We start from the raw sequence: 72,089 nt of genomic DNA, 5'->3' as shown, positions 1-72,089 counted from the left end.
CGTGCTACGTGTATTACAGGGGTTCGCGTGAAGTTCCTCACGCGATCGGGCCTGGGGGAGCGGGCTACGTGTATATCAGGGGTTCGCGTGAAGTTCCTCACGCGATCGGGCCTGGGGGAGCGGGCTACGTGTATATCAGGGGTTCGCGTGAAGTTCCTCACGCGATCGGGCCTGGGGGAGCGGGCTACGTGTATTCCAGGGGTGCGCGGGAAGTTCCACACGCGAATAGCCTGGGGGCGCGTGTATTCCAGGGGTGCGCGGGAAGTTCCACACGCGAATAGCCTGGGCGCGTGTATTCCAGGGGTGCGCGGGAAGTTCCACACGCGAATAGCCTGGGCGCGTGTATTTCAGGGGTGCGCGGGAAGTTCCACACGCGAATAGCCTGGGCGCGTGTATTTCAGGGGTGCGCGGGAAGTTCCACACGCGAATAGCCTGGGGGCGCGTGTATTTCAGGGGTGCGCGGGAAGTTCCACACGCGAATAGCCTGGGCGCGTGTATTTAAGGGGTGCGCGGGAAGTTCCACACGCGAATAGCCTGGGCGCGTGTATTTCAGGGGTGCGCGGGAAGTTCCACACGCGAATAGCCTGGGCGCGTGTATTTCAGGGGTGCGCGGGAAGTTCCACACGCGAATAGCCTGGGCGCGTGTATATCAGGGGTGCGCGGGAAGTTCCACATGTGATTTGACAGTGTGGGGCCTCCCAGGTGTACCCTGTACACCCTCCACGGCCCCTGCAGGCAGCCCACACCACAGGGGACTACCCTGCATCCCTGGTCATGTCCCGCAGGCAGCCCACCCACCATGGGCATGACCCCCAGCAAAGGCACATGTCTCCTTGAACTAATGACCACCAACTCATGTCCCCTTGCACCCCCATCCCCCAGCACTGTGGGGCACCTGCCAGCAGGCCCCCACCCATGTCCAACTCATGTCCCCCACCACCCCCACCCCCACCCCCCAGCACTGTGGGGCACCTGCCAGCAGGCCCCCACCCATGTCCAACTCATGTCTCCCACCACCCCCACCCCCCAGCCACCAGGGTCACCCTCCACCAGGCCCCCACTCATGTCTCCCACCACCCCCACACCCCAGCAGTGCAGGGTCACCCTCCACCAGGCCCCCACTCATGTCTCCCACCACCCCCACCCCCCAGCCACCAGGGGCACCCTCCACCAGGCCCCACTCATGTCACCCACCACCCCCACCCCCCAGCAGTGCAGGGGCAGCCTCCACCAGGCCCCCACTCATGTCTCCCATCACCCCCACACCCCAGCCACCAGGGTCACCCTCCACCAGGCCCCCACTCATGTCACCCACCACCCCCACACCCCAGCAGTGCAGGGGCACCCTCCACCAGGCTCCCACTCATGTCTCCCACCACCCCCACACCCCAGCAGTGCAGGGTCACCCTCCACCAGGCCCCCACTCATGTCTCCCACCACCCCCACCCCCACCCCCCAGCCACCAGGGGCACCCTCCACCAGGCCCCCACTCATGTCACCCACCACCCCCACCCCCCAGCAGTGCAGGGGCAGCCTCCACCAGGCCCCCACTCATGTCTCCCATCACCCCCACACCCCAGCCACCAGGGTCACCCTCCACCAGGCCCCCACTCATGTCACCCACCACCCCCACACCCCAGCAGTGCAGGGGCACCCTCCACCAGGCCCCCACTCATGTCTCCCACCACCCCCACACCCCAGCAGTGCAGGGGCAGCCTCCACCAGGCCCCCACTCATGTCTCCCATCACCCCCACACCCCAGCCACCAGGGTCACCCTCCACCAGGCCCCCACTCATGTCACCCACCACCCCCACACCCCAGCAGTGCAGGGGCACCCTCCACCAGGCCCCCACTCATGTCTCCCACCACCCCCACCCCCCAGCCACCAGGGGCACCCTCCACCAGGCCCCCACTCATGTCACCCACCACCCCCACACCCCAGCAGTGCAGGGGCACCCTCCACCAGGCCCCGACTCATGTCTCCCACCACCCCCACCCCCCAGCCACCAGGGGCACCCTCCACCAGGCCCCCACTCATGTCTCCCACCACCCCCACCCCCCCAGCACTGTGGGGCACCTGCCAGCAGGCCCCCACCCATGTCCAATCCATGCCCCCCTGCACCTGGGTCCCAACATTCCCCAATCATGTCCGTAATGCCCATCCTCCCCTGCCAAAAGGCCCAACCAACTATCACACCCACCCACATATCAAAGGCAATTACATGTTACAACCCCAATTTAAATAATGCAATTCAACACATGTCTGTCACACACAATGGCTGCAAGTGAATGACAAAACACCCAACATGACATGCCTGAAAGCAATGAGATGATACGACACATTGAAGATTAAAATAATAATATGTATTGAACAGCAAGTAGAATGGAAATGAAATAAGAAAAAACACAAAGCAAATCAAACAAAACAAGATGAATGTCCAAGAAAATAATCTGAAAAATTAAAATAAGCCAATGAAGAACCATGAAGAAGATCATCCTGGGTCCATGAGCCCAACCAAATTAAACCTAACTATGACTACTAACTAAAAACTGAACTATATACAAAAAAGTGGTGCATTGTCCAATCGCAACCAAAAGAAAAATCAAAAAAACAAAGGAAACCTAACCCTAACTATACAACTATATACAAAGGCAGCGGGCTATTCGGACGGCTCACTGGTTGTTGTCATGGGCCAGGGCATCATCGAACTCCTGGTCAATGGCTTGGAGGCGGGCATGTTCCCTGGCCCCGAGGTCCCGCAGGGATAACGCAGTGTCAAGCTCAAACTCCCTGCGAAGACCCTCGAGGCACTCAGCCCGCCTCAGCGCCCTCCGCATGGAGTCCTCCGCCCTGACCATCGTGAGCCATTCCTCCTCTGCCCGCTGCCGCTCCGCACCTATCCGCTGGCACAACCGCTCCCACACGGAAGCCACTCCCATTCCAGGGTTCTCCTGCCCTCCGGCCGATGCCTGCACCCCTGATGTTGATGGCCCCGAGCCATGATGCCTCCCACGTTGAGCCTGCTGCTGCCTCCGACGCAACTGCCTGTGCCATCTCTGACTCCCGACTGTGGCAGGGATGGGATCCCCACCGAGCTGGCTGCATTGGTCGGGGCAGGTCCACAGGGGGCCCTGGTGGCATCTGGGCTGGAAGACGGCAAGGAGAACGACTGGTGGATAGCCTGCACAGAGGAGGAGAGGGCCGCCACATTGGCCAACACATGCAGGAAACCCCCGAACATGGCCGATCCCAATTGGGCCACGTCGGCACGGTGCACTTCGTGATGACGTGCGTGCTCCTCCCGAGAAGCACGCACGGCATCACGAATCACAGCCGTGCGCATCGCGACCCCAATCAGGACCTTCTCCGCACGGCCAGGGGTTCACACGTCCGCAGGTGGAGGGGAGTCAGGTGACATGGACATCCCCTCTACCTGCGGACAGGCCTGAGACGGGGCATCCCTGCTGGTGCATGGTGGTGCACTCACAGGGTCAGGGACAGCGACATGCACAGGCCCCTCCACGGTGAACTGTGCTGCCTCCTGCCCCTGGCCCTGGACTGCACCACTTGCACCAGCAGGGATGCCCCCACCAGGCCCCCTGTGTGCCCCAGTGGCGGCCTCCTCCTCCTCTGTGCAAACCACCAACCTGGACGGCTCCTCACCGTCTCCCACCATAGCAGGCCTCTGTGGGGGCTCACCCACCCCTTCCGCTGCAGCCGTGGGGGCATCCCCGCCGCCTTGCTCCACAGCGCCGTCTCCGCCCTCTTCTTCACTAGCCGCTGCGTAGAGGGAGACAAAGAACATAAGCATCAGGGCACTGTACAATGGTCCCCTAGACAGGAAGCAATAGCAGATGAGCACTACTGTCAAAGTACACTTCCATCATGTCCCTCCACAACACATGGGTCAGTCCAGGCAAAACACACACAGTAACAGGCATGGTGCATGCCATGGACATTTCCATGCATGTCCAATGGACTCTTGAAACATTCAATGATATGTAACTCACATGCATCATGGCTCATGCCCATCACATGCACACACTTCACCTCAGTCACATCCATCTGGCCCCAAACACACCAAACACAGCGGATACAAGGGTAATTTGGCTGCTTTACTGAATCTGTGCATTGTCACACACATGTGTCATGCATCCATGGCATGCACAAGTCACAGACACGCAGGTCAGGCACACAGACATGGCTACCATATATGTACCTGGCATCAGCACCCATCCCTCACCCCCACCGATGTCCAGGTACAGTGACTGGCATGCTCTCATGTTCAAAATCTGCATAGGGCTCCCCATGCGGCATTTCAACACATGCAACAACCATGTGCATCACACATCACTGGTCGCACATGCATTACCATGATGTCCCTGCACACATACATGCATACATGGCCTATGGCACACATACAGGCAAGTATCATAGAACCAGCACACCGCAACATGCCCTGTCTCACACAGTAATGCATGGACACTTACCGCTCAACTCCAGACGGGCCTCCCTCTCAAGGATCTGGGCGTGGAGCGCTGGGCGTACGCGTTCCAGGACCCTCATCTGGATGGAACTCATGCGGCCCCGGCCCCCCTCCACGAGGCGCCGGGCCTTCACAAGGGTCCTGGACCTCAAGTCCTCCCAGCGCTTCTTGATCTTCAGGACGTCGCGGGTTGCCACCCCCTCCGCGTTGATGGCAACCACACAGTCGGCCCAGATCCTCTGCCGTCCTTCTTTGCTGGCGCGGGACGATCCAAAGAGGGCATCATACTGCCCCAGGACATGCTCCACCAGGACACCAACTTCGGTGACAGTGAAGCTGGTGCCCCTCTGCCCCTCTGGCCTGGGGTTGCCACTGGTGCCAGATGTGGAAGTGCCCGACATGGCAACCCCAGAGGCAGGTGTGGGTGGGCAACTGGGTCCTGGGGCTGGGCTGTGGAGCGATGTAATCCCAGTCGGGAGTCTTCAGTTCCAGCAGGGGTGGACACAGCAACTGGACCCCTGCAGATGGCTGATGTGCAGGCACCAAATGGCAGGGCACGGTGGCAGCAGGCAGGCAGGCAGGCAGGCAGCAGCAGATGGCACGTGGGAGGCTGCTCGGGGCACTGGGGGGCAGTAACTCGGCCTTCTGGGCAGGAGCGTGGGCTTCCGTGTGTTTTCGCGTGGCCAGCTTGATACGGAGTGATTTGGCACTTGAAAATCCTGCACGTCAGCGTGAAATCCGAGGAAAGGCCCTTAGCGCGTAAGCGCGTCAGCACGCATACGCGATTCTATTGGACCAGAGTCCCTCAGCGCGTAAGCGCATCTGTGACGTGACCCGCACGGGTGTTCCCCACTCAGCACGTGATGACGGGGCACACGTGGAGATACTGCACGTCAGAGTGTCATCGCGTGTAATTGGACAAAAGTGCGCGTACACGCGATTGGCCTATGTACGTGTATTTAATGGGTGCGCGGGCACTTACACACGCAAGTACGTCAGCGAACCTGTATCCCGTGGTGCGTGTGAATTTCCACACGCTATTGGCCTGGGAACTGGATTCCAGGGGTGCGCGGGTCACACGCTGTATCCCGTGGTGCGTGTGAATTTCCACACGCTATTGGACTGGGAACTGGATTCCAGGGGTGCGCGGGTCACACGCTCGCCTAGAACACGCGCAAAGCATAAATTTGCGGACTTTAACAATAACAAGCTCAGACGGCAGGATGAACATACCGTTCCTAGCAGCAGTGGCAGTGGGCTACCAAAGGAGGAGGAGGAGGATAGTCAGGGCCAGAATATTCACACCCAGAACCAGCCTTTTCGGGATGCCTGATGACCAGGTGTATGGGAGGTACAGGTTTCCACCACACATCATACTGGACCTGGTGAGTGAGTGGGAGGATGACCTCACATCACCCACCCTGTGCTCCCAAGCACTCAGCCCCCTGGAGAAGGTCCTCAATGTACTTCACTTCTTAGCCACTGGATCATTTCAGCGGACAAGTGCCATAGTGGGTGGGGTGTCACAGGCCACCCAGTCACGCTGCCTACACCAGGTCTTGAACATCATCACTGCACGCCCATCAGTCCGCAGGCACATATACCTGCCCAGAACACCTGCCGAAAGGCATTCTGCCGCCCTGGATTTTTACGCTGTGGCACGATTCCCCAAAGTGCTAGGTGCCATCGACTGCACCCATGTGGCTCTACGTCCCCCCAGGGCATCTGAGCACATCTATAGGAACCGCAAGCACTGGCATTCCATCAACGTGTAGGTAGCATGTAATGCCAAGGGAATCATCACCTCAGTATATGCCAACTATCCCGGCTCCACCCACGACAGCTTCATTTACCGAATGTCCACCCTAAGCCGGGACCTAGAAGCTGGGCGGCATGGCGATACATGGCTGCTTGGTGAGTATGTATGCCACTGCACATGCATGCATGTTGGATACTGAGCAAGGTCACAACCCCACCAATGATACCAATCACCACCTCCACAGGGGACAGTGCCTACCCTCTCAGCCCCCACATGATGACGCCAATTCGGAACCCCACCACGCCACCCCAGGTAAGATATAACACAGCCCACATTACAACCAGGGGCATAGTGGAGCGCACATTCGGAGTGCTAAAGTCACGCTTTCGCTCCCTTGACCGTTCTGGCGGGCAGCTGTTATACGCTCCCCCAGTAGTGTGCAGGATCATAGTGGCAGCATGTGTCCTGCACAACGTTGCAACACGCCGGGGCCTGGCCGTGGACATGGTGGTGGCCCCACATCCCCAACCACATGCACAGCCGCTGCGCATGGGAGGGGAAAGGACACGGGGGGAGGCAGCCCGTACACAGCTAGTGGCTAATTACTTCACATAGAAATCACACCCCTGTGGAGTGCACACTGCCCTGGCACATTCCATCTGACAATCAATGATGACTCAACCTGACACTGATCCTGAATGTCTGGAGAATGAACCGGGAATACCATGTCAGCCTGAGATTGTTCACCTGGAAGTGTCACAATGTGTGCATAACTACCCACACAGACACCACCAATGCAGTTTTGTGAAGTTACACATGGAAGCAGCTAAAATGAATACCCACTTGCAAAATGCAACAAGAGGACAGTGCCATGTCAGCCAACCCAACCCCAGCACCGCCACACGACACACCGTGCCATGTCATGCTAATTGCAGGTAAACAAAGTAATCCCCACAACATGACATCAGTCTCACTATGTACAGTGGCACTATTAGAAACCTGCAACACCTGAAATGCTCACAGCAATGCCGGACCAACAACATACTTGAGCACGTAGTACCATTAACATGACATCACAAATGTTACATATTACTAGTCTCACCACCTGGAAATGCCTGCACTCCCACCACTACCAACTGTGCAGTGTTGTCGCCATGTAGAGTTGTAGGTGCACTGCTGCCAACATGGTCCCCATCTCCAGACTAGAGGTCCTTGTGTGGACATGAGGAAGGGACCTGCAAATTGGGAGGTAGACACAGAAGAAGAGTTACACATCAATGCAACATGCAGTGTACAACACAACAGCAATATGCACTATGAATGTATACACAGTATTGACTACAGACTGGCCACACAGCTCATGGGAGTCCAACGTCACTGTGTAATTCACTGTCACTTGGGCACACCCTTTGCAAGCCCATGGAAACGGGAAGCAGGAGGGGTGTGTGTGACTCAAACCCAAGCATCTGAACCAAATACATTACAAGCCTGCATGTGCCCAGCCACAATGCAGCGTATGCCCACAGGAACCACGGAAGCCAACAGATCGAAGCCAACAGATCGTCCCAAAAAAATTGGGAATAAAAGAAATCAAAATAAAAATAAAAATAAGAAACAATCAAAAATGGCCATTGATGGGCCCGGGGGGTTTGGGGAGGCCACCCAGGAGGTCCGAGGACAGGATGCACACCAGAACCCACCTGCGTGGATCCTGGGAAGATAAAACACCTCCATGGGATCATGGCCCACACGGCTACCCTATTGTGGGAGTATCACTGCTGTCGCTATTATCACCCTGTGCAGCTGCATCCGGAGGTGGTTGCACTATGGGAGGCAGCCCACGCAAGGCCCTAGTCTGCTCCTCCATGGCTGCAAGCATGCGGGTGTGGTAGGTCTGGTTCTGGAGGATGAGTGTGCGGAGGTCCCCATGCAACAACTCACGGGATGCCCGGACCTCCGCCCTCGTTGCCTGCATCTCAGCTGAGAGCGTACGGGTGAGACGCTCCAGCTGCTGTTCTGTCCTTTGGTGTGTTGAAGCCTCAAGCTCAACAAGAGTCGTCCTGAGGTGAAGGAGCTCCTGCCTCAGGGCTTCCCTGTGGCCCTGGGACTCAATGGAGATGGCCTCCTGCAGAGTCGCCAGTGCCGCCCGCCTGTCCCTGTTGGACCCCAACATGTCCTCCCTGTGTGACTGGCAGATGGAGTCGGTTGCCTGCTCTAGTCGCTCCATCAGCCTTTCTGGGGGGACAATGGAAGTGGCCACCCTATCCATGGCCTGAGCCATCATCTCGGATGATGCAGCCTGTTGGGTTGCCATACCGTAAATGGATTGCTCCCATGCGGTATTGCCGGGTGGCGTACGGCCACCACGTCGGCGGGCACCACACCTGTCTGGGGCAAGGCGAACTGCGCCTTGCTGTGCCGGCACTGCCTGAGGCTGCAGGACTGCATTCCCCCTCTGATCTGCTGGCCCAGGAACAGGATCAGATGTCGCGGAGTGTGACCCTGCATCCGTAACCACCGAAGGCGTAGCTGCCAACACTGACATCCCCATGGAGGGTCCTGACCCTGGTGCAGGTGGGTGAGACAGAACAGAATCCCTCCCTGGAACACTCACCTGCGACGGCACGTAGGTCTCATCCGAATCAACACCTGAGTACAGCTCGGGGGAGGTGCAGCCAGAGACACCCCTTGAGAGCACGACCTGCAGCACTTGTGGGTTCTCCCCCACCACCACACCACGTCCCTCACTGGTGGTTGGTCGGCCCTCGGACCCCTCCTGGGTCTGCACCATCTCCACAACCCCAGCAGTATCAGGTGCGTCTTCCCCTGCAAAGACATGAAAACAAAGAAATGGAAACAGGCATTAGCACCATGGCACACAATGAGGGCTGAGAAGCAAGAGAACCAGTACTTGATTGACACATGTCCCACATGACTAAAACCCTCCCATGCATGCACCCTCACTGCGTATGAAGTGCAGGCAAAAGGCACACACTGATGACACCAAGATGGAAGATGAACACATTTTCTGCATGCTGCCTGGCAGTGGCATCACACATTGGCCTGTGATTGCCAGGTGAAACACACATGCCATCACACAGATGGCATGTACCATTGCAATTGAGTGAAGATGGAGAGGAGGGCAGCACCTATTCATTCAGTCCAGTTCCCGCATGTAATTGCTTTTCTAATTCTAACAGGTCAGATTTTTCACCTGGAGCTGACAGTCTGAAATGGTCCAATTGCACAGGGACATGTGTGTACAAATGATATCCAGGTAACAAAGTCACTCCACTTTACCATACCCATGTCAGACATGTGACTAGTGGACAGCGACATGCCTAGTGAAAGTGGTGGAATGCAAACAAACTGACTGAATGAACAGTGAAAAATAAGCAAATATGTTGTGGCAAGGTGACACTTCAAGGGCAACTGGCGTGCAGTTGGCCTAGATGTCTACTGTTGGCAGAAGGGATACTGCTATGGCCAAATGCAGCTGCGCAGGAAGGATTGCATGAAGCACATGGCTGACCCATACGACTCAGGCGCACACACTCTCACCTGGCACACAAACAGAAGCCCTCACACACACACCATGCACATGGATGACATACACATGCATGTGCACTCACCGGACAATGCCTCGTAATCAGCCAGATCTCCCACGCCTTGGATCTGTTCCTCCGTGACGTAGGTCCCAGCGACTGACTCATGTGGAGTGAGTTCCATGTCTACTACTGGAGACCCACCTCCAGTCACTAGAGTTGCGGCATGACTTGAGGCCAGCTTACTCTTTGCCCTGCGCTTTAGGTCATTCCAGCTCTTATAGCAATCATTGGCTGTGCGCCTCACAATTCCAAGGGCACTTACGATGTCCGCAACGGTCTGCCAGTGTGCCTGGCGTTGTGCAGGTGTGGTCTTGGATCCTGCAACAATGACCATCTCGTTGTCATGTCCGGACACATACTCGACAAGTGCATTCAGTTCGTCATCCGTGAAGCTGGGCTTCCTGGACGGGCCGGACTGTGTAGCCGTGTCTGGGGCATCAGCCTGTGCCGGACGAGCACTCTTCCTCTTCCGCTTGGAAGGTGGTGGTGATCCTGAGTGTCCTGCGCCGCTCTGGACACTAGGGGCAGGAGCCCTGGTGGACTCTGTATCAGGAGTGTGGGATTGCACACTCAGCATGGGAGTTGGTGCAGGCATTGGGTCTAGTGTGATGGTGTCAGGGGGAATGTCAGCAGCATGGACTAGGACCGACACTGTCCTGGCTGGGTGTGTGAGGGCTGGGGTGGATGGAGCCGCAGCTGCCCCTGCAGCCTCTCCGCCCTGCCTCCTTGGTGCAACAGATGACCTTGCTGCCCCAGATCCACGTGGCATGATGGCATCAACGTGCACCAGCGCACGTGTCGTAGCCCTGCTGACCTGGAAGTCAGCCATGGAGTCAGCCAGGTCTGGTGCCACAATGGGCTGGTCCAACAAGGGCTGAGCATGGATGGTGTCAGCCACATCAGCCTCAATGGGAGGGGGGAAGGGGGGGGGATTATGGGTGCCCGTGACTGGTCCTCCACACATGGGGGGACAGGCTCACCCTGCAAGTTACGACCACGTCCCCTACCGGATCCACCACGGCCACCACTTGTGGCTCTTCCACCTTTGCCACCCTTACGGAATCCTCGCCTCCCAGCCATGGCACTGATGTTAATGTGCGTATGGGAGTGGATGTAGACTATTGTCCTGGGCAATTGGGGGTCAAAGGGGTTGGGTACCAGATGGTAATTGTACCCTAGTGCTCTAGCAAGGCTGAATGTAACCCCTGGGGAAAGATGACGGGTCACGCAACGCACAGGAGGCCCAAAAAAGGGAGATGACGTGCACGCAACCCCTCCTAGACCACGTGTGCAGAAAGAAAAACCTGCACTACGCTGTGGCACCCAGAAACACAAGAATGAACGTATGCGTGTCACACGCAGCCTAGAATGACCTCTGAAGGGGTAGGCTACACACGGGGCAAGCACAGATGTTAGATACGTGCGTGACTCACCGTCTGCCTGGTAAACGAGCGTGTAAAAGGAGCACGTTTGGTTGGCAACACCCCCGCCAAAAGAAGATTTGTACGCTGTCTGAGGAGACAGGACAACAGTAGAAGGGAACACTGTTTGAGGGAACAGGCCCAGGTAAACCAGTAAAAGCGAAAGAAGAGAAAAATCTGTCAGAGGTAACAGGGAATACGAACTTGAAACGCCGTGAAGTAAATCGCGTGTGAAACGACAAGAAGTACAGAATTCACCCACTCGCTCTCCACGAAAAGCACGTACAAGGAAGTGGTGTTCTAAGCGTACCTTTTATACAGGCCCACACGTCCAGCGTCACTTACGCGGCGTGTACGCGCTAGGGCCATTTCCTCCAATTACACGCTTTGTCACTTCTGCGTGTACGGACATTTCCTCCAATTACACGCTTTGTCACTTCTGCGTGTAGGGACATTTCCTCCAATTACACGCTTTGTCACTTCTGCGTGTAGGGACATTTCCTCCTATTACACGCTTTGTCACTTCTGCGTGTAGGGACATTTCCTCCAATTACACGCTTTGTCACTTCTGCGTGTAGGGACATTTCCTCCTATTACACGCTTTGTCACTTCTGCGTGTAGGGCCATTTCCACCAATCACACGGGATGAGACTCTGACGTGCAGTCTTTCCACGTGTGCTCTGTCATCACGTGCTGTGTGGGAAACACCCGTGCGGGTCACGTCACAGACGCGCTTACGCGCTGAGGGCCTTTGGTCCAATAGAATCGCGTATGCGTGCTGACGCGCTTACGCGCTAAGGGCCTTTCCTCGATTTTCACGCTGACGTGCAGGATTTTCACGTGCCAAATCACTCCGTACCAAGCTGGCCACGCATAAGCACACGGAAGACCACGCTCCTGCCCAGAAGGCCGAACTACTGCCCCCCAGATCCCCGAGCACGCTCCCACGTACCATCTGCTGCTGCCTGACTGCCTGCTGCCCACGTGCACTGCCATTTGCTGCCTGCACATCAGCCAGGGGTGCTGTTGCTGTGACCACCCCTGCTGGTACCGAAGACTCCCGACTGGAATTCCATCGCTCCACAGCCCAGCCCCAGGACCCAGTTGCCCACCCACTCCTGCCTCTGGGGTTGTCATGTCGGGGCAAACACCATCTGTGACCACTGACAACCCCCGGCCAGAGAGGCAGAGGGGCACCAGCTTCAGTGCCACCGAAGTTGGTGTCCTGGTGGAGCAAGTCCTGGGGCAGTATGATGCCCTCTTCGGAAGTTCCCGCGCCGACAAGGAAGGACGGACTCGGATCTGGACTGACATCGTGACTGCCATCAACGCGGAGGGGGTGGCAGTCCGGGACTTACAACATGTCAGGAAGCGCTGGGAGGACTTCAGGTCCAGGACCCTGAACAAGGCCCGGCGCCTCTTGAAGGCAGCGGATGCCAAGGGGCGCCGGGGCCACTTGTCGGAAGAACAGATGGGGGTCCTGGAACGCATATCCCCAGCGCTCCACGTCCAGGTCCTGGAGAAGCAGACCCGTCTGGAGTCGAGCGGTGAGTGTACATGCATCCTGATTGTGAGCAGTGCGTGTGGTGATTATTCGGTATTGTGCAGGTTGCACATCTGTTTGTATGGGGTCGAGTATGGGTGGGGGTGTACATGGCCGTGGGGCTGACACATGCGAGGGCTGTAATGTGTGAGACATGGATGGTGCTTGTGTGTGTAGGCTTGCATGGCAAATGCAGTTGTGCGTGCACACATGTTTGTATGTATGTGTATGTAAGTAGACATGTCCGTGATGTCACGCATGTATGTTGTATTGGGCTGCATGTATGAGCACTGTGTACATGTGCATGTGTGTGTATTTGACAAGGGTGCAACAGTGATGCAACATGGATGCATGTGACTGCGGTATGTGTAAGCCTGATTGGCAGATGTGACATGGATGCCCGTCTGAACAGTGCGACACTTGGCCGAGGTGTACACATGCATGCAAGTGTGGTGGTGTGTGTACATGTGTGGTGCACTTCCTGTGTTGCATGTGATGTCTGGGTCAACTTTGGCTGCTCATGCTGTTGTATGTGTATGGATGGTGGTGGCAGTTGCGATATGGCTGTGGTATGGCTCATGTGTGCGAGTTGCAATGACATGTGTGTTGGGGATTGTGATGACATGTCTGAGGTTTGCCAATGCCACTCATGTGCAACTGTCATGTGTGTATGTGTCCATTGTACAGTGCCCTGATGCCTGTGTTTTGTTTCTCCCTGTCTGCAGCGTCAACTGATGAAGAGGGCGGAGAAGGTGCTGTGGAGCACAGCGGCGGGGATCCGACCGCCAGCCGGAGACACAAGGCCCGGCTCCCCTCCCGTGTTGTCATCTCGTCGGGGAGTGAGGAGTCCGGTGCCGCGTCCCAGGCCGCAGCTGCCGGGGGGAGGTCCAAGAGGCGGAGGTTGGAGTTGGACTCCTCGGCAGCAGAAGGGGCAGCTGGGACCCCACAGGGCCCAACAGGGGAAGAATGGCACGGAGTCATCCAGGTTGGTGGGGGGTCTGGTGGAGGAGGAGGCCGTGCAAGCACCAGAGACGGGGTCTGGAGGTGGGGATCCCACTGGTGCTAGTGGTGCAGTCCAGGACCATGGACAGGAGGCAGCACAGGCCGCCGCGGAGGTGCCTGTGTGCAATCCTGTCCCCGATCCTGTCCCTGCATCATCTTACACCAGCAGGGATGCCTACGTCCAGACCCGTTTCCAGGCAGGGGATGAGCTGACGTCAACTGGCCTTCCTCTGCCTGCCGACGTGGCTATCCAGGTCCGGGTTGAGCCTGTCCTGGCTGGTGTGGCGTTGCGTCAACGGGCCATGCAAGGTGACCTGCAGTCTTTTCATGGAGAGACTGCACGTCATCTCGAATGGCTCGTTGACCACGTCAGCCTGCTGGGACAGGTCACCCAGGCCGGATTCCTCCGTCTGATGGGGCTTGCTCCGACCCCCTCCTCAACTGGACCCCCTACGCGCCAGTCGTCCTCTGTGCCATCTTCCCACCCATCAGTCACCTGGGTGCCCTGTGGAGCTGCCTCTGACGGTGCGGCCAGGCTGGTGGAGGAGGCATCCCTGCCACAGTCGGGAGTCGGTGGTCCAGCAGGGGTGGCCACATCAACAAGTGCACCCCAGCCGGCGGAGGATGTGCAGGCAGCAGGAGGCAGTGCACGGGCAGAGGCAGAGCAGCAGCAGCAGCAACATGGTGGGAGCCATGAAGGCTCGGGGCTTTCGACATCGGAGGGGCAGGCATCGGCCGGAGGGCAGGGGGACCCAGGACAGAGAGTGTCTTCCGTGTGGCAGCGGTTGGGCCACGCCATAGGTGCGGAGCGGCGGCGGGCGGAAGAGGCGCGGCTCACAATGGTCAGGGCGGAGAACTCCATGCGGAGGGCCCTGAGGTGGGCCGAGTGCCTCGAGGCAATCCGCAGGGGGTTGGAGGAGGACACAGCGTCGTCCCTGCGGACCCTCGGGGCCATGGAACTGGACCGCCTCCGGGACATCGAACAGGAGTTCGATGATGCCCTGGCCCGGGGCACCACAGAGTGAGCCGCTGGACTTGCCCGCCGCCTTTGTATATAGTTCTTTAGCTTTAGGTTTCCTTTCTTTCGTATTATGATTTGGAGTCGACGGACACTGCTCCACTTTTTGTATATAGTTGATTTTTAGGTAGATTTTTTAGTAGGTTTCCTTTGTTCAGTTGGGCTCATGGACCGTTGTTATTTTTGTACATAGTTCTTTATTGCATGGAGATTTTTTTACATTTGACTTTGGACAAAATTTTTTTCTATTTGGATTTCAAGTTTCATTTTTTCATACGGACATGCAGCTTACTTTTTTCTCATTCACATTGTAGTTAGTTTTCTTTCTTTAGCATTCTTATTTTTTTTCAATACAATTTTGTTTGCATACTTCACTGTGTGGTATCATCTCATTGGTTTCATGCATGTCATGTTGTGTGTTTTCCCATTCAATTGCAACCATTGTGTGTGACGGACATGGCTTCATTAGCTTCATGAACATTGGGGGTGTAACATGTGATTTCCATTTCCATGTGGGTGAATGGGTTACTTGGTAGGGCTTTTTGGCTGTGGAGGCTGACCATTACGCACATGATTGGGGATTGTGAGGACCTGGTGGGGGCTGCCCATGGTGGCAGGGCGGTGGGGGGTGGTTGGAGACATGATTGGGGGCCTGGTGGAGGATGCCCCTGGTGGCTGGGGGGTGGGGGTGGTGGGAGACATGAGTGGGGGCCTGGTGGAGGGTGCCCATGCACTGCTGGGGGGTGGTGGTGCAGGGGGACATGGGTGGGGGCCTGGTAGAGGCTGCCCCTGGTGGCTGGGGGGTGGGGGTGGTGGGAGACATGGGTGGGGGCCTGGTGGAGGGTGCCCCTGGTGGGTGGGGGGTGGGGGTGGTGGGAGACATGAATGGGGGCCTGGTGGAGGATGCCCCTGGTGGCTGGGGGGTGGGGGTGGTGGGAGACATGAGTGGGGGTCTGGTGGAGGGTGCCCCTGGTGGCTGGGGGGTGGGGGTGGTGGGAGACATGAGTGGGGGCCTGGTGGAGGGTGCCCCTGGTGGCTGGGGGGTGGGGGTGGTGGGAGACATGAGTGGGGATCTGGTGGAGGGTGCCCCTGGTGGCTGGGGGGTGGGGGTGGTGGGAGACATGAGTGGGGGCCTGGTGGAGGGTGCCCCTGGTGGCTGGGGGGTGGGGGTGGTGGGAGACATGAGTGGGGGTCTGGTGGAGGGTGCCCCTGGTGGCTGGGGGGTGGGGGTGGTGGGAGACATGAGTGGGGGCCTGGTGGAGGGTGCCCCAGGTGGCTGGGGGGTGGGGGTGGTGGGAGACATGAGTGGGGGCCTGGTGGAGGGTGCCCATGCACTGCTGGGGGGTGGTGGTGCAGGGGGACATGGGTGGGGGCCTGGTAGAGGCTGCCCCTGGTGGCTGGGGGGTGGGGGTGGTGGGAGACATGGGTGGGGGCCTGGTGGAGGGTGCCCCTGGTGGCTGGGGGGTGGGGGTGGTGGGCGACATGAGTGGGGGCCTGGTGGAGGATGCCCCTGGTGGCTGGGGGGTGGGGGTGGTGGGAGACATGAGTGGGGGTCTGGTGGAGGGTGCCCCTGGTGGCTGGGGGGTGGGGGTGGTGGGAGACATGAGTGGGGGCCTGGTGGAGGGTGCCCCTGGTGGCTGGGGGGTGGGGGTGGTGGGAGACATGAGTGGGGGCCTGGTGGAGGCTGCCCCTGCACTGCTGGGGGGTGGGGGTGGTGGGAGACATGCATTGTTGATCAGTAGTGCAAGGTGACATGTGGGTTGGCTGGGGGGCATGCCCATGGTGGATGGGCTGCCTGCGGGACATGAGCAGGGGTGCAGGGTAGTCCCCCGTGGTGTGGGCTGCCTACAGGGGCCGTGGAGGTTGTGGAGCATACACCTGGGAGGACCCACACGGCCAATTCACGTGTAGTACTCCCCAGAACCCCTGAAATACACATACCCTGCAGAAATCGCGTGTGGAACTTCCCGCGCACCCCTGGAATACACATACCCTGCTGAAATCGCGTGTGAAACTTCCCGCGCACCCCTGAAATACACATCCCTTGCTCGCACTGGGCCAATCGCGTGTGGAACTTCCCGCGCACCCCTGGAATACACGTACCCTGCTTGCACGGGGCCAATCACGTGAGAGACTTCACGCAAACCCCTGAAATACACGTAGCCCGCTCCCCCGGCCCGATCGCGTGAGGAAGTTCACGCGAACCCCTGTAATACACGTAGCCCGCTCCCCCAGGCCCGATCGCGTGAGAAAGTTCACGCGAACCCCTGTAATACACGTAGCCCGCTCCCCCAGGCCCGATCGCGTGTGGAACTTCCCGCGCACCCCTGAAATACACATCCCTTGCTCGCACTGGGCCAATCGCGTGTGGAACTTCCCGCGCACCCCTGGAATACACGTACCCTGCTTGCACGGGGCCAATCACGTGAGAGACTTCACGCGAACCCCTGAAATACACGTAGCCCGCTCCCCCGGCCCGATCGCGTGAGAAAGTTCACGCAAACCCCTGTGATACACGTAGCCCGCTCCCCCAGGCCCGATCTCGTGAGAAACTTCACGCGAACCCCTGAAATACACGTAGCCCGCTCCCCCAGGCCCGATCGCGTGAGAAACTTCACGCAAACCCCTGAAATACACGTAGCCCGCTCCCCCAGGCCCGATCGCATGAGAAAGTTCACACAAACCCCTGTAATACACGTAGCCCGCTCCCCCAGGCCCGATCGCGTGTGGAACTTCCCGCGCACCCCTGAAATACATATCCCTTGCTCGCACTGGGCCAATCGCGTGTGGAACTTCCCGCGCACCCCTGGAGTACACGTACCCTGCTTGCACGGGGCCAATCACGTGAGAGACTTCACGCGAACCCCTGAAATACACGTAGCCCGCTCCCCCGGCCCGATCGCGTGAGAAAGTTCACGCGAACCCCTGTGATACACGTAGCCCGCTCCCCCAGGCCCGATCGCGTGAGAAACTTCACGCGAACCCCTGAAATGCACGTAGCCCGCTCCCCCAGGCCCGATCGCGTGAGAAACTTCACGCAAACCCCTGAAATACACGTAGCCCGCTCCCCCAGGCCCGATCGCGTGAGAAAGTTCACGCGAACCCCTGTAATACACGTAGCCCGCTCCCCCAGGCCCGATCGCGCGTGGAACTTCCCGCGCACCCCTGAAATACATATCCCTTGCTCGCACTGGGCCAATCGCGTGTGGAACTTCCCGCGCACCCCTGGAATACATGTACCCTGCTTGCACGGGGCCAATCACGTGAGAGACTTCACGCGAACCCCTGAAATACACGTAGCCCGCTCCCCCGGCCCGATCGCGTGAGAAAGTTCACGTGAACCCCTGTGATACACGTAGCCCGCTCCCCCAGGCCCGATCGCGTGAGAAACTTCACGCGAACCCCTGAAATACACGTAGCCCGCTCCCCCAGGCCCGATCGCGTGAGAAACTTCACGCGAACCCCTGAAATACACGTAGCCCGCTCCCCCAGGCCTGATCGCGTGAGAAAGTTCACGCGAACCCCTGTAATACACGTAGCCCGCTCCCCCAGGCCCGATCGCGTGTGGAACTTCCCGCGCACCCCTGAAATACACATACCTTGCTCGCACTGGGCCAATCGCGTGTGGAACTTCCCGCGCACCCCTGAAATACACGTTCCCCGCTTGGCGTTTGCTGTTTGCCAGCCCGGTGAACTGGTCCAGGGTTAGCGCAGCCCTTTGCGATGATTTAGCGATTTTGATGGCTTTTCCTTGCGCGAGGGCGTTCTTGGGGGCGTAACTGGCGCTGCTGCAGGGTCGCTGCGATTCTCTGCGCCACGGCTGGTTTGGGAGCCTAAAATCCATGAATACGCTGTGCGCGGAAATCGGTTTTAGCGCACGTGCCTGGCGCAGTCAATCGCACGCGGACACTCTGCGCCAGCCGCTTGCGACACTTTTCTGCGAAATTCTATGAATTACCCTGTTAATTTTTTATCACAAGCATATTGATCATGTTGGGGTTAATGTGATGCAGGGGCTTTAAACTTGCATAATATGAAGCCTCCTGTCATGCCATAGAATGGTTAATGCCCCGCACTATCGTGACAGGGGGTTTAGATTCTATTAAAGACAGGAGGCAAGCATTATTGCACCCACCCACCCTTTTTTTCTGTTTCTTATTCCACCTGTTTAATATTGTTTCAGATTTCGGGTGAGAGACCCTATCCAGAAGAGTTTTGTCGTAGTTTCAGGTTGCAGAGAGGTTGAGATCCCTCCAGTTTCGCTGGATTCTTTTCTTCGCACTACGCAGTTGGATCATTGCAGTGGGCGTCTGGTGCAAGACAGCTGCAGAAAGAGGAGTTTGGATTAGAGTAAAGGACATATATAGAGGTGAAAGCAGTAAAGCATTACTATAAAGTAAAACCCTGCCCTCTACACCACATAATATATTATATATAATATACAATTCATAATATACAATTCATATGCCATCTACTGACTAGCATACACGGCACAACTAGAAGGAGTGACTTAGCTGTGGTGTCAGCAGCAGGTGTCTCTGTGTCCAGTAAAGTCGGAACCAAAATGGATGTCGTGTGTAAAGGAAAGTGGGGGCCTTATTTGGAATATAATGGAATGGGAGCTCTCTGTGAAGTAAATTAGGGGCTAGCAATGAAGTTATACACATAAATGAAGGCAAGTGGGCACCGCATTTGGAGTGCAGTGGGATTTCTGTGAGAAGTCAAGAAGGAACTGAATGAAAAGGACAACGAGAGCTGTATTTTTTTTTTTAGAATTTGTTTTTTTTAAAACAACCGTATTTGAAGGAAAGAATGAACTGTATATAAAGTTGGAGCCCCTGCTGAAGCAACATTGTGCACTCTTTGCGAAGGAAAGTGGCGCACTAGTTGTAGTCACTTGGGAGATGTGTGTGATTTTAAGAAATCATATGTGTGATGTCCCCTCACGAGACAGGTGCGCGGTAAGGAAAGGCCGACACGGAGCTCTGCTACAAACGTGTTCTTTATATCCATACAACGTTCCAACTGCCCATCCCCCATCCTTCCGCGTCACTTCCCTTTCCCCGCTCCCCTGTCCCTCCCGCCCTGGTTTCCCCGGATACGTCAACGTGACATCTCCCCCCTTTTTAAACAGTTACCAAACTCTTCACAACAAGCGGCGGTCTGGTGAGTCTCTAGTCCATTTCCTCGATCCACCTGCGAGGTCTTCTCCGGGTTCGCTGTGGTTGTGCTTTGGTGGCGTCCTGCTTTCGGCTGTTCCTGACCCTATTTGCTCGGACTCATCTGCTTCCCACGGATCATCCACATGTTGGTCATCCAATTCTTCGTCTGGTGGGGCCTGCACTCTACCACTCAAACATCTCGTCCCGGCTTGTGGAAGCTTCTTGAAGTGGAAGGAGTTGTGGGTTACCGTTCCTGTTGACCCTTGGGCGGTGATCATCAACCTCTTCCTATGTGTGACGAGGAGGGGCTCTTCCCGAAATGCTGGCATGTGCTTGTCTGCCGATGGCTGGCGAACTGCCACTATGTCGCCTACTTCTATTTGGGATGGTTGAGCCCTCCTGCGGGCGTCACTGTACTCCTTCATTTTGTTCTTAGCAGCATCATCTCGCTCCCTGACCTCGGAGTCCAATGCCGGTCACGGGGTGATTGCTTCAGCTTGTGGAAGTCGGGTTTGCGTGTTTCGCCCAAACATGAGCTCAGCGGGTGTCTTCCCTGTTGTGCTGTGGGGTGTCCCACGGTAATCCCGTAACAGTTGATTCAGTACTTGTTCATATGGCTGCTCCATGAGATGCGAGACCTGCAGGGCACGCTTGAGGTTGGCCATGAATCGCTCGATCATCCCATTGGCCTGGGGCCAGAGGGGTGTGATCTTTCGGTGATGAAATCCTAGATACTCTGCAAACTGAGCAAATTGATGTCCACAGAATGGAGCTCCAATGTCCGTCTTGAGGACCTTGGGCATGACGGCATGACATACGTCGAGAACATGTGATTCGGTGCTGGAATGACGTGGTGGGCAGCCGTGGATGAAATCAGATGTACCTCTGGATATCGTGAATATTCGTCCATCACTGCCACGACGTATTTCCCTCCTTCGATGGGTCCGAAGAAGTCTGCGGCCACTGCCTCCCATATGTTCTGCGGAAGTTCTGACATTCGCAGGGGTTCGGGATGCCGGTTGGGCGTAATGAGGCAGCAGGTGGGACATGCTCTTAGGATGGCCTCTACACGGGCATCCATGTGTGGGAACCAGACCTTTTGGCGAAGCATGCGCTGGGTGGAGACGATGCCTCTGTGGGTCTCATGTGCCAGGTTGATGACTTTCGTTCTCATGGCTTTCGGGATTACCAGTTTGCAGTCTTTGAGTAAGAGGTGATCTTCCGACACAGCCAGTTCTTCTTTCACTAGGAGAAGTCGTTCTACATCTTCCCATGTTTGGCCTCCTGCTGCTTTTCCTCTTTCTTTGGCCCTTCGCCACTGCCCTGACTCTAGTCCTTCACATATGATACGGCAAGCTGGATCGTTCTCCGTCTCCCTCGCTAGTTCTTCCGTGTTGACACCCTCCGGCGTCGTTTGATGGACCAGGTCTCTGAGATAGCGGTTAGCTACTGATGGTTCGGGCGTGCTCTCACCCCTTGGTTGCCTTGACAGGAAGTCGGCAGGGTTCTCACCCTTCCCCAGCCTGTGGATGATGTTGAACGCATTATCTTGAAGTCTTAACCCCCACCAGGCAATCCGTGGTGGCATTTCAGCTTGTGGGTTGCCATAGAGAAACAGTAAGGCTTGATGATCCATGACCACTTGGAACGGCTTTCCGTACAGGAACAAATGGAAATGTTTGCATGCCCATACGATGGCCAGCCCCTCCTTCTCAGCTTGAAAGTATGCTTGTTCCGTGTTCGACAAGCTGGGATTGGCATAAGCCACAATGTGTTTGTGATGGCTCTTTTGGATAAAACTGGGCCAGGATGGCACCTAGGCCGACAGGACTGGCGTCGACCGTCAGTTCTGTTCTCCTGTTGAGGTCGTAATATGACATGTTCTCCGCCTTTGCGACCCTCTCCCTGATAGTCTCGAAGGCCCTTTGACAGTCACTGATCCATTCAAATTTCTCGTTCTGGTGTGTCAATTTCCTTAACGGCTCACTGACCAATGCAAAGTCCTTGATGTATCTGCTGCAGTAACTGGCGAGACCTAGAAACGACCGAAGTTCAGATACATTGGTTGGTGCTGCAGTGTCGTTCAGGGCTGACACTTTGTCCGGGTCTGGGGTCATCCCAGATTCTGAGAACACATGGAAAAAGAACTTTAGTGTGTTTTTTCGGAACTCGCATTTGTCTCTATTTAGCATGAGGTTGGCATCATGTAGGGCTTTACACACTTTCATGAGGGTCTCGTCGTACTTGTTCACGTCAGTTCCGAACACCAAGATGTCGTCGGAATAGATGAGACAGTTCGGGATGTGCTTCATTATGTTGTGGACTTCTGCTTGAAATGTTTCCGTGGCTGATGACACCCCGAAGCTCAGTTGCTTATACCTGAAAAGGCCAACGTGAGTGACGAACGTGGTTATGTTGCGGCTCTCGGGGTGTAGTACCAGCTGATGGTACCCCTTTTCTAGGTCCAGTTTTGAAAAGACCTTTGCCCCGTTCAACAGGTGGATCATGTCGGTGATTCGTGGCACAGGGTATCTCTCCCTTTTGATTGCTTGGTTCGGGCGCCGCATATCGACACAGAACCTGATGGCTTCTGACCCTTTTTTTGGGACTGGGACGATTGGGAGACCCAGGTGGTTGGTCTCATGGCTTTTTGGGTAATATCCTGTTCCAGCAGTTTCTTTAGCTCATCCTCCACCTTCTTCTGAATGTTCATGGGGATCCCGTGATATGGTTGAGCCACTGGGAATATTGAGTTGGCTACGTGTAGTTTGACTTACTGGTTCCTGAGCTTCCCTATTCCCTTGAATATCTTGGGATATAAATTATTAATCATTTCGACGGGATCTATATACTTATGAACCATGATGTTGTAGAGTATGTGTATCAAGCCCATATCCGCGGCTGCCTTAAAGCTCAGAACACAGCTGCTGTCTGTCTCTGTGGCCAGGACGTGAATTGGAACTTTCATCTCTTGTCCCTTGTAGCGGCAGAGCCCGTTGAACAGTCCTATGCACTTTAGGGGCGTTTTGGCTCCATAAGCTTAGATGTCAACCATGGCTGGCTGGAGCTTTGGGGTTAATTCAGAGTATATTTGTTCACTCACCACATTGACAGTGGCGCCGGTGTCTATGAGGAACTCGGTTGGTCTTTCCTGCAATTTAATGATGAGTGTTGGGCTGTGGGCCGTCGCCGTGGGATTACCCAAGGCGTAGACTTATGACTTCTTTTTTTGGTCACTCCCTGATGAACTGGGGTCGGACTCGGTACGTGATTGCTCTAACAAGTAGCGTACGTGTCGTCGTGATCTTCTCTCTGGTCTAGCACGCATCACAAATCCTCTTCTTTCCCTCCTCTTCTGTCGGTCCTACCCAGATTCTTTGTCTCTCTGATCGCTCAGGGCTTGATTCTGGGCATTGGAGGTACTTAAGGTTGGGTTGGTGCCGGACGTTCCTCCATAGCGATTCCTCGTGCGAGCGGTGTTGTCTCTGGGCCACTCTCTCCCTCGATCCCTGAACAGTCTACACACTGACTTAAAATAGCCTTCCTAGCTACAAGATGTGCAGCGTTGCCCGACAGCAGGGCATGTCCCTTCATGCGGGTGCTCGAATCCACACTTGTAACAGAAAAGCTCTTCCGATTTCCTCATTAGGTGCAATTTGTTTAGGTTTTCTCCCGCTGCGGTGGTCCCGAAGCTTTCCACTTGAGAGTCAATGGCTCGTTCAACCCTGGCCAGCTCCAGGATTTCTTCCAGCGTGCAGGATTTCTGGAGCAGTTTCCTGCGGAAGGCTTGAGACTCGCACCCTGATATTATTTGAGACCTTAGGGCCTCAGTGTTTGAATAGTTAGCAAAGTCACAGTGCTTGAGTTTGGTGCGAAGTTGCATCACGTATGCGTCTATTGTCTCTCCCTTGGCCTGCTTCATGGTGTGAAATAAGTGTCTTTCGTAATCCACATTGGTGTGGGGCACGAAATAGGCTGCCAGTGCGTCTTTGAGATCTTGTATGGAATCTATGGAGTACTGGGGCATCTCGTCTATGATGTTGCGGGTGGCAGAGCCTACGGCCAGCTTCAAGAGACACACTTGGCTTGCAACCGCTACGGGTCCCGTGGCCCCCATGTACAGGTCAAAGTCCCTTATCCATTTGGTCCATCTGGGGCCCATATGGTTTATGTCTGTTACGTCGAAAGCACCCAGCATCTGGGCTGCCAGAGTGTCTGGTAATTGGTATGGCACGTGATCTGGTGCCGGGGCTACTGGTGCTGGGGGCCCATTCCCTTCGGCTTGCGCTCCTTGGCCACCATCTTGATCTGACATGATGGCGGATGCGTGTCCCCTTTCTCTGTGGAAACCTCTTTGCTGCAGTGGGATGGCCGCTTAGTGGAGCACGAGCACCATCCACTTGTGTCTTTATGTTGTCCTGGGCACTTTCCCTGTGCCTTGCCTGGTGGGTGGCTCCCCTGGCTCCCTTTCTCCTCGTGTGAACCGGTGATGCTACATGGGATTTCTTCCCTTTTCCACGTGGGCCTTGTACACGCAAATTCTTTTCTGCAGGCGCGGAGCGGGGTCGCACGTGACGGCGTTTGCCTCGCGGGTGCGCCGTACCTTGTTGTCTGCTTCAGGGCGCGGGCGGGGCTATCAGCTCCCGCGTGCGTTCACCGCTGCGGTTCCAGGCCTGCGTAGGGACACGGTCGCTGTGTGTGGACACGGACGAGCTCCTGCTCCTGCCGTGCGTTTCTTCCTGCAGCCTGCGCCTGCTTGGGTCGGGCGGGGCTCTGGCGTCTTCACGTGTTTCCCTTGCTCTGTGGCTGGCATTCGCACCGACGACCGCTCTGCACCTGGTCGTGGGTGTGTTGGGTGGTGCGTGTCTCTCTCTCTCGACGGGGGGGGCACGCTGCTCCTCATCCCACCTTCGTCGCCATTGTGATGTCCCCTCACGAGACAGGTGCATGGCGCGGCAAGGAAAGGCCGACACGGAGCTCTGCTACAAACGTGTTCTTTATTTCCATACAACTTTCCAACTGCCCATGCCCCGCCCTCCCGCGTCACTTCCCGTTCCCCGCTTCCCTGTCCATCCTGCCCTGGTTGCCCCGGATATGTCAATGTGACAATATGCACGTTGTCTATCCTGCACCAATGTAGTCCCCATCCTGCCAAATCAGAGGCCCACTCCCTAGCGTGGCTCACCTGCGCGCACACACATTCATACAACACTTGCATTTTCTACTTCAAGCACGCACGCATATAACATGTAAGCACCCAAACCGCAAACATCTCCCATTCACATGCATACTCACAGACACACATCCTTGTATGCATGTCTTACCTGCCACCCGCAGGTGCAGCATGCAAGCAAGAACCAGGAGGCAGGGAGCGCCAGAGGGCCACCATCTCGCAGCCTCAGGCTCAGCACATGTGTGGGAAGGCACAGCAGTGCCCTGTAGCACCCAGCCTGCATCTCCACCGAGCCGTGAAACGCTGGCATAACAAAATGCCCTCAACCTGGCATGGCACATTGGGCATGCATGCCACAGTACTCGGCTTTCACAGGGGAACCACATTTCCGTTTACAGATGAAGACGGCCCAGGAACACTGTCTCAGGTGCTTGATGCAGTTGAGGGTGTGTTCAGGGATTTTAAACTGGGTTGGCTTGGCTGCTCCGTAAGTGATGGTGGGTTAACGCCCTGTCACTCATTATGGGCGTCTGGTGGGCACAATAAATGCTGGAAAGTTGAAACTGTTTGAAAGAGCTGTACTTGAATGAAAATGTATATTTGTGTGACAGAAAGTTGGAGTGTTATGTCCAGTAAAGTGAGGTCCATGAGTGAAGAAAAGAGGGAACAGCATGTAGAGTAAACTGGGAGTGTATGTTAAGGAAAGGTGAAGGTCGAATCTGACAGAAACTCAAAGCCATGAAAAAAGGAAACAGAGGCACGTGGAGGCAAGTAGAATTGTATGTGGAAGAAAGTGGAAGTCTAGAATGACGCAAAGTGGAAGTTGTGTCTCGGGAGGATAGCTCAGCGGCAACGCGCTTGCCTTGGAATGGACCAGCACAGGTTCGATCCCCGATCCGTGCTTAGAAACCTCTGGGTATTAAGCGCGTTATAAATATCATATCTTATCATTGTGTATGATGGAAAGTGGAAGCCTTATGGGTGAGAAATGAGATCTGGGAGCCTTACAATGGGGCCCTGGTGTTGAAAGTATGTGAGGTTTGTTTCTGTGGAAAACGTGGTGACTAATGTAAAGTAAATTGGAAGCATTTTTCAAGGCTAGGGTAAATAGGAGCTGTAGGTGGATTCCGTTGGAACCTATAGGTGGCGTTAAGTGAAAGCAATATCTGATACAAAGTGGAAGCTGTATGTTAAGAAAGGTGAAAGTGGAAGTAATATAGAAAAAAAACGGACCGCAGATAATTTGAATAAAAAGAAGTGTTCGCTCACACAGCTGCAGATGTTAGTTAATGTATTTGACCACAGCTGAGTTGAATTAGAAGCCACATGGGCTGTTTTAACTCACACACTGTATTTTTAATTGAATTCATCTGCGGTCACTGAATTTCTCAGTAATTACTCTTTTCTTGATGTAGTTTGGTTGCATTAACTGCCTGCACTTTGCTAAGTATGCCTGGGGAACTAAATACCAACCGAATGGGCTACAGTTCCACAAAAATCAGACCGCCATGTTGAATTCAAAATACCGAGGTGTGACCTGCTCACGAATGTAACGATGAACCTTCCAATGTCGGTAGGAACCAAACCCAAAGTGTAAACATAGATTCAAGAATTTATTTTTTTAGAAATGTAAATGAATGTCCGTGTGTCTTCTGTGGGCAGATAGCCAAAGAATAGAACTGTGCGCCTAATACCCTAGCAAACAAGGAAACAAAATCAGCAACATGTCAGATCTTCAAAAGAAACTGGCATGAAACAACATCAGATGTTGCCACAAGCCCATCAAACCCAAAGTTTAACACCAGCACAACAGGCATATATGCAGATGAATGGAATGTATTATACACATATCAAAAGTGAATTTAAAAACAATTGAGGTTGATAGCTATGAAAGATTATAGTCTAAAAATGTTGCGAATGCCAACGTTAAAGTTGAATTTATTCTTAAACACTAAACGTACCATATAATAGAACCAACAGTAAAACCAACATTTCTGTAATCTCACCTCGTCCTCTTTTTGGATTGCTGTTAATGTGTGAAGGTGGTAATAACATTTTGTGTTTAGTTTGTGTGCCGATGTTATATGTGCGCTTGCTTGTACTTTGCCTATTATTGGTAGTTGTTTGGTGTGAAATGGGGCATGAAGATGTAGGTATGTCTAATGTATATATTGTTTACTGAGCATGTGATTTTAGTAATTGTGGGCGTATGTGTTGATGTACTTTAATATAAGGTGATATTGTAAGTGTATGAGTTCAAGTCATGTAAGGTGTGATTGTAGGTGTATGAGTTCAAGTCATGTAAGGTGTGATTGTAGGTGTATGAGTTCAAGTAATTTAAGGTGTGATTGTATATTGTATATGTATGTCTTGAGGTCATCAAACATAAGGTGTGATTGTAGCTGAATGTTTTGTGGTCTTTTCATATAAGGGGTGATTGCCACTGTATGTTTGGAGGTTCTGAAATAACGAAAAAGGGCACCTGGCTAGGCCCTGATAAACCCAGGTGGGCGTATATTTTTAAATAATCACAGAAATCAGGATGAAAGATCACACACAATTCTCAGTGTACTCCTACACAAAAAATCAAAATCTTCAGAGTTTTATCAAGGTCAGTAAGGGTTTTGACCTTGAGTTTTTAATATACATATATTTTTCAGGATGGAAAGACAGCACTGAAGGACACTTAACTATCTACAATTTTGTATACAATACAGGTAGGTACAACCTGTCAATTGGACTGGATTTTGGTGAACATACAACATTTTTTTTCTTTTGTTGATCGACATTCTTGACTTTACAAATTACATGTGAACACAGAACATTTATCGGTGGACAAAAAATCAGTGTGGAGAGTGGACACTGAACTCGTGCAGAGGTCATCGACACTATTGTGTTTCGGCCAAAGACAAAGCTGCTTGATGGAGCTTGTGTGTTGTAGGCCTTCATCAGGATGTGTAGTAGATGGTGTGACCGTGTCCTGTGGGTCTCTATCTAAAAATGATGATAAGAGATGTGTGGATTAGAACTGGTGTGATCTCGGATGCTTAGTACATGATTCACAAGAAGCTCAACAGATGCTTTAATTGAGAAAAAGAAAAAGACAATAGTGTTGAAGTTAGATATGTGGCTAATCGTAAGCTATTCTTTGCCACAGTAAATTTCATGTAAAACCTTCTCTTGAGTAGTAGGAGGAAAACATGGTACATCAATCACCAGAAACTTGATGATCGTGATGAAACCTGGCTGCCTAAAAAGACAAAGAACAGGGGAAGACCCCTTGAGGCTGGTGTGATCCTGTCGTAGTTGAATACTTCATTGGTGTGGTTAAGCTCTTACATCAGTGAGCTAGAGCCTGTGGTACCATGTGTGGTCCTGGTAGGAGGGCGATTTCCTGCACAAAAATTCAAGTTCCAGGGAACGCTATTTTCAGGCTGTAGAAGAGGAGAAAACACACGCGATGTAGGTGTTTATCTCGTCACCATGGATCATCATAGAAGCTCGCGCTTTACTGTGTGTGCAAAGCCATGAGTGCATCGGCTAGTTGAAGAAACCCCATTCAGGTGCTGGGTTGGTGAAGCTATACAGCGTGCTCTCCCACGTGTGTTTAAAGGTACTGTGTCATGCCTCTAAGCAGCACCTTGGGCGGCCAGAGTGCATTACCTAGGTCCCCTTCTTATTTGCGTAATGAGCAAGTGATTGGCTTTTAAACTGAAAAGACCGAGGCAAGGGGTTGGACGCAGTCCCTGTGGGTCATTGAAAATGTAGCAGCGGGATGACATTGCGCATGATATCGGATATGATACTATCATTAAGAATTGGAGTATCGTTGGCCCTAATCGTGCTGCTGAATGTGGCTAATGGATTTAAAATGAGGGTAGGTGGCCCCCGTTCCCCTTGTCGAAAAACTTTATATGGCAGTGGACAATAGTGGGGCATTATACAGTGGTTGCACTTAGTTAATGTGGCTGTTGTCGCAGGTGGATGTGATCAGCTACTGCCTCGACCCGGGACGCTCGCGATGAGTACAAAGACTGAATCTGCGATGTGTTGCCAGGGTGATCGCTTCGTACTATTAACAGGTGGCCATTGTGGATTGGATCTAAGCACGCCCACATGGGTGTTATGCTCAGGAGGGCCAATCGAGTCTGGCCCTGAGGGGTGTGTGCGGTGGGCCGCACCTACTTTGATAGCAAGCTAGTGAGTCCTGTGACGTCCTGTGGCCAAGATAGTCTGACCAGGAGCATACTTTGGAACAGTGCGCGGCGTTGTCGCTGAGCGTCTCCAAGGGAAATAGTGTATAGATAACTTAGGTGTAGGACTATCGCCGGGTCTGATAGAATCCTAGGTTGCTTGTCTGCGGCCTCGAAAGACGAAAAAGCACCGCTAATAATGTGCTGCATCTGTTTAGGCCCTGAAAAGGCAAAGTGTCTCCTGTGGCTTCTAGTGGTTCAGTGTTGAGAAATGTCCATCTCATTATGCAACTAAAAACCTATCTATGCACACAAACACATATAAATGTGAGATATTGTGTGGACCAACCCCATGAGTTCGAATGTGCCTTTGCTCAGGAGTTAATGTGATTGATGGGAAAAAAGCATTGTTACATACTTGACATGCACCGGTAGGGAATTCAACAATAAATATGTACAATTCATATCTGTGCACCCCATAATTTCTTAACATTTTAGAAAACATGTTGTTGTAAATCAACATCACTACCAGTAAATTATAAATGATACAAGGACTGTTGTCGGAATAGGATGGGTACACAGTTTCAAGTATACATAATCATAACATGCATGGTGAATGCCCCTGTGTGTGAGCACATTGTGTTCAAATCTGGTCAGACGAAACAAGGGTCATCCGAGCAGCATGCTTGTACGTGCTTTCCAAATTGTCCAATGACACGTGGCACAAAATCCCCATTTGCAGTGTGCAATTAATGACAGTGTGCAATAATGTCATATCAGGTGGGTTTCATGGTGATGGGAAAAAGGGAGAAAGGGGGCATGCCCCCCGGTGGAACCTGCAATGAAGTCATGAAAGGCGGCTAGTGCCAAAAGTGTATCCATTCAACGGTAATGTTCAATCCGTCCCTGACTGTGTGGAGTTTATGCACCCACCTCTGTTCCAACTTTGTCAGTGACTTGTTGATGTCTTCACATCTTTTTTGTGGGGTCAGATGTTGTATAACTGTCCACACCATATCTTCATTTGAATGTCCCATTTGGTTGTAGTGTTCGACCAAGGGCTTGTCCGGCATCTTACCCTTGATACACGATCAGTGTTCAGAGATGCGCTGTTTGATGGGTCTGATGGTGTTTCCAACATAAATCAGGTTACATGGACACCCAATGACGTATTTAACACATTTGCTGTTGCAATTGGTGTGGCTTTTGAGAGTTCAACAAAAATCATTGTGAATTAACATTTTGGTAGGTACAGTGTAGCGACATGCAACACATTGCCCACTTCTAAAATGTCCCACCACAGGAGATAAACTCCACAGTGTGTTCGGTTTATTGGTGGGTTCTATGTAAGTATGTACTAAAGTGTCTCTTAAATTCTTGTTTTTCTTGAATGCAAAAATTGGTTTTCTGTCTAGTGTACTCTCATTTTTGATCAAATGCCAGTTCTTGTTGATGGTGTTTTTAGTGAGATTGCTGAGGGGACTGTATGTGGTAACACATAGAATCCGATTCATCGCTGTTTTGTACTTTGGTGTGAGACAGACCTCGTGGTCTGTGTTGGCCGCTCTCTTTCGTGCAGTCATAATAGATTTTCTCGGGTAGCCTCTATTAGCCAGCCTGGACTGTAAGTTGTCGGCATGTGATTCGTATCTCTCTTTCTCTGAGCAGTTTCTTCTAATCCTGAGAAACTGGCCGTATGGCAGATTGTACTTCAGGCCTTGGGGGTGATAACTTGAAAAACGTAGTAAACTATTTCTGTCGGTTGGTTTTCTAAATAATTCTGTTTTCAGACTGTTAACTGATCTGTAAATGTGAAGATCTAGGAAGTCCACAACTTGGTAGTCCCATTCAATAGTGAATTGAATATGGTCATTGCGTTTGTTGAGCCACTGGTGGTAGGTTCCGAGGTCTTCTTTAGTGCATGTCCAGATCAACAGCACATCGTCTATGTAGCGCGGCCATAGTCTTATGTTTTTCTTAAAGGGGTTGTTGTTGTTCACATGGTATTGCGCCATATAAAGGTTGGCCACATCGGGGGCAAATGTGGCCCCTATGCTAACTCCCTTTACATGTTGGTGCAATTGTTCTTGGAATAAAAATACATTTTCCAACATAGCAAGTCGTACACATTCTAAAATGAAGTTAGTCCGGGTGGTGATGGTATCCAGCCTTTTGTCAAGGCAGATCTTCAATGCCTCTAGTCCTTCAGCTTGAGGAATGGAGGTGTACAGTGATTCCACATCCATGGTTGCTACAATGCAGTTTTGTGGTAACTCCACTTCTTTTAGGATCTGTATCACATCTGTGGTATCCTTGATGAACGACATCGTTTTTCCTACGAAGGGTTTTTGGAAGTGGTCAGTGTATAACAAAAGTGGTTATAATAATGAGTCACAGGCAGAGACAATTGGTCTTCCTGGTGGTTGTCTCGCATCCTTATGCATCTTCGGTAAAATGTAGAATGCGGGTGTCCTGGGATGTGTCTTGTTCAGGAATAGGCGTTCACCCTCACATATCCACCCTTCATCTTCTGCGTGTTTGGTTAAATTGACAATTTTCTCTTGCTATCTTTGTGTGGGATCTCAATCGAGTTTTTTGTAGGCTGTGTTGTCAGCTAAAAGGCGTTGGCATGCTCTGTTGTCTGCTGGTTTTATGGTGATGGATAGGTCTAGGTTCAAATCTATTACTGATTTTCTCTCTTCTGGGCTCAGATTATCCTGGTAGTAATTATTTTGTGATAGACCTTCCAACACTGTTTTATTGACCAGTTTTTCAAACGTGTCAAATTCAACTGGTATGGTATGCGGTGGAGGCACGAAGATGGATTTGGGTTTGCAGGCTGTGGTGTTCTCGACGGTTAAGCTTTCCATGTCTTCTAACATGCTTTTCTGATTTTCTGGTAGATAGACTTCAAAAAAATATTTGAGTCTAATATTTCAAAAAAATCTTTTGAGTTCGAGTTCTGCCTGGAAAGGATCTGCTTTGCAGACAGTACAAAGGATAAACCTCTTTCTAGAAATGTTTTTTTCTGATTCCTTAAGGGTTCTGGAAGACAGATTGAATATAGGAATCTTGTGGGTCACTGTTGGTTTGAGTACCAATGGCGGGTTCTCATGTACTGGCCTGTCTGGGGTGGTCTCCTCTTCGGTCGTCCCCGTTGTCCGCCCCTCTGAAAAAAGGATGTGGGGGGGCTGTGGTGCTTCCTCCTGCGGTGCTCAGGTCACTACTGCTTGAAGAAGCCGAGCTTCCTGAAATGTTCACTACTGTGTTACGTCTGTTGTATTTGCTTTGTTGTTGTTGTAAATCTGTGTAATATGTTTCTCGGAGGTACGGATATGTCTTTTCTTCTCCATAGTTGTTTAAGTCCTTCTTGAATTTTTGTACCTTCCTTTCGATCGTGATCTGATTGAACTTTGCAACTTCTTCCAATTTTTCCAGCTTTTTCTTAGCGTCTTGTATGGTTGTGTTCTCGGCATATTTTTTCTCTAATTCCAGTATTTCCTCCCCCTGCTTCTTGAACTCTTCTTCCGCAGTGTCAATTATCAGGATTATCCAGTCACTTGTTCCCCGACTCCACTGAAGTTCTTCTTGAATTTGGGATTATCCGTGAATACCCTTGCCTAAAACTCCTTCTTCACAGCCACAATGGCCGCCTGTTAATAGTACAAAGGGATCACACTGCCAACACGTTGCAGAGTCAGTCTTCGTACTCATCGTGAGTGTCCTGGGTGAGGCAGTAGCTGATCACAGCCAAACGCTCCAACAGCCACATTAAATAATTGCCACCACTGTATAATGCCCCACTATCGTTGGCCGCCGTATAAGGTTTTTCGACAAGGGGAATGGGGGCCACCTACCCTAATTTTAAATGCATTAGCCACACCTAGGTGTAATGCACTGTGGACGCCCAAGGTGCCGCTTAGATGCATGACACAGTACCATGTGGGGGACCACGTCATATAGCTTTGCCAACCCAGCACCTGAATGGGGTTTCTTCAACTAGCCGATGCACTCATGGCTTTGCACACACAGTAAACTGCGAGCTTCTTTGCTGATCCATGGCGACGAGATAAACACCTACATCACACATGTTTTCTCCTCTTCTACAGCCTGAAAATAGCGTTCCCTGGGACTTGAATTTTTGTGCAGAAAATCGCTCTCCTGCCAGGACCACACGTGGTACCACAGGTTTTAGCCCACTGAGGTAGGAGCTTAACGACACCAATGAAGTTTTTTACCAGGACAGGACCCACACCAGCCTCATGGGGTCTTCCTGTTCTTTGTCTTTTTAGGAAGCCAGGTGTCATCTTGATCATCAAGTTTCTAGTGATTGATGTATCATGTTTTCCTCCTACCACTCAAGAGAAGGTTTCACATGAAACTTTACCATAGCAAAGAATAGCTTACGGTAAGCCACACAATATGTGTCTTCAACACTATCATCTTTTTTCTTTTTCTCAATTAAAGCATCTGTTGAGCTTCTTGTGAAACATGTACTAAGTAGCCAAGATTACACCAGTTCTAATCCACACATCTCTTATTATCATTTTTAGATAGAGACCCACAGGACATGGTCACACCATCTACTACACATCCTGATGAAGGCCTACCACACATAAGCTCCATCAAGCATCTTGTCTTTGGCCAAAACACAATAGTGTCGACGACCTCTCCACGAGTTCAGTGTCCACTCTCCACACTGATTTTTTGTCCACCGAAAAATGTTCTGTTCTGTGTTCACATTTTATTTATAAAGTCAAGTATGTCGATCAACAAAAGCAATACAATACACCAAAGAAAATTGTGTCAAGCGGAAACACACTGTGAATAGATTGAACAGAACTTCAAATGAACGGCTGTGAAAGAATACAATAATACAAGAAGCAATACTGCAAAATGCAGTCTAACAAATTTTATTAGTATTAAAAATATAAAAAACATTAAATCTATAAATTCAATTCATAAAAACATCTTGAGCTTTCATAATTGAAAAAGCACTAATCAATAAAATGCTGAAGCACATTATATGTAGTCCTTATATCGGGTCAACACTAAGTGGTGATAACCGGGAGCACAGATCTTGTGCCAGGTGAAGGGGATCACAGGGCAAGAGGCTGACACTCCTGATCCCTCCACAACTGAATTTCAAGAGCAGACTAGAATGATGTGCAGTAGAATATTCAAAATTTCAAACATAACCAAAACGCATACCAAATAGAGTACAAGTCGTCTTCTCGTATGACCAAAGAACATGAACGGTACACATTCTATGAAAAAAGGGGGCAGGGGTGCAAATGGTCAGCTATCGACTTTAGGGGACAAAAAGCATTAATATACAAATAGTCAACCCATAAAGGAACTTGTTCAGAAATTGGTAGTTTCGACGTAGTTTGCATTTAACTAGAGACCAGCTGATGCCGACTTCTTCAGGACGATGCACTCCAATTTAGTAAGGTCTGTATTGCCTAGTTGGAATATAGCTAATTTTCCCCTTTAGTAACTCAATTACTGTTAAGCTTCTTGTGTATCATGTACTAAGCAGCCAAGATCACACCAGTTCTAATCCACACATCTCTTATTATCATTTTTAGATAGAGACCCACAGGACACGGTCACACCATCTACTACACGTCCTGATGAAGGCCTATCACACACAAGCTCCATCAAGCAGCTTTGTCTTTGGCCGAAACACAATATTATCAACGACTTCTCCATGAGTTCAGTGTCCAATCCCCACACTGATTTGTTGTCCAGCGAAAAATGTTCTGTTCTGTGTTCACATGTTATTTGTAAAGTCAAGTATGTCGATCAACAAAAGCAAAACATGTTGTATGTTCACCAAAATCCAGTCCAATTGACTGGGTTGTACCTACCTGTATTGTATATGAAATTGTAAATAGTTAAGTGTCCTTGGGTGCTGTCTTTCCATCCTTGAAAAATATATGTATATTAAAAACCTCAAGGTCAAAAACCTTACTGGCCTTCATAAAACTAAGATTTAGGTTTTTTGTGTAGGAGTACACTGAGAATTGTGTGTGTGATCCTTCACCCTGTTTTGAGGTTCTGTAATATAAGGTGTATATTATCTTATGTATTTAAATATTTAGGTTGTATTATATATCTTATGTCAGCTATGTATGTAGTTTTGGTTTACGTTGTAAAGATATATGCATGTGCTGATCTTTCTTTCTTTTACTTGCCGTTTGTGATGGTGAGGTCAGTTTCCAACACTATTGGTTTTGATGTTGGTTGTATTTTATTATGTAATTAGTACTTAATAATAGGCCAAATCCTAATTTCGGTGTTCCTAAAGTTTGTAGACTTTATATGTTTGTGGCAAGCAACCTTACATTATTTTAATTGAATGTATTTTTCCCCTCTGAACTCTTTGTTACTTTAACAGAGTATTGTATGATTTGTGTGGGAATTATGTTGACAGATCAGATTTGTGTTGGGTGAGGCAGATCAGCATCTGAGTTTCACAGAATATTTGTCATTTGACAGAATACTAGTTTGCCTTATTTGTGCACTTGTACTGCAGTCCTAATGTGTGTTGGGTTTGGCCAGTTGTGCATTTTGTGTAATATTTATCATTTTGAGAAATGTTTTTAATTTCATTTTGTCCCTCTGACTCTGCTCTACATGTAGCGTCCCTATCGTGTGTTGGTTGTGGCCAATTCTGTTGTGGATTATGTGGAATATTTTTAATAATACTAAATATTTTTCATTTTATTTTGTTCCTCCAAACCTGCTGTGCAAGTAGGGCAGCCCTACAGCAGGTTGTATGTGGTTGATTATCTTGTACATTTTGAAAAACAATGTTCATTTTGTTGTATATTTATTACTTTGACTTGTACCCCCAACCCTCATGTTCATAAAACTATAGGGGTGTGTGTAATGGGGGATGCAGATGTTTTTGTGTGTTTTGAAGAATCTTTTTAATTTAGTTGTGACCCTACAAACCTACCGATCATGTACAGTGGCCATACTGCTGGGAGCAGCACATCATCTTGTGCGTTTTGCAAAATATCTTTCATTTTGTGGAAAGGTTTTCATTTTGCTTTGTCCCTCTGGACACTCAATTGGTATTTTTTCTCCACCTTAATTGTCCACAACAAATTCTTATAGACCTTTCTTCTAGTAATGAAGATCTTTGTTTTTGTTTGGTTTATTTTCAGATTGCTTTCTTTCAAATAAATTGCCAAATCAGTCAGTGATCATTGGAATCTTATGTTTTTTTTTCTCCAAGATAACCTTGTCATTGGCGTAGCCTAGCCAAGCAATTGGTCAATTACCAGTCTTAGGAGGCTAATAGTTGCAGACTTCCAACATCAAGTGCATGTCCACAACATAGAGGTTATATAAAAGGGTAGACAGCAGGCATCCCTGCTTAAGACCATTGCAAGTAGGGATGCCAGCGGTTAAGAGACCCGTATTGTACAACCTTAGGGCGACTGATGCTTGGGTATACAGCTGGGATGTAAGGCTTAATAAACTGGGGTCTAAATCTAATTTTTCAAGTTTTCTCCATAGCCTATTCGATCAACGTGATCAAAAGTCAATAAAGGCCATGCACAATGGAGAATCACTTGAAACTAAAGCATTACGTATGAAATATTGTATTGTCCAAACATTATGTAAAGTGCCCATTACTTTGAGGAAACCTGTCTGTTGGCAAGAGATACAGTGGTGTTTATTTACCCATGAACATAAATACTCCAGTAAGATGATACAAAAAAGTTTACTGGCAGCACCTGTCATAGCCAACAACCTGTCATTCGCTGGGTCTTCCCGGGAGCCTTTTTTGAAGGCAGGGATTAACGAAGATGTTCTCCATGAGGTGGGAATTGCCCCTTCCTTGGCCACCTTTTTAAACAACATACTCAAAATGTAAGACCAAAATTGAGGTAATTTTTTATACACAAAATTTGAAAGCTCATCTTGCCCCAGAACCTAAGTCGCATAAGCAAAGGATAAATGTCTACTTCATCAAAGGTATAATCATATTCTTTATTCCACTCAGCTAAGGAGAATTTAGTTGCTGCCATTATTCTGGTATTGCTATATGATGATAGAATATGTGTGACCGAATTAAGTTCTGAAATAGGGTTGACAGTTATATTTTCTAAACAGTTGCCAGCATGTTTTGCTGCCATTCCCTCTCAACACATTGTGCCTCATTATAAGTTTGCCGGTGCAGTATCAACAGTACCGGTAAGCTTACTGGTACCGTTGTTGCCGGACCGGCAAACTACAAGTTCTCCTCGCAGGTGCTTTTTCGCCCGCCAGGTCTGACCTGGCGGGTGGACCGGCACCTGCGAGCAGACTATGTTGGATGCACCATTACCATTCCTGAATGGTGCCGTTGCATCTGGCCGCCCCATTCCCATTGAGCCCTATGGGGCTCAAACAGGAATGGGGAGCATTTTTTCTTGTGCACGGGAATGGGCAATTACTGGGTCCGGCAGGGCCATAATGACCCAGTAATTGCCCATTCCCGGGCGCCAGAAAACAAATGATACCGGCACAGCTACTGCCGGTCTCATAATGAGGCCCATTGTACATAAGTTGCCAGTTTACTGTCTTAGACAAATTATTGTGTGATCGTAACCAATTTTTGTACTTGGTATGAAAATTCCTAATCATCTCAAATATAAGCCTCCCGAAGTAGCCTATTTTAGCCTGTTTTTTCATTAGATGTATATTGCAGTGCAAAACTCTTTTTTTCAGCAATTGCAGCATCATACATTTTTGGAGTTTTTTAATTCACACCTGTTGGTACAGATGCCATATTTTTGAGCATACCTGGAAGAAATCTCAATAGCAGGCTCAACGGCTGGATGTACTAGTGTAGAGATCATATCGGGATCGGATATCAGCCTGTAGTTAAGTTTGTCAATGTTGCCAGCAGTCCATATAATCTGATTACCTTGGGTATTCAAATCATATGCCCCCTTCAAATGAGATTCCTTATTAATAATTGAATGCTTAATCTTTAGGATTAAGACTGAATGGTCACTTAGCAATGTAGGAATACGTTTAAATATAGGGCTACCCAATTTAAATGTCTTAGCAATGAATATGTAGTCAATTCTACTACTTGTAGTCCCATTTGTCTGGGTATGATTACTATGAGCAGTATTACATTCCACCATATCCATATAATGTAACACATGTGAATGCATATATTTAAGACATTCCACTCCCAATGATGCTTGTCTCGGATTAAGAATTTTGGAATCATTAAAGATATGGTGATCTTTGGTATAGTTTGTAATCTTTCCCATTGTGTCACAATGGGCATTACAGGCATCACCATTGGGGTTATTCCAAATCCATTCAAAAAACAATAATAACAATAATAATAAAAACAACAATAATAGTAATAATAATAATAATAATAATTGTGCATGCTCTGCACCTTACCCATCCCAAGGGTACAATGTGGGTGAACTGTGGTGTACCAAAACCGAGGATCCTGCTCACTGGTGGTGAAGAACATCCTGTAGGTGCCAGACAACTTCCTGGAATGAAAGTGCAGAGTCAAAAGACTTACCTTGTCGTGGAGACCAAGGATTGGGCATCCCAGAAACCCAGAAGTCCAGAAGCAGCTTCGATCCTCAAGACGTCTCAATGAGACTAAAGTGCGCTCAACACACTTAGAGCCACTACAGGACCAGCACTGTCACTTTTGTCACTCTTTGCATCTTCTAACCACTTGCTGCACTTTGTGCCATCTACACAGTGGCTTAGTCCATTAAAGAGAGCCACTTTATCTCACAAACATCACCGGCTCATCTCTGCGGAAGCAACTGACTCGAGCACCAACTCGACCTCCTGGAAACTATCTACACACCTGTGTGCAATGCTGACTCGACCCAGGAGAAGAGTGGCTTCAATGCTGAGTGGTCCCAAATGATTGGAAGCCATTAACCCGAACATCTCGAACACAGACTTTGATCATGAGGGAGCCTGCACTTCAAACTGACTCGACGCTGACTAGCCTGTGGGACCAAAGGACTCTAACATCTCGACATTGGATTGACCACAGCGAAAATAACTTGAAGGCTGGCTCAACACTGTTGAGCACCCAAGACAGGAACTAAGGTGTTTTGAAGAGGCACTCTAGTCCTGGTCCAGTTTTAAGAACCATACTGTCTTTTGGGCTCCCCTTCTTTCCCTTTCAATGTTATATTCTTAAACATTACACATTGCTGCTATAGCCTTTTGTCTAAACACTTTTTCAGTTCAACTCACAGTTTCCTTTCTCATCAAATACTGTTTTTGCACTGTTTCAATCACAGGGGTTGATTGATTTGTAGTGTTTTTGACCAGTTGTTTGTAGTTCATTGTTTTATTAAAATCCCTATCATTAAAGGACCTTGATTGTACATTCTTTTATTTTGGGACTATTGTACTAACACTGTTTGGGTAGCTACTATTATCAGTACGCACTCCACCCCCCTGAAGATGTAGGTTGCTCTCCGTCCTTGTTATCAGAAGAGGTAAAAGGAGGTAAGCCTGTTCGATTGCACCTCTTTCAACTTTATGGTTTGGATATAGCTTCTGGTTCAGCAGTAGTGTGAGGTAAGTAAGAGGTTTCACAACTCTCTGTCTACTTCTGCATAGCATGATTTGCTCTTCTGATGTGTGACTGAATAGGGGTGTGTGGTTGTGTGTGTGTTTCTAATGGGAGCTACAGAGGTTTATGGTTGTTGCTCAATATTTTTCATTACGCATAATAATTCATATTTTGCTGTATATTGTTCATTTCGTTTTGTACCGCTGCGTATATTCTCCATACATACCTGTTAGGCATGGCAGTTTAGGTTGCACCTTTGTTTAAATGTTTAAAATGTTGCTGTATTTGCTTATTGTATCTTCCTCTGACACTACTGCACTTATAAGGTGACCCTAATGCAGAGGTATTCAAACAGTGTGGTGCTCCCCTCCCGTGGCGCGCCAGAGCCCAGCATGAAATGTAATTTTTTAGATTGGAGGAAATGGGCAGGGGCCGCACACGTGGTCCGACTGGACCATAAAACTGTCTCAGGTACCAATGAAAAATTGGCCCGCAGTTGCAAATGGATATTTATTCCTTTAGTCACAGACTGTTTGAATAGTACACAAGGGGGAGTTTTTTGTTAAAATGTAAGAAAATTGTGATATTTAAAGAATATTTATTCAGCAACAATTGTCAAAACTACTAGCTGCATAGTGAAGTACCTCATCAAACTGGCCCACATTGGCCAAAAAAAGTGCCCCATTTTGACTGGCCTACACTAACATTTTGCCTTTTTGGTACGTGCATCGCCCTATTGCCCTATAGTCCAGTCTGAGCCTGGCGGCTCATCCATAATGGGCGAGGGGGCGTCCACCCAATGGCCTCCTCACCCATTATGGAGGAGCCGAGGAGCCAGCCCAGTAAAACACTGAGCACTTCCTCAGCTGCTTTTTCCAGCTGAGGGAGTGCTCCTGGGCTGGCTGAACTGTCAAAGGGAAACTTTGTTTCCCTTTGACAGTTCAGTTCCCCAGCCGCACATGCTCATTGAGCCATGCAACCTTGGGGGCGTTTTGCTTCCCCCAGCCTTGCATAGTTCATTGGAAATGCTGGCTGGGGCACTGAATGTCTGTAAGTGTGAGGGGGAGCTCCTGCGCCTCCTTGCACATGCGGACAGAGCAACCTGGAGCGAGGCATTTCAGCACACATGTGCAGGTCTCTGCAGAAGGTACATTTATGTTCATTTATTTTTTATTTAAATATGTGTATGGATGCGTGTATGCTTGTGTTCTGAGTGAGTGTATGGTGATGGGGGCTCGTATGAATGATAGAGTGATAGCTGTGTGAATTTGTGTGTGTGTGTTTGTGTGTGTGTTTGTTTTGGTCCGTTGAGCTGATTTTGGCGAGTGGAGGGTGAAGCGGGGAAGGAGGGTAGTACAAGAAAGGCATTTTAAAAATGCCATTTTTGCACAATCCCCCTACCCACCTGCCAAAATCAGCTCCCCTTTTGAGGTGCTGTGGAGCCCAGGGGACCGGGATGGTGTTTTCTTTTACTGGATATATATCATAGATGTCCAGTCAAAAATTCCATGCTTTCCCCCTCCCCCAGCGCCAATTGCAAACTGTTTGGCTTTTTACCCATTTTTTTTAAAGTATGCTCTAAAATGCAACATTTTAACCCATTATTGAAAAAAGAATTCACTGGCGGAAAACCCCCCACCAACCCCCAATGATTGGTTTGGGCTCCCTCGCTGCACTCGGTTGCTATGGCATTTTTGTGGGAAATATTTATGCCTCTCTACTTAAAAGATTCACCAGCTCCCACTGGCCCTCAGACTGTATTGAGAACGGGGTGTGGGGAGCAAGGGACTGTGGTGGGAGCAGGATGGGCGGGAGCACCGGGATAGGGGTGGGAGCAGGGTGGGGAGAGCCCAGGATCTATGATGGGGTGGGGAGAGCCCAAGCACTGTATAGGAGTGGGATGAGGGTGCCCAGCGACTGTGATGAGAGCAGGTGTGGGAGCCCAGGGACTATACTGGGGTAATGTGTGGTGACGACACGCAATAGTTGATGGCCAATTGTACATACTGTCCATTTGGCATTTTTGGGGGGCCCGGCCTGCCGAATTTTTGCTCAGAGGGGGCCCAGGCCAAAAAAGTTTGAAGACCACTGCCCTAATGTGTGTTGGATGTGGGGAGCCATCTTGTGCGTTTCGTGATTTGTTTTTCAATTTGTGGTATGCTTTTTATTTTGTTTTGTCCCCCTGACCCTACTGCGCATTACTGAATGGCATGCGTATGTGGGTTGGTGATGTTGGATTTTTTGGGTGTTTTGTTGAATTTCATTTATTTTGCCTAATTCTCTTCAGTTTGTTTTGTCCCTCCAACCCTACTGGGCATGTACATACTGCCCTACTGTGTGCTTGGAGCATCCACATATCTTGAGCATTTTGCAGTATAGGCTTTCATTTTGCTGTATATTGTACCTGCTGTCTATGATATATTGTATATTTTTTTCATTCTGATTGTCCCTATGCAGCTCTGCAAAATCTTTGCAGACATGCACTACTTCAGCTCAAGACAGGTATACCAACAATTGAGCAAACCATTTTCAGCAGGATTAAGAGGGCTTTTGTGGGTTTTACATTTTTTCATCAAATTGAACTTCAATGAAATTACTTTGTGGCTTTTATGTTATGTTTTTATAATATGGATACCCCAAAACATCCATAAGACCTGTTAGGGAGAATTAGGGAGAAATGTGCTAATTCTCCTTCTACCTTAGAGACCCCCGGCTCTTTTTGCTGGACTTTAGGACTGTTCATTTCTAACCTGGAGAGAGTGAGACCTTTTTCCCACTCTCTCATGTATTTTTCTGTGATTTGGACTCTGTTTCTTTCGACTTTGGAGCCTGACAAACTCCATAGGCATCATCTTTATATTGTGACACACAGCACCTTCAGTGCAGTGGCACAGGGAAGTCTCAGGTTTCCCAAAGGATTAAATACCTTCTCTTGGTAAAACTACTGTTTCCAAGAGCAGTGAAGTGAAATTAACTTTACTTACATTTTGTAACTTTCTAGACCAGCACACATTACATCTTACAGTAGGGTGCTCGAGGGGTTACTTAATATCCCCTTTGTCTAGTTTCTCACTTAACATTTTTATGTTACCCTTTCTACAATGAATGGCTGGTGGCAGTGGTTTACTTTTTCCTACCATTGTGTATTTTTACTGTGCGTTGCAATTGCAGCAAGACACCCATGGGTGCCCCTTTTGTCAAAATTGCCTAGTCTTCTTTTTTCGCCATTTCTTGTTGGAAAGGTCCTTCTTGAGATTCACTCTGCGCGCATTTTGTCTGTGGCGGGATTGTCCTCTGGCTTCAGCGTGTCTAGCAGGGCAGGAAGTGAGGGCGGTGCCCGAAACTCCCTGTGCTTAGTCTCCTTGGTTACAGCAATGCACCCAAAGGTGATTGGCTGGAGAGCTGTCCTCAGAGGACAGCCAACACTGCTGTGTGAGTGACAGCTAGGCTGTGGATGAATAGGAGAAACCTTCATAAAAGGCGAGGATTTGTGCTTGGAAGGCAGAGTTGACCACTGACAAATGAATTTGAAGAAGAACTTGGAAGAGACGCCTGCTGCAACTCCTGGGCCGTTGGTTTGCCCGGTGAAGCCCTGCTGCAGTGCTGAAGCTCTGAATTCGTCTTGACTAGAGAACATCTGCAAAGGATGACTTCTCCCCTTGGTTTGGTAGGACCAATCGACCCCAAGACGAGCTCATCTGGAAATCCTCTCGCAGATGGCTGTACTTCCATTGCTGCTGCTGGAAACCGAAGTGCCAGGGAGAGGAACACCAGAATCGAGTGAGTGTCTTTAAGTCGGACCCAAGCTCCAGGAAGATCCTCCGGACTCCCAGGAAGCAGGACCCACCAAGCCTGAGCCACCTCAACAGAGTGCTGGACCTCAGATGGGACGAAAGACCAAAGTGGTATCCGAGAACCCCCACGTTGCTATTTGCGAGAGCCGCGAGGAGCTGAAACCGCGAAGTAATGCTGATGTGAAGTTTTCCCATTGCTGCCCCCGACCTTCAATTTGTAGTGCAGGAGTCCCCAGATGTCCTCCCTCTTGTCCCCACGACTGAGGCCCAGGAACAACAGGATCTGCAGATCTACACAGGACCAGCCGCCAGCTAGAACCAATTTCTTCTAACCAAAGGTTCTGTAAACTAAGGGGACTTACCTCTTGTCGTATAGCCTTGCTTGTTCTCAGTTGAGACTTGTCTTGGTTTCTTTTGCAGAGTTGCTTGCAGCTTAGCTCCTCACAAGCCTCCGAACTTGTAGCCCTACAGTGAATCTATTTATTCTACAAAGACTTCTACAACATTGTGCAAGACGTTTACTTACCTGCAAGAAGTGCTTGAGCTTACCTAGACTTTTGTTCAATTAACATTGGCTGGCCTGGTTTCCTGAAAGACTCTTCTTACCTCTGACTTTGTGCTTTACCTTTCCTCCAGGAAAGGGTTAATTTACTTTGCATTGGGGGTTCAAAAGTATGTACCTGCTTCAGAATATTTGTGTAATCTTTGTTTTATTCTCAAACCCTTTTCTTTGACACTAAACTCAGTATTGGTCTAAATGTACCAGTGATTTATTAATGTCCACAGTGTCCTAGTTATTTAAGTCACCTCGGGATGTAGGAACCTCCTGTGTGCCATCCCAAATGGGTACTTGCTGATTTAGAGAAACTAAGAGTGTGTATTTTGAAGTGTATTTTTTTGTGTTACTTATATATTGCTCCCTTCTGAAGAAAAAAGGCTTATTCAACCGACTGTTAAATAAATGAATAATTGTTTAATCAAGAAACCTTGAGTGTAAGAGTTGATTTGAATACTTGTCACTGTGAATCTATGTGTAAAAACCCTACTGCTCACATTGACTCCTCTTGACATAAGCCTGGCTGCACAGCCACACTACCAACCTGTGTATTACAGACTTATACCACAGTTTGGGTTATCTATTGCCAGGTGGACAAGTTTGGTGTAGTCTCCCAAAGTGTACTGCATACAATCTTGCCTAGCACAACCTATCACCCACACCCACCCACTTCACACCTCCTAATTATACCACTGTCACAAAGTATTTTCATCAAAGTGAATTGCCACACCATAATTCAATTCATGAAACAACTGTCTATGCTTTTTTGGCCTCTATGAAAAAAGCCATGTAAAAGTTTTTTACAGTAATCATTTTCGGCATGACAATGTTAATGAAACTGGTTAAATTTGGCATATGTGCTCGGATTTGGCCAAATTGGGTGATGGTTCATGGACGAGAAGAAAAGTTCCAGAGGAGAGCATTTTTCTATGTTCATATGTAAAGTTCAATGTAACCTTAACTATACTGCCGCTATTGTGGCAGGATTCTATAACCTCAAATGTGGAAGCGGGAATGAATGATCAACATGTCCCTTGCGAAAGGTAAAAACCTCAAAATGCATTGTGGGTAAGTAAGAATTCTCACAGTCCCTGTTTACCATTTGATCCATCACCCATTCTCTTCCCTTAGTTCCTGTTCAGAAATTTTTCTCTCCAATCACTGAGTATTACAATCCTGGATATCAGTGTTAATTCTATTGTGTTGCGATACAGCATAGGTGTGTGTATTTTTCCACTGTTCGTTTTAGGAAGTGCACGCTACTTTCCCACTTTCACACCTTCCCCTCCACCCTCACACTCTTCCTGACATTAGTTGGGTGGCGTCAGCTGCGTTTTCCAGAAGTGACTAATTAGAGATATGTAATGTTTTTATAATCACTGTTTGTCAATCTGCCAGTAATGTTGTACTGTTGGTTATGTAACCATTATGCAGTAATTTTCTGCATCTGTCATTTTTATTCAACTCAATAAAGAGATGTGGAGCCAGAAATATGTTTTAAGTCTGTTTTTTATTGTGATTTATAAATTCAACAAAATCAAAATAACTTTACCCCATGAACAACTAATTAATAATTACACATTATAATTAAGAAATATTTGTCATATTAATAAATGTAAAATAGCCATTGCCCGATCCTTGTGTTTCTTTTATACTTATTCAAGCTCTCTGAGTATTAGGCCATTGATGCTAAGATTCATAGTGAGTTCGACACGTTTCATCTCACAAACATCCAAAAATTAGAAATCTGATGCTTTTACTCGGAATGAACTAGAATCCACGCACAAATCAAGCTCTTGTGCTTATATATAAAGAGATTAGCCATGCAGGTCAAATGTTGCAGTTACAAGACACAGGAAAGGTGAGAAGGCGCGGGAAAAAAAAGATACAGGAAAGGTGAAAATGGAGAAAGCTTTAGAAGCAGGATGAATTAGTAAACAAAGGTACACATCTCTCACTCAACCAAATCCATGTACACAAATATTTTATCAATCCCCAAAATTCTCACACGACATAGAATCTCACCCTAGAAGGCCAATCGTGTCAGAATTGGTTATCTATGGAGCAATTACCACAATATGCACAGTGTTTAAAAATATATACATATGTATATATATATATATATACCATTGATGCAATCTTTTGTGGCGGTCACAACAGATGCCTTTATCATGGTATACCATTTTTTCTCATGGAAACCAAGGAAGTCATGCTCATGACGTTGGCTAATGAATCGCCATATACAAAGATTTGTCAAAAATAATCAATAAGGATTTTGGCTCAATTAGTACACAGAAAATTACCAAGAGTAGCCTCCAGTGAACATATTTATTGGTGCACAGAAATAGCTCTAAGATAACATTATTCCAATTCAATGGACACTTTTTCCATCATATAGGAGGTATGGCCATTGCGAGGCTATGGCCCCAACTATAGCTAACCAATATGTAGAAGCATTTGAAACTGAGCACATCTCTGATGTCTTTAATCCAAATAGGGATTAACAAAAAAAAAAAAAAAATATATATATATATATATATATATATATATATATATATATATATATATATATATATATATATATATATATTGGAGAAAAGACTTGTAACCATAGCTAAAAGGGCTAAATGAGTCAATGGAATGAGAAAACTGAAGAAATATATTCATATGTTGAATGTTGCAAAAGGTTCATGCAATTTATAATTTAGTGAACCCAATAGTTTTTGGTCCATAGAATAAACAGCAAAAACAATTATGATGATGAACGTATATGATAAAATAAGAGAGATAAGTGGAAAACAATATGACCATTAGAAATTGAAAGAACACTTTTATATTATACATCGATTGTAAAGAACCCTCATTACGTATGACTTAACACACCAGATACCTGATGACGAAATGCATTGTCACTCACATGCGTTGCAAATACTACAGAAAAAAGAATGCAAAGTAGTTTGAGAAATCCTGAGGAACTAACACAGTAGTCAGGCAAACAGTGAGACAAACACCAAACAAGTGAGTAAAATTGGGTCTTTTTGAAAGGGGTCATATCATATAAAGAGAAATACTCTGGAAAGATCATTTGTTCTGCATGATAAGCGGTACTTCCTCCCCATTCTTACAGACATACACACTATGAAAAAGTAGAAGAGACAAAATTCGACACCTGAAAAGTTTTCTTCTGGAGAAAGCCCCTAGAAAAACATACAAAGCTGGGCACCTCTGAAGGAAGGTATAACATAGAAATATATAATGAGACATAATGGGAACATACAAAAAAGATTTGGGGAAATTATCAGACCAGGTTCTACCAAGGGTTCAAAGCCATGAATACAGGTGACTAAAAGCATGAATGATACATGCTACCAGCAAAATAATTGTGATTCAGATAGTGTAGTACATATTGAATAGGTCTCTGTAGTTCTGAAATAGTAATAGGGTAGAATGTTCTGGTTGATGCCATTCAGTTCTAAATAATTTTTCCCACTAGAAATGAATTCAATATTTTAAATATTTGTGTACATTTGTTGTCAGTTTTCCTACCTTTCTGTCCATCTTTAAGGAACATAGGCAGAAAAGTCAAAAGGAAATGTCACAATGTATTATCTTTTAACTGTGGTTTGATCCTTATGTAATAAAATAAAATAATGTTATACTCTATAATTTTAGTCTTGCATCTTTGTCTGGGCCATGAGTAAATCAGGAGAGAATTAGTAGAAATCGACTCAAAGTGCCCGATAAACTCCTCTCCCAAATCGACCCCAAGACGAGCTCATCTGGAAATCCTCTCAGAGCTGTCTGTACTTCCATTGCTGCTGCTAGAAACCGAAGTGCCAGGGAGAGGAACACCAGAATCAAGTGAGTGTCTTTAATTCGAACCTAAGCTCCAGGAAGATCCTCCGGACTCCCAGGAAGCAGGACCCACCAAGCCTGAGCCACCTCAACAGAGTGCTGGACCCCAGATGGGACGAAAGACCAAAGTGGTATCCGAGAACCCCTACGTTGCTATTTGCGAGAGCAGCGAGGAGCTGAAACCGCAAAGTAATGCTGATGTGAAGTTTTCCCATTGCTGCTACCGACCTTCATTTGTAGTGCAGGAGTCCCCAGACGTCCTCCCTCTTGTCCCCACGACTGAGGCCCAGGAACAACAGGATCTGCAGATCTGCACAGGAACAGACGCCAGCTACAACCAATTTCTTCTAACCAAAGGTACTGTAAACTAAGGGACTAACCTCTTGTCGTATAGCCTTGCTTGTTCTCAGTTGAGACTTGTCTTGGTTTCTTTTGCAGAGTTGCATGCAGCTTTGCTCCTCACAAGCCTCCCAGTTTGTAGCCCTACAGTGAATCTATTTTTTCTACAAAGACTTCTAAAACATTGTGCAAGACGTTTACTTACCTGCAAGAAGTGCTTGAGCTCACCTAGACTTTTGTTCAATTAACATTGGCTGGCCTGGCTTCCTGAAAGACTCTTCTTACCTCTGACTTTGTGCTTTACCTTTCCTCCAGGAAAGGGTTAATTTACTTTGCATTGGGGGTTCAAAAGTATGTACCTGCTTCAGAATATTTGTGTAATCTTTGTTTTATTCTCAAACCCTTTTCTTTGACACTAAACTCAGTATTGGTCTTAATGTACCAGTGATTTATTAATGTCCACAGTGTCCTAGTTATTTAAGTCACCTCAGGATGTAGGAACTTCCTGTGTGCCATCCCAAATGGGTACTTGCTGATTTAGAGAAACTAAGAGTGTGTATTTTGAAGTGTATTTTTGTGTTACTTATATATTGCTCCCTTCTGAAGAAGGCTTATTCAACTGACTGTTAAATAAATGAATATTTGTTTAATCAAGAAACCTTGAGTGTAAGAATTGATTTGAATACTTGTCACTGTTAATATATGTGTAAAAACCCTACTGCTCACATTGACTCCTCTTGACATAAGCCTGGCTGCTCAGCCACACTACCAACCTGTGTATTACAGACTTATACCAAAGTTTGGGTTATCTATTGCCAGGAGGACAAGTTTGGTGTAGTCTCCCAAAGGGTACTGCATACAATCTTGCCTAGCGCAACCTATCACCCACACCCTCCCACTTCACACCTCCTAATTATACCACTTTCACAAAGTATTTTCATCAAAGTGAATTGCCACACCTTGCCACACCATAATTCAATTCATGAAACAACTGTCTATGCTTTTTTGGCCTCTATGAAAAAAGCCATGTAAAAGTTTTTTACAGTAATCATTTTCGGCATGACAACGTTAATGAAACTGGTTAAATTTGGCATATGTGCTCGGATTTGGCCAAATTGGGTGATGTTCACGGACGAGAAGAAAAGTTCCAGAGGAGAGCATTTTTGTATGTTCATATGTAAAGTTCAATGTAACCTTAACTATACTGCCGCTATTGTGGCAGGATTCTATAACTTCAAATGTGGAAGCGGGAATGAATGATCAACATGTCCCTTGCGAAAGGTAAAAACCTCAAAATGCATTGTGGGTAAGTAAGAATTCTCACAGTCCCTGTTTACCATTTGGTCCATCACCCATTCTCTTCCCTTAGTTCCTGTTCAGAAATTGTTCTCTCCAATCACTGAGTATTACATTCCTGGATATCAGTGTTAATTCTATTGTGTTGCGATACAGCATAGGTGTGTGTATTTTTCTACTGTTCGTTTTAGGAAATGCACGCTACTTTCCCACTTTCACACCTTCCCCTCCACCCTCACACTCTTCGTGACATTAGTTGGGTGGCGTCAGCTGCGTTTTCCAGAAGTGACCCATTAGAGATATGTAATCTTTTTATAATCACTGTTTGTCAATCTGCCAGTAATATTGTACTGTTGGTTATGTAACCATTATGCAGTAATTTTCTGCATCTGTCATTTTTATTCAACTCAATAAAGAGATGTGGAGCCAGAAATATGTTTTAAGTCTGTTTTTTATTGTAATTTATAAATTCAACAAAATCAAAATAACTTTACCCCATGAACAACTAATTAATAATTACACATTATAATTAAGAAATATTTGTCATATTAATAAATGTAAAATAGCCATTGCCCGATCCTTGTGTTTCTTTTATACTTATTCAAGCTCTCTGAGTATTAGCCCATTGATGCTACGATTCATAGTGAGTTCGACACGTTTCATCTCACAAACATCCAAACATTAGAAATCTGATGCTTTTACTCGGAATGAACTAGAATCCACGCACAAATCAAGCTCTTGTGCTTGTATATAAAGAGATTATCCATGCAGGTCAAATGTTGCAGTTACAAGACACAGGAAAGGTGAGAAGGCGCGGGAAAAAAAAAGATACGGGAAAGGTGAAAATGGAGAAAGCTTTAGAAGCAGGATGAATTAGTAAACAAAGGTACACATCTCTCAATCAACCAAATCCATGTACACAAATATTTTATCAATCCCCAAAATTCTCACACGACATAGAATCTCACCCTGGAAGGCCAATCGTGTCAGAATTGGGTAGTTATGGAGCAATTACCACAATATGCAGACTGTTTAAAAAAAAAATATATATATATATACCATTGATGCAACCTTTTGTGGCGGTCACAACAGATGCCTTTATCATGGTATACCATTTTTTCTCATGGAAACCAAGGAAGTCATGCTCATGACGTTGGCTAATGAATCCCCATATACAAAGATTCGCCAAAAATAATAAATAAGGATTTTGGCTCAATTAGTACACAGAAAATAGAAGTAGAAGAGACAACATTTGACGCCTAAAAAGTTTTCTTCTGGAGAAAGCTCCTAGAAAAACATACAAAGCTGGGCGCCTCTGAAGGAAGGTATAACATAGAAATATATAATGAGACGGGAACATACAAAAAAGATTTGGGGAAATTATCAGACCAGGTTCTACCAAGGCTTCAAAGCCATGAATACAGGTGACTAAAAGCATGAATGATACATGCTACCAGCAAAATAATTGTGATTCAGATAGGGTAGTACATATTGAATAGGTCTCCGTAGTTCTGAAATAGTAATAGGGTAGAATGTTCTGGTTGATGCCATTCAGTTCTAAATAATTTTTCTCACTACAAGTGAATTCAATATTTTGAATATTTGTGTACCTTTGTTGTCAGTTTTCCTAACTTTCTGTCCATCTTTAAGGAACATAGGCAGAAAAGTCAAAAGGAAATGTCACAATGTATTATCTTTTAACTGTGGTGTGATCCTTATGTAATAAAATAAAATAATGTTATACTCTATACTTTTAGTATTGCATCTTTGTCTGGGCCATGAGTAAATCAGGAGAGAATTAGTAGAAATCGACTCAAAGTACCCGATAAACTCCTCTCCCAAATCACCCTTAAGCAGTGATTGGGGTCCTTCCCAAAGTAAGGCATGTGAAAGGAGAGAGGAGACATCCACAGGGTTGAGAGAGGAGATGGCCAATACAGGCCTGGACTCTCATCCACTCACGTGTGCAAGACTGACCTCAATGTTCTGAGAATAGATTGGTGGGTTGCAGAAAGTGGGATAAAGTTGAGAGGTCACCATAGATTGTCTCGGATCTTGAGTGGGTAAACCAGTGCATATTTCAATGTTGCCTTGGGCAGGAGACGTATAATGAACCTCTATTCTAATCCGCTATGCAGCATGCTTGATCTGAAACAGGGTGTGCCATGAAAAGAAAGAGAAATGAGGCTGGACATTCATTTTAGTTTGTTTCATCCTACCAATCCAGGACAAAAGCAAAGACTCCATCTAATCATGTCATCTGTAACTCGCACCATGTCAATTAGCACAACAGTCTCCTCAGTGATAAACGTGCCTTGCTGCATAGAGTGTATTGAAAACCTTTTCAGCATCAAACGAGATAAAGATTAATCCCTCTATGGTGGATGTCTGTGTGTTGTGTATTAGATGCAACATTAGCCTTAGATTGTTTTATGCCTTTTTTGAAAACTGCCTCGTCTCTGTGCACTTACACGGACACAAACTTGCTCACCCTGGTGGCGAAAATGTTATATGAACATTAAGGATTAAGATGGTCTTTATCAGTCCCCCTTTCAGGCTCTTTGACCTCTTTATGAATAACAGAAGTAAGATCATAAGATCATGGGCAGTAGAGCATGGCAAACTGCCCCCTGCTGTGGTGTTTCGGGCCCCTCCTGTCCGGCTTACTACTGCCCTATCTCCATTACCCCCTTCCTGGGCAAACTCTTGGAGAAGCTGGCCATAGCTTTTCCACCACTCTTCCTTGAACATGACAGACACATTGGGCCTCATTTCAGGTTTAGTGGTATCCCGCTGGTGAATCCGGCGGTATACTACCAAACGATAATACCGTTTCCTCTACTTGGTCTACTAGAACTACCGGCAGATTACAAGTGGTGGTAAATGATGGAGTACCGGCACATTATTACCGCACAGGCTCAATGATAATGAGGCCCATGTGTTGATGGAACACCTTTATCAGGAGAGAGCCTTTACAATGTTTCAGGGAGCAGTTGTTCTGTGAGGAAGAACCCCAAACAATTGTGTGAGAGAGAGTGACTTTTCTGTGAGGGACAATGAAGCCAAAACTAACATTTGTAGGGAGCCACCTTTAGAAAAATCCATATTAAAAAAACATCTCGTGGCAAGCAGAGGGCAAAAAACTGTTGCAGAAGACAGACCAGGTACCACCAAAAAAACGAAATGCTTTACAAGTGCTTGTAAAGGTTTTTGGAGAAGGCGCTTCCACTGAAGTGTTGTAGGTGACCAGGGCATTTCTTTTATCAATTGAGGCATCTTTAAAAGAAAGGGTTATGTCTAATCGTGCTGCAAGATAATGCTCATAACAAGGAGGGCCGAGTAGTGATCGATCACAAAAAACATGTGGCAATGTCTGTGGTCATAGCAGAGAGGCAGGGGGGCATTTTAATCTAATCAGTCCTGAAATCAGCAGTGGTGATTTGAAAGAGAAACAACAGGTAATCTAAGTGACAGTATAGAGGGATTAGATACAGATGTAGAGTATGCAGTTCCTGAGCCCCTGCACATTTTGGCAGAAAGTGAAACCCAACATGCTGATAGACAACAGAGTGATAAAGATAGTAAGACAATGGGCCTCATTACGGGTTTGCCGGTAACCCGCCTGTACTACCAGTGGGTTAGCGGCAAACCAGCCTTACCGTGACTGGCACCCGATATCCCACTGTTACCAGGATATTACAGGTGCCGGCAATGGCAGTAAGTTCCCATTCTATGGAGTCCAACAGGACTCCATGGAATGCTGTTTGCCGCTATCACTGGCACCGGTAGTACTGGTGCAGGTGATTGGGGCAATTCTTTGCTGGTAGGGGCCTGAACTCCCGGCCGGTCAGGCCTGCCAGTAGTTCACTGCCACTATTGGCACATTCAGATTGTTCTGGACTGGTATAAATGCTGGATCCTATATTACCGGCATTTTTACCAGACTGACACATTCGTAATGAGGCCCAATGTTTCAATAATTGGAATCTAGCAGACCTGCGAAGGCAAAGAGAGGGTCCCAGAAATGCCCCTACTCACCCCAATGAGCATGACGGGCTGATGTCACCAGTGACACCACAAGGTAGCAGCGTTAGTCATGAAGTACATTCGCAGTCCTGCACAGCATTACACAAACACACACTCACATACACGAAGAACATGCTACACAGTTCTGTAGATACAGGACAGATACATATACATACTGTCAAAACCTTTATTATTTTTCCCATTAGCCAAATGCAGTAATGATGAAACACAAGGCAACAAGAGATCCTGAGAAAGCTTGCAGATGCTTATGACAACTAACCCTATGGGACTACAGGAGTATATAGGGAGCCTATTAGGACCATGTACAACTAACCTATAGGAAACACAGCAGAGCATGAGCATGTAGAAATCACATTATAAGTCTAAGGAAAATTACAGAAGGCCTCAGCTAAAGGACACCAGACAAGGGAGGCAGGCTCAAGCTGCACCAAGTGGGAAGGCCAAGCTCACAGCAAAGGAGAGAGATAAAACAAGTGCATTCCAAGCTCTAAACTACAAGGGGCCAGCTGCAGGAAAACAGAATAAATCATCATAAATGCAGACCAAAAAAGCTCAATTCTGTGGTCCACAACCACGTGATGCAGCCGAACTAGACAATGGGCATTCACCCATGGTGGGAAGACGAGCCGTTCTCAGCAATCCAGCCGAGAAGTGAAACAAATGTTGCAACAGAGTGATTTCACATCACCATGAAGAGGTGCACAGACGGCTGAGAACCAAACAGGGACCCAGGCTCGGGTAGACCAGCTATAACCAATCAAGAGACATACATCCAGGGGTGGATGGCAGAGGGCAAGGGCCAATGGTAAGTCTACTACCCTGTAAAATTGTAATAGATTGTTTCTTGGGGACGGGGCAGGCCAGCTACCTAACGTGCGAGAGCCAATAGACTGACCTCTATATGGGCTAGCTATAGGTGATACTACTCCCAGCACCCTATTAGAATCAGGATAGGTTTTTGGGAAGGGCCCAGGTGATGACGCCATTTGAGGTCAAAATTGTGAAGCGCATCTTGGGGAGCTGAGAAGTAGTGGATAATTGTGATTGTCTTGTATGATCCTTGTCTGCTTTTTGTAATAAATCATCATTTGACTTGCCGTTGGCTGAGTTCTCTGTTATTCTGGGGAGTTCTGGGGAGAGGATTGTTGGGCCCTCGTGAGCAATCCCCCAGACCTCTGGCATACCTGGTTATCTCGCCAACAAAATAGCCAGTGGCTTGACAAAAAACAGAGAAAAGCATATTGTGATTGCCCACGCCTGGAATGGACCTCAATACCATCTGATAAATCTGAAAACAAAGGGTGCCATGTTCAAGGTTCAAACATTAAACATTCAACATCCATTGTTTAGAGCAGCTTTCAAATCAACCATGAAGGTATTACTATGGCTATCTGTACTATATGTAACTGGAAAGTGAGCAAAGGAAGAGGCAGTATAACTTTGCGTAATCGCTCTCTAGAACAATGTCATCCAATTGCTCTTTCTAATAATCAAAAAGACATCACAAAGTGCTGTGGGCAGACGATAATTGTAGTTGAAAATTAGAAGAATGAGGTCAGTACTTCCAGAAGGGCTTAGAACATCACATCACCAGCAAACTACAAATGGCATATTAGAAAAGAGAACATCCTAGGCTAAACCTTTGGCAAACATCCAGTTCATTGGAAAGTTTATAGCCAAAGACATACAACCACACCGTATTTTTTTAAACAGTGGTTTCAAAGCCATTGATAATTACTTTGCACCATGCTACAAAATGGCCAGTTTTGCACCAGACATGGGAGACAAATCCATTACCCCAAGGAACGGTCACTCATTACACTGGAGCAAGTGTTTTTGGCGGGAATCCTTTTTTCTCTCCCTGGTGCTAATATATACCAGGAGTAGGACAGACCACAGGGATCTCTGATGTGTCTGTTACCAGTGATCCAGAAGAGGAACCCTGGATAGGTGTGCAGGTAGGTGACCAAACATTTTCATTCATGGTCGATATAGGTGCTACAAAATCTTGCATCAAGGAAGGTGATTTCCCCTTGTCAGGTAAAAAGCTGGACACACAGGGATTCTCTGGGGCTATCCAGTTGGTTTCTTGTACTGAAGAGCTACATATTAAGCTAGGTACACAAAATGTATCTGCTCCTATGTTGTATTGCACTGATACCCTAGCAAATCTCTTGGGCAGAGATCTTTTAAGTAAGCTCCACATGTTGATTGCTTTCACATAGGGAGGTATAGTTTGATCGATTCCAGGTTTGTATCTGGTAAGAGAAGCAATGTGATTGCACACATACTCTAGTAACAGCGCGATAAGAGGTCTGTACATTCAACTTTGTTTCTTTTTGGAGTAATGGTTTTGTGGAGTTAGGCCGCAGGAATCAGAGATCTGACATGACAGGTACTGATTGAGTTATTGTTTTGGCCTGTTGTGATGCAGGAGGTAACACAAGGCACCATAGTTATGAGTCTTTTAGAAACAGTAGTTATCAAGAAGAACAGGGTGGTTCTCTCAGGCACCAATGAGGAAGGCGGACAGTGGCACACAGTTTTGTGCATCAATCCAACCTTATCACTCAGGTACTTGTCTGATGAACAATTGTTTGAAGACACCGGAGAGGTGGTTTTTGAGATAGCGATAGAGCAAAGGGAAGTACCACAGACCATGCTCATTGTTAGAAATACATGACCACATTTGAAGGAGGATTTGGGAAAAGCGCTGGACCATTTATGGACCAGCAATCCTCATGATGTGGGACTGCTAAAGAGTGTTGGAGCAGTGCAGATAAAATTGAAAACTGGTCCGATATTACCACCGATTAAGCAGTACCCTATATCTAGAGAGGCAGGCAAGGGAATTTATGAGACCATTACAGCATTGTTGAAACAAGGCATAATACAACCTTCTGCGTCCCCATGTAACATGGCCATCTACCCTGTGAAGAAGGCGAAGGGGTCCAGTTGGAGGATGGTCCATGATTTGCGCCCCCTCAATAATATTGGTGAGGTGGAATTTCTGGTGGTACCAAATCCTGCTACCATTCTCTTTAATAGCCCTTCTGGGTCGACCCACTTCACATTGATTGATTTAAACAATGCATTTTTCTCAGTCCCCTTAGACCCCAATTCTCAGTACCTCACAGTGTTTACGTATTGTGGTCACACACGAGGTAGCTCCAGGAGTACTGTGAATCTCCAAGTGTTTTCAACAGAGTGGTTCAAATGGATTTGGGGGATTTACATGTGTCCAGTACAGTAATCCAGTATGTGGATGATTTGCTAGTAGCATTTCAGAAGAGCAGTGTCGAGGAGATTCAATAACGCTCCTTAACCTGCTTGCGGAGAAGGCGTACAAAGTGGACAAATAAAGATTTCAGTACTGCCAGACAGAGGTGGTATATTTGGGGCAAGTGGCATCGCCCGCAGGAAGGAAGGTAATGCCAGAGAGAGCCACCACAGTTCAGAATAGGTGTTAGCTTGGCACAGTGAAAAAAATGCAGCAGTTTTTGGGACTCTATTGTAGATTTTGGATCTTTGACTACTCTAGTTACATCAGGCCCTTACTGCAGGGACTTAAGAAAGCACAGAAGGTGAAGGGTCTGATAGAATGGTCTAAAGAAACAGTGTCTCGGCTTCGGGAACTCAGGGCTGCGATCAACAATGCTCCGGTCTTGGCGGTCCCCAATTACAAGAAACCATTTTGTTTTCTCACTCAAACGGGTAGGTGATGACAGCGGTCCTGACCCACAAACATTGTTAGGCCATAAACCTTTAACCTAGTATAGTGACTCCTAGACCTAGTGATGCAGTGAGAGTTCCCTTTTGAGCAAGCATTAGTCGCAGTGGCTTTTGCAATTCAAAGGTCTTCAACCATTACCATGGGTTGCCCAGTGACATTTTGCGTGGAACATGCAGTCTTTGCAATGTTGGAAATTTCGAAGTTGACTTTGATGACACAAAGAGTTTTGGGGTATGAGGTTATTTTATTGAATGCATCGATACATCCCAAATGGTGTCACCTAGTCAATCCTGCAACATTTCTAGCCGCGCCAGTGCAACCTGATGACATTGTTCACGATTGTTCAACATATGAGAGAGAAGTGGAAGAGAGGTTGAGTATCAAGGAAGATGCTTTTTATGCTTTGGAGGGAGGTGAGGTACTTTTTGTTGATGGGTCCTCAATCAAGACACTGGTGAGAGGCACACGGGCCCTTGTGGATGGGGAATACCAAGTCAGACTGAAGAAATGGTTACCTTTGCATTACTCTGCACAAGTGGCGGAACTAGTGGCACTTATAGAGCCGCTAGAAATGAGTAAGGTGGCAGAGAAGAGGGTTTAGGAGATCTGAAGGGACCTCTGTCTAGCATGCTGCACTATTATCCATACTAATTGAAGTGTTAACCCTGTCCACAGAGGTAGGCATCGTAACATGCACTGCACACACTAATCGTACTAACTTAATAGCACTTGGAAATGATGCCGCAGACAGGGCAGCGAAAGAAGCTGCATATTTGCAATTTACAAATTCCCAGAAAATTGAATCTGTGTCCCAGCAGGTACAGTTGCCAGCTTCCTATACTGCTGTCCCGATTCTCCAAACCATAGAAATTCAATGGAAAGCACCTAAAGAGGAACAGGAGCTTTGGGCAAAGAGAGGATGTGTCTTCTCACTGACAGATTTGCTGTGGAGACCGGAGCTGATGGGAAAAGTAGTAATTCCTGTAGAACTGCTTCTTGCAGCTCCAGAGCAACTACATAACCCGTCAAACACTTCTCGATGACAAATTTCAGCAGAGCTCCTGGAGGAATGGTTTATACCAAACCACCAGAAACAGGTACGTAGATTTGTAGGAAATGGTATAGTTTGTAGGGAATTAAATCCTGGAAACACCATAGGTCAGTAAGGGGAGTTTTTCCTAGGCCCTCTGGGCCATTTCATTAACTCCATATAGACATTGTAGACATGCTTGTGAGGTGTAATAATTACCAGTACATTATTGTTATAGCTTGTCCATTCTCCCGGTGGCTTGAAGTTGTTCCTTGAATATACCCTGGTGCTAAGTCTGCAGCAGAATTTCTGGCGAGGGAGACATTTTTACAGTGGGGAATTTGTGAGGTCTTGAAGTCCGACAATGGAACCCACTTTTTGAATGCCTTCACTTTGCTCTTGGGAATCAAGCAAAAATTATGTTCAGTGTACCACCCGCAGGCCAACGGGTGTGGAATAGCTGAATGTGGTTCTTAAGGTCCGGTTGGCTAGAATGTGCAGTAATTTAAGGAAACCATAGTTGCATGGCCTTTCCTTAGTGTTATTTTATTTGAGGAATCAGCCAGGGAACGAGCCCCACCTCAGGCGAAGATTACACAGATGGCTCTCACCTACATGCACAGCATCAGATGCACATAAGACCAGATAGGTCATAAGTGAGGAGTTTAGGGTGTAACTCGGGCTTTAACAAAAAGTGTCAGAATTATATCTTCACAGGTTGTGTCTTGTCAACAACAGTCTACAGGAGGAAGCGGCAAAGAATCTGATGATCTGCACAAGCAACTACTGTTCCCCGGGGACTGGATTTTTGTTGTGACCTTTGTTGGACACTGGAATGAGCGCCATCTCCATGGACCTCAATGTGTACCCCTCCACTGGCACAGGACCAGGCCCAAAGTAAAGTGTACCCTAAGGATTTGCCGGTCATTCCAGTGGAAAAGGGGGTGCGGGTGAAAACAAGGAATTTAACATTTTTCAAGAAAAACTTTGGATTTATAATATATATTAGGGTGATTATGCATATGACTTTTTTGTTTCTTTTGTCATCATGTTCAAAGATGGCAAATAGTATGACTTTGAATGGTTTTATCGAGACTCATAAAATATGATGAGGGAAATGCTGATGTTGATTTTCTGAACCATGTGGATGATGAAAATGTGCACCCTATAGTAGATGCACACAGTTTTGCAGAAGATAATGTATGGTATAACCACATGAAGAGGATTGGGAGATAGAGATCTGTGGGATTTTGCTACATCTGCTCCCTCATTCCCTGTGCTTTTGGTGTCCCTAGGGTGTTTATCCCAGATGACGTAGAGTTCGCAGACGCACTGTCTCTAGTGCATATAGCTCTGTGCATGGTCCGAGGGCCGTTCCAAGGGAAATCAGTCACAGTATCAATTTTACCTGTTAACAAAGAATGCTCAACTATAGATCGTAAAGAGCAAAAGAATGTCTGGTGTACACAAAGAGTCCAATTGAGTGTAAAAGGGGCTATTATCCCCAGTAACCAATGGGTGCAAGTGGTGAATAGCTGAAGAACTGGAGGAATGAGTGGATTCTCAGATGAAGAGGTGGTAAGTGTAGACCAATAATGTGGAAATGTTTGGCATGCAACATGGCTCAACAAGCCAGGAAAACTTGTTAAGATACAGACATCCATTTCTCTTTGTGTTTTAAGGGTGATGGCACTGTGCCTGTTGGCATAAATGGGAACTGCAGCAGCACGCTTCACTGACCTGGCTGGAGGTACTGATGCACTTATGGACATTTTTGGGACTTGCCGATCATACGCCTACAGGCAGTTGCCTCCAGCCTGGCGAGGTGTGTGCCTTTTCTCCACATTACATGTGCCTGTCCTTGTCATTCCTGAGGAACATTTGGTCCTTGCCCATCCAATGCTCAAAGCCACATCTGTGCCCCCTCTAATCCCTGTGCCCCTTGCATCCCCTGTATCATCAGACATGGGCAAATCATGGACTCTTTCTGATCACAGAAAGGAGGGAATATTGAAATGCACCAAGGAGTCCAATTACCTTTTGACGTCATCAAAAGGTTTCATGGACATCCCTGAAAAGTATCGGCTGTTAAGTCATAGAGAGACCTTTTTCTTGTTCTTCCTGGCACCTGGTATCCAAGCCGCGGCAAATGCCAAGTGGCTCCAGGTGACCCGGTACAAACTTTTATGTGCCATCAAGGAAGAATTGTGGGCCTTGAGGCTTATAACTTTATAAAATAGGTATATTCGCAACCACCTAACAGCTACGGAGGGAGGTGTCGGCCCTAAGATACGGAGCATGTGCTGTACATTTGTGCTTCCCAATGATTCTGAGGATGGGTCCCTGGCTCAGACTATTGTTGCCTTGCACAAGCTGAGAGTGATTATGGGGACTGAGGCAGAAATCACAAATGACTCCTCTTTGGATTCTCTTTTTTCTTGGGTGACATCTTGGATGAGACTAGCTGTGAGAATTCTAGTCCCTATTTTGTTATTTTCCTTATTATCTTTTGTTCCTGTCAAATGCTCTTAGAATGTTGTTCTGCCCAGGTACAGAAAGCAGCCGCCATGATGTCTGTGACCCTTTCCAAAGTTGGAACCACTACCATTTCATATCACATGGGTACGCAGGCTGAAGCTGTTTTGTGTCCTGCGGCAAGTTGAGATGATTGTGTGGGGCAGTGGGTAGATTGTGGAAATGGTGGGGGAGCAAATTGGATCTGTCAAGCGGAGGGGTATGCCCATATTGGTACCAGAATGAGAGATGATTGTAGGGTTTTCCCAGAGAAAATGGTTTTAATGAACAGGAATATGATTTATTAGTTAAAGTGTTAACTAAAGGGGGTAATGTTGGGGTGGCCAGGAAAGGTTCCAATGATGAAGTGGGGTAGTGACTGGGGGTGGAGCAAAGTTAGCTCAAGGTTGCAATTTTATATATGCATAAAGTGTAGTTAAATGTGAATGGGATGTGTTACTTCAAGTGTTATTTTGTGTTCAAGTTGACACATATGAGATTTTCACGTACGCAGCAAAATAAATGCCAAAAGTGCCAAATGAAATATAAACACAATATAAATATGGTGTGCTATGAAGTGCCTAGAAGCTGTGCGGGGAGGAGTTTCATAATGCACATGCGAGGAAGGGGACTTGTCATGAAGAACTCACTGCAAAGAGGACACAACAGTTTTTTTAAACATTGACATATGTACACAGGGAATTTACAAATTTATAAACACTATTATTTTTCACAATATGATTAGGCTCTGTAAATTAGATCTTGGGAGATGAACTTTGAGTGACTCTAAAACTGGTTTGGCAAGGCTTTGAGGCCTAAGCAGCTGTAGCAATAATTAGCTAGTCAGACACCAGCTAGCCTGGGAGTTCTATGCCTCAGCAGTATCGCAAAGGAAGATCTCATCTTTTTAAGTGCTTGAGAGTTTGCAGAGGGAACTGCCCATTTGATTTTGACTAACAATAAACATGGAGTGAAGTGACGCTCAAGGATAGAATGATCGATACTCCCTGTGTTTTGATTGTTTTCTCAGGATGTGATCAGAGGCCATGAGTATTGAATTGGTAGTCATTGTAGATAAGCATGTTCTGATGATGTCTGTAAACTGTGTTGGTTATCGACATGGTTATCGACAGTTCAAAGGGAACCTGTATATTCTGCCCTTCCTCATGTTCTTTGAAGTATTCATGAAAACCATGTGCAATTACATTTTAGGGTTAGGAGTTCTCATATCAGTTGAGACTTGTAGGGAATTATGTTTGTATGTGAATGTGTAACTGTATGATGATGCCATGACCTGCCATGGACCAATCCTAAAAAGAGGTGTGTTCTACACATGCTGAAGATTGTAGTTAAGATAACTGCAGCCAATGAAAATGGAAGAATTTGAGACATATTGGATTTCTTGTGTATAGGTCTTGTCCAATCCCATGTGTGGGGTGGATTGTAGTAAAACATATGGGAGTGTTTTAACTCTTGCAGACGTGTATATAATGGGTCTCATCACAAGTTTGGCAGTCCAGAAATAAGGGTGCCAATAGCAACATATCGGCACCCTTTCTGGACTGCCAGATTACAAGAATGCCTGCAGGGGCCGGTGCTCCGGCTGGTCTGACCTGCTGGGAGCCCTGGCCCCTGCAGGAATGGTTTCCAATGAAGCACCAGCACTGTTCGCAACGGTGCTGATGCTTCCGTGCCCCCAGTCCTATCTCTTTGTGGTTTAAGGGCGATGGCACAGTGCCTGTTGGCACTAATGGGAACTGCAGCAGCACGCTTCGCTGACCTGGCTGGAGGTACTGATGCGCTTCTGGACATTTTTGGGACTTGCAGATTATACGCCTACAGGCAGTTGCCTCCAGCCTGGCGAGGTGTGTGCAGTTTCACTGACTCCACGGGAATGGGGACTTACATTTTCCACCGCCTGACATCCCGGGACGCTGCAACTTGTAATGTCCCAGTGCACCGGGATATCAGGCAGCGGAACCAATGTTACGAGTCCAGAGGCAACCCACTGGTAGCACTGTCGGGTTACTGCCAACCTCGTAATGAGGCCCAATGTGTCAACGTCTATGGTTCAGGGAGATTCAGGTTAGTTTGACTCCATAAGGTAATCTGGCCTCTGGCAGACCTTTGTACAATAAACTTGCTTTACGGACAAATGTATATTAGTTTCTTAGGAAGTGGGCTTACTCTGGGTTAAGGTGATTGTAGGTCCCTATCCACTCTGTCAAAAGCACATTCACATTCAATGCTAGCGATATAGATAGGCAATGAACCTGGGGTTCTGGCCTGGAATTTTAAATGGAAAAGGATCATTTAAGAATGCCCCAACCCACTTCGAAAGCCCACTTGACATTTGGATCATATTTCTAATGTCATAACCAACGTGTTCAATTTGTCTAAAACAATGGCTGTAAAATCTTCACGGGGAGCCGAAAAGATCGCAAACGGCCAATAGTTCTTAGATGCCAAGCAACTCCCTTTTATATAAATGGGTATGATATGAGCCTCTTGTCAGGCCAAAGGAATGGAATGATTCTCAATAATCTCCATTAACAGGTCATACAAAAGATGTGACCAGAAAACAGGCTCATGTTTCAATGTTACTGGAACCAGATTATCAGACTGTGATGCCCTAGAGGGATTTAATTTCTTAATAGCATTCTGAATATTAGAAATAGAAAACAACCCTTCCTAGGTAATGGAACAGATGATACCACTCATAGGTTAACCTTTCTTTAACGAGGGAGGCTTAAAAATCTCTGCATATTATATGACCCAGATATCCTCTGGAATATATTTACATAACATTTAGAGGAAATGTGGTCAGAGGGTGTCAGGTCCCAAAACCTGAGGGTATCATGAGTACCAAGTGCCTTTAGCATACTTTGACTATCTTTATGGTACATCTTGGCTTGAATGCCCTTTACATCGTCTTTATAGGATTGTAAGATCTTCTTTTTCCCTGCACAAAAGTCCTCTGACATAGTACCATGCCTTTCCCTAGGCTTCTTACTAACACTTTCTTCTCTCTCTTCACCATTTCAAGTTTAGGATTATAAGCATGTCTTGGCCTATTCTGCAAATTTCACTTTTTCATCGGGCACTGTACCAAGGACAAATAAAAAAGAAAATTAGCTCTAGTTTCCTGATAGCCCAAACCACAAATGACACAGTCCTCATTGATATGCTGACTCTGCTGACTATTGGGTTGTGACACTGTTTAATGGTAAAGGATTAAGATGCAATTGGATGAATAACACACTGTCATTGGTCAATGGTATGAGATCGAGAACACAATAGTTGATTTGGTAATTTGACATAATCCAGCAACAGAAATGCCATCAAACTGTCTTACTCATTGCTCACTTGACCTCAGAGCAATCATACTTTATTTAACAGTAAAAGCAGATTGCCTAACAATTTCACCAGGGATATAAACTAGCCCACTCTTACAGCACTTATCAATTTTGCCATCATCAGTTTAATCCAAAGGACAATTTAGAATTGGTTGTTAGTTCATAACTCCCTGACCAGAATATTGAAAAGGGATTCTCACTTCAGTTCATCAGCTTTATTTGTCATAAACCATAAAAGCAAACAATACACTCATCATAAATACATACATTATCATCCATTTTATAACATTAAAATCACCACAATCTAAAATTAAAACCAAGTCCTACCACAGAGGAACCTCTCGATCTGTTATATCATCTTGACCAACTAGCTGAGCATAGGCTGGGATTTAATCGGCTTGATTCTCCTCAGCCAAGCCCTGTGTATATACTTTGCCACAAGGTAAACTACATTTTGGCTATCAGTAGACTTGCAATATAGTATGGCGTCTTCCACATGCCTGATTCCAATCACTCTGAATCATTTCATCAGATTTATGCCGCCACCATTCTGTATCCTTCGCAGAAAAGCATGAAATGAAGCAACTGATTCCTCGCTCTTCCCACAAACAGCAAGTTGTACTGGTGACTTTGCAGTTCTTGGTAAATGTAGCCACCTTTAGAGTGTTCTGTCTGAATTCTATATAGAGTGCTTTTGCAAACTGTTGAGCAACACTATCAAGATATGCCTCAAATCCAAATTCCTGTTTGCTGCATACGTGTAGCAAATCCGTACTCAGATGTTGGCAGGCGTCCTCCATTTTCTTCCTTGATAAAATGATCGCAGTACTTTACATTCTTGCCTTACTCTCGCTGTTAATCTCCAGTGGCAATTCCCACAAGGATTCAAGATTCAATTCATTCAATCCCTGTTTTACATGCTTTAGCCAGGGTAATGCTTGGCCTCTCTCCAGAGACATAATGTGCAAAAGAGCTTCTCTATACTTCTCAAGTTCTGGGGTTCCCCACATCCTTGCCCCATACATCAATGGTTTCATTCTCACTAAATTCACTAGAGATCTCAAGTCACATTCCACGAACAACATAGCATTTGGCATGCTCATAGGTAGCAGTAAAAGTAAAAGGCAACCTGCTCCAATTTGTAGTCGTATATAACTATATTCAGACGAGAATGCCTAGAGATTCTAGGCCTAAAGACCATAGCCTTGGTCTTTCCCTTATTGATTTCTAAGCTGAGCTGTTTGCATTTGCTAGAAAAACAGTCCAAAATGTGTCTCAGCCCCATTGGCAATGTTGCCAGCAAGAACAAAGCTGGTACTATTTTGTTGCCTAATCTCAAAGGATCCTGGTAGTGGCCAACCAGTTCCTCAATGTCCTCATTTACATAGGTGCAGAAAAGGAGTGGGTTCACTACACACCCCTGCCTCACACCCGTCCATGCATCTGTTTCATTAGTCATCCCATCTCCAGCCAGCCCCCCAACGCTGTGTTGTCACCATACAGATTTTTTGTGATTTCCAATAAATAGCCGGGAATAATTCTCCTCTCAAGGACCTGCCATAATTTTTCCCTAGGTACGCTGTCAAATACAGTTTTTAAATCTACAAATATCACGTAGATCGTGGTTTTCCTAAGGGTCAAATATTTGGACAAGATTAGATGTAAACGAAAGCCCTGATAAACTATGCTTTTCCATGACTGGAAGCCAGCCTGTGGATGATTGATTACACTATGCAAGTCTTCCCAGCTCTGCAAGCGCTTTAATATTGCCTGAGCAAAAATCTTGCCTCATGTGTCCAGAAGTGAAATTGGATGATAGTTCTCTGGGCGCTCCCTGCCACCCTTTTTATAAATAAGAACTATTGCAGCCCCATGCCAGGATTCTGGTATTACCCTCAAATTAATTGCTGCTTTAAATAAGTGACAGAGCAATGGAGCCCAAATCTGTTTTTCTGTCCTTATAAAGATCCATGGGAATTTTTATCAGGCCCTGGACTCTTCTGAGCACTCAACATATCTATTGTGTCCTCAACTTCCTTAATTGTCGGGCTAAAACTCCCACTCCTACAGCTATGGTACCTTCAACTAATGCATCTTCTGCCAAGGCCATAGATGTTTGCACCTCTGAGTCTGTGTACAACCCTTGAAAATGCTGCCTCGACATATCTGGAGCGATGTTACACATTATCTCATTATCTTGGTAGGATTAAACACCAATTTCAAAAGAAGCAGAGTCCCCTCTTTTTACCACATCTAGCAGGTGATACTACTTCTTTTGGAGTGTCAAAATTTCAGGCTTATCGTTCCGGAGGAGATTCTCCAGTTTCCGCCTCTTAGCCGGTGCGTTTAGCCCTCTAATGTTGAGTGTAGAAATGTGGATCACTTTGCTACTTCCCATACCTCACTGTGCCCTGGTTGCTGGCATGTTGCTGTGATCCCTCTCCCCTCTGAAACTCCCTCCCCCCACTCTCCCTTTGCCCCCTCTGGCTAAACTCGGCATATCTTCCCCAGGAAGTAACATCATCCTAGGTTGCCGGGTCTCGTTCCAATCCTGGAGGATAACTATGTGTGGCGGGCCATCCCCCTTCCCACCCCCACTTCCAAGAACCATTGCCATCCCCCCACTTCCCTGGGCTGGCCCTTGGGCTGGTGTTCCCCTTGTGTCTCCTCTGTGTGTAGGCCCTGTCCCTGGTGGTCCCATTTGTACCTTTCAATAGGAGAGTCTGTATAACCTGGGGACTTGGATCGATGCCCCCTTGGGCCCCACAGGTATTTGCGTCTTTACTTAGACTACCCAACTTTCCTCCACTCCCATGGCTTCTCTCAGTGGCCTTCATGGTCCATTCTACTTCTTTGTCCTCTCCCCGCCTCCCCCTCTTCTTCTATGTTCAGGATCTTGAGCACCTCCTCCAGCGTGGTGATGCGGTGTTGGTGCCCTTCCCACCTGAAAACCAACCCAAAGGGGAATGTCCACCTGTATCTTGTCTGACTTTCCATGAGAGCCTTAGCCACTGGTCCCATTTGCCTCCTCTTAACGAGTGTAGATTTGGCCAAGTCCTGGCATAATTCTATAGCAGTGCCGTTCACCTTTATTGGGGTAGCCTTCCTCGCCGCTTGTAGAATCTGTTCCTTTTCATCGTATTGCTGCATGGCCATCACCACTTCTCTTGGCCTGGACCCAGATGGTATCAGGTAATATTATCCCCATATATATGGTCGCCGTAAATAATATCGCCGGGAAAAGGTTGCGGTGATATTATATGGGTGACCATATATATGGGGACAGGGGCAAAATAAATAAATAAATAAATAAATAAATAAATAAATAAAAAAGTGTGGGGTTGCAGGGGTCCCCCCCGCATGTTCCATGCAATAATGTCGCCAAAAAAAACAGCCATTTTTCGGCAATATTTTTGCATGGCGAGATTTTTGTGGCGACATTATTACATGGAACCACCCAGACTCTTCTTGGAGCGGGCCCACACAATGAATTCTGTCACTATGAATTTCTGCCCTGTTCTCTATGTTCAGCAGTTCCTTAAACACATGCTACATTGTTTCTCTAAGGTTGGAGTTGCTCACACTCTCGGGCAGCCCCTCCACCCTAATGTTTGAACGGTTCTCCAAATCCTCTGCTTGGAGTTCTAGGTTGTGTGTTGCTAAAGCCAGCTGCTCCGCCAATGCGTCTATCTTCTGGAAGTCTTCTGTAAACTCTTGGGTGGCGTTCTCATTCGCGTCAACTCTGTCGCCCAGATCCGCAATGTCACTTTTAATTGCCTGCGGGGATTGGGTGAGTTCTGTGCTATTTAGGCTTAATTGAGACTGTAGGGTGGTAGTCATCTGGTCACTGAATGCTTCGAAGCACTGCTGCAGCACCTCGCTTGTGACTTCCTGCACTTGTGGTAGGGTTGGGGTTCCACAGGCACCTGCTTCTCTGTCCCCGCTGTATCCTCCTCCTCCGGGGTTTCCCCTTCTTTCCTCCAAACCTTTTGGAGCGTCCCTTTCTGGTTTTTTGAGTGTTTGGTCCTGGGGGCCCCGTATGGACTCTTTGAGTTTGTTGCGCGACGTCTTCCGGTGGCGGCAGGCTCCTGGTTGTGCCTTTAAGCGGGGGTTGCTCCCCGTTCTCTGGGTTGTTCCTGCCCGCTTGACGCTGGTCGGGTGTGCCTTATGGGGGAGTGCCCGTCGGTCCCTCTTGAGCTACAGAGGAATCCAGTTCCCCTTTGTGAGCTGGAGTAGATGATCCCAGGGGTATGTTCAGTGGTGGCCCAGAAGTGGTCGTGGTCTCAATGGCCCACCAGTCGGGGGTTTCCCTGGCCTCTTCTTGGGGTGTGCTTCATGCTCTTCCACTCCTAGGCTCATCTGCCTGCTCCTGCTCCCCTAGGGCTACCTTCACTCATGCCTTGGTTGGGAGCTTCTTTTCTTATTGAGGGGCAGAGATGAGAACCAGTGTCTTGCTGAGGGGGTTGTTGATAAGCTTTGGGGGGTCTCACCTGCCCCACCATACCCTACTCGTGCTGGAGTTCAAGGGGGGTACCCATGGGAAGTGAGCGCTGCCGCCCTGGTTCTGCTGCCTGCCTCTGCCAGTTGGCTGCTGCTGCTTCCCCGCTGGTTGTAGGTGTCCCTGCTGGCAGTGGGTCCCGTGAGATCCCCCCTTTGCTGGGAAAAATTGCGGTTGATTGGCCTATCTGATGGGAGTCCCCCACGCTGTTAGATCCCCACCTCGTGGCTATCTGGAATCCGAGCCTTGCGCTAGATATTTGCTTTCGGTGGGGTGTCCTGTTGGCGGGGGGCCTGCCCCTCGCAAAGTTAAGGATAGCTGTGGGGGCCGGGGCATTGTGTTTGGGCATTGCAGCTGGTTCCCCACTGATTATGAATGTCCCTGCTGAGTGTGGAACCTGAGAAGTCGCCCTTCTGCTGGATCCGATTGCACCTGATTGGGCTCTCTGGTGGGCGTCCCCCTCGCTGGAAGAGTTCTGCTGCTTGAGAGCTGCAGCTCCCTGGGGGCTACTTGTCTGCTGGGCAGAGGCTGTTTGGGTCCCCACCTCCCGGCTTTCTGGGAGTTAAGTTTGGTCTTGCTCCGTGCCCTTGGTGGGGCGCCCCGATGACGGGCCCAGCCCCTCATGGGATTGGAGTTTGCTGTGGGGGCCGGGGCATTGGATTTGAGGGATGCTTGCTCGCCCCCCTCCTTAGTTGTGCTGCCGGGAGGCCGGGGCATTCTGCTCCTGTTGTTTCACCAGTGGGATGCCCTGCGGGACGCGCGCCTGCCAGTCCCGGCAGCCCTCTGGCGTCGAAGCCCTGACTCCCCCTCGGGCACACCGCAGGGTCCGTTGCGATTCCTTGTCTTCCCCTGCCTTGGGATTCAGTGGCTGGGCGGGTGCCCCGGTGTCTCTTGCTGCCCGAGCGGTGGGGGGGGCTACTCTCTCTTCTGCTACTCTTTCTGCTCTTCTTTGGGCGCCGGCCTCCATGAGGCGGGGACCGCTGATGTCGGACCTGGGCCCGTTCGCACTGCCCCCTCCTTCTGCAGTACTCCGTTTGGTGTTTCTTTTAGCTCCACTCTGTTCCCGGGCTGCTTATACCGGATTATCTGGTTTTAGGTCATAAATTGGTGGTGCTTATTGCTCCTTTTTAGAGCCGGCGGGAAGGAGTGTGCTCCTCCCTGTGAGACGGTCAAGGCGGCCATCTTGGAAGTCAGCCAATGGCCCAGTTTAGACATGTTTTTACCCAACTTAGTAGTCCACTGCATGGTCTTCCTCTTGCCCCCTTCTTTGCGGGTACGGTAAAGGCAGTATAATCCTGGATCCCTATTGCATCAAGGGCCCAGGTCTCCTGGAGACAGATCACATTATGAAGGCACCCGATCAGGTATCATCCAATAATTTCCCTACACCTGCTATATTCCATGTCAGCACATTACATGTCATATTACTATCATGGGGACCAGGGCTAGGATCAAGATTAAGTCAATCCACACCTTCCAACCCACCATCCTTCAGTCTGTATGGTTCAAACCCACCGACTTGTCAAGAAAAAAGCAATTCCATTTCTGTTGACCAAATCTTGACCCACAGTTTGAGAGTTCTTGTTAAAATCACATTTTCAATAATGGGAATATTTAATTCGGACTGCACAATCAGATTATTTGTTGATTTGACAACTCTGAGTAATCTTTTGAATACCATGAAGATCCCAGACCTCACTTCCATAGATTCCTTGTGGGACTGCTTTGGTGTTATATATATTTGAGGGTGCCCTGGTTGAAGAGTAGCATCAGCTTCGATTAGAAGGTGAAAATGCTTCCAAAGGTTTTCTGAATTTGTACTCAGGCCTTCCTTGTATGGGCTGCCCATTTATTGCTATCCGGGAATTAAACCCCTCATCTAATCACAATTAACTCTTTCAATGGTTATATTGTTTAGCTGAAACATAACTTTAGTTTTTTCCCCTCTGCCCTCAATTATAATTGTTAACTTTGATGCATTCATTGTCAACTCTATGTTGGAGCAACATGTTTCAAAGTCTTCCAATAGCTTGCAAAGTGCCATTTCTGATTTTCTTTAAATGCCAGCATCAACTGCGAATAAAAGTACTGGAATTTGGTGATTGCCTTTTTTAGGAACATCGAATATCATCTTATTCAGAGCTGATTTCCACCGCGTTGATGTGTACAATAGGAAACAATGGGACATGGACACATGCCTGCCTCACGCCTTTATTGATGTTAAGTTATATAGCCCTTTGCCCACCTGTGTCAAATCTGACCCATGGTTGCTGTACAGCGCTTTAATACAAGCCAGAAGTTCTCTCAGGAACTCCATGTAAGAGAGAATTTTCCAGAGTTTATTACAATTTCCAGGTCAAAATCAGATCTAGAAAAGCAAGGTATAATTCCTCTTTCTTGATATATTTACTTTTACAAATTAAAAGTTGAAGAGTGAGACACTTATCAATAATGCTTGTTTGTTCTTGGAAGCCGAACTGGCATTGACTGATGATTTTATTTTCCTTAACTCATGTAATAGTCTGTCGAACAGCACTCTCACTAATAGTTTTGCAAGATTGTCGATCAAGGAAATTTGCCTATACCAGACAGGTGAAGAATTTAAACCTATCTTAAAAATCAGCATGATTTCCGCTGATTTCCATGAAGGGGTTAGAGGTCTAGGTTGATCTCAATGCTCTTACAAAGCTGGGTCAAAATTGCTCCCCACAGTAACAGATATTTTTTGGGCAAAATCAGGAGGAATACAGTCTGAACCTGGGGCTTTCCCACTGCGTGGTGCCGTGACAATCTCCTCAGTTGTAAAATCAGAGACAGAAAAACCTTCTGTTGTGGGAGACATAGGCAATAAAGTAAAATATTCAGGGGGATTTGCAGATGTATCGACAGGGGCAACGTGGTTAACCCATTGCAAAGCGGTGATACAAAGGTCTAGTGATTGCAAATCATTTTGCTTACATGCAAGTGCTCTCTAGAGGGTTATTGTACCACCTGCTGCTGCATTTGAAAGAAACTCCCATTGTGTCATCTGAAACAGACTTTTTTTGAGGTGATCATATTTTTGTAGGACTTTGTGATTACCTTTAATTTGTGTTCCCTCTCTGAGATGGCCTCCTAGAGAT

This window comes from Ambystoma mexicanum, chromosome 10 (genome assembly GCF_040938575.1).
Source record: "Ambystoma mexicanum isolate Mex_15411 chromosome 10, UKY_AmexF1_1, whole genome shotgun sequence".
In the NCBI taxonomy this organism is placed as follows: domain Eukaryota; kingdom Metazoa; phylum Chordata; class Amphibia; order Caudata; family Ambystomatidae; genus Ambystoma; species Ambystoma mexicanum.
The sequence above is the reverse complement of the archived record's forward strand: the minus strand, read 5'-3'. Positions refer to the sequence as shown.